Raw genomic sequence first — 72089 nt, 5'->3', positions numbered from 1 at the left:
TGAATGATGAATTACTTAAGGTGTTTGTTTGTTTGTTTGTTTTCCATAACAAATATCTTCTAGATACAAAGCCACAAAGCCTTAGGACTTCCACATCTCAGTGACCTGGGAATTTGAAAACCTAATGGCTCATATCTGACCTATCTAACTGATGATACATAGCTTTGATTCACGATTCAGAACAAGTCCCCTAAATAAATCACAAAAATGAGTACTTTCACATTATGAAATATTTGTGTTAAAGATGGGTTCCACACACATACATTGTATACAACGAAAACACTGTAAGAAATTAAATAGAACTGTCAATGTTAGCAGGGAGTGCTGGAACAATTCAGATATCTGTTGTAAGTATCACTTTAATGTCTTCAAAAGGTGCTGTAAAATCTATGAGAAAAATAGGCCTAGACATGTTTCATGTGCAAAAATAGCCATTATCTGGATAAAGACATTTACAGAAAACTGCTCACAAGTATGTGCATGTGTGTGCAGACACAAGTTGACACTTGGACGACAAGTTGACCATGAGGCAGCAGTGTGCCCTTGTGGCCAAGAAGACCAATGGGATCCTGGGGTTCATTAAGAAGAGCGTCTCCAGCAGGAGGGAGGTGATCCTGCCCCTCTACTCAGCCCTGGTGAGGCCACATCTGGAGTATTGTGTCCAGTTCTGGGCCCCACAGTACAAGAGGGATGTGGAGCTGCTGGAGAGAGTCCAGCGCAGGGCCACAAGGATGATCAGGGGCCTGGAACATCTGCCCTACGAGAAGAGGCTGAGGGAGCTGGGCCTGTTCAGCCTGGAGAAGAGAAGGCTGAGAGGGGACCTGATCAGTGTCTATAAGTACCTCAAGGGAGGCAGTGAGGAGGATGGTGCTGGCCTCTTTTTCCTGGTGGCCACTGACAGAACTATAGAGGTAATGGCCGCAAACTGAAGCACCAAAAGTTCCACAGGAACTTAAGGAAAAATTTCTTAACAGTGAGGGTGACAGAGCGCTGGAACAGGCTGCCCAGAGAGGTTGTGGAGTCTCCTTCTCCGGAGATCTTCAAAACCCACTTGGATGCCACCCTGTGCCACGTGCTCTAGGTGACCCTGCGTGTGCAGGGGGTTGGACTAGATGACCTCTAGAGGTCCCTTCCAACCTTGAGCATTCTATGATTCTATGATAAACTTTATTTTCATTTTTGCCATAAGTACTTCAAAAGGAACATTTGAAGAGCATAAGAACTAGAAAGGAACTCATGAACTTATTTTCCTCTTAGTTAACTTCAGTAAGCCAAACTTACTCTGAAGCTATTTGAGCAAGAGAGTTGTTTTAACAGAATAATTCTTCCCATTTGTTTTAGAGGATTGTCTCAGGATGCAACCTAATTTTAACCAGATTAGATGAGTAGAAGGAATCCCTCTTTAAGTACCTCTAGGTCTTTTCTCCTTTTGGTGGTTGTATGTCCAGAAACTGCCTACAGAATTCATTGGGTAATCTTCTGAAAATGTTGTAACTGTCACAGGCACCGAGGTTCAATTCCTTGAGTATAAAGGTGCCTCACTCCAGCAGAAATTAGCAGGACTATTTTGTTAGAATTAACCTGTCTCCTAGGTCCACTGATAATCATCTGGAAATACAAGCTTGGAAAAGTTTGTCGTTTTCCTAGGAGATGTTTTATGCTCAAAGATTTATACCTACTTAATCGAATTTAAAAATCTAAAATTGAAGACAGCAATGACAGAAAGTGTTATTTCATTTTTTCCCCCTATTTCAGAAATCTTAACACATGATTCAGATATTTCTAAAAGTAAGTGGATTGTATACCAGGGCTCTAAAGAGTTATTGTGCACAAGCTGGATTGAATGAAGGTCTGCTTTTGTCTGAGTCCCTGTGGTATTGCTCATCACTTAAGCTATGCATAATAAAAACTAACCTGTGACCTTAAGTAAATATAGTGGGTTTTACATATAGAGCCACTTGTGTTCCTCGTATCTTTATGACAGCAGGATTTCAGGGAGACAATAGTAACGGTGATTGCAGAAAATATATTTTCTTTAAAACTTGAGTGATGGCAATAGTATTTAAAGTGGAGTGCCTAAAAGATAAGTTTCATTACTGACTTAAAAATCCATAAAAGCTGCTTGTCTTTTACAGCACTGGTCTCTCTGAGCTCTTCTGTTTTTTGAAAAACTACGAATATTTGGGCTTCTTTGGGGTTGTACATGGTAAGAGGAATGTAAGCAAACAAAGATTTTGGCTAAAGGTCTGGGAAAAAAAATGGTTCTTACAGGGAGGCCTGTTCATCTATAAAGTAACATTCCTTCCAACTACTGTGATGGATGACTCTCACTTGAAGAATTTTAAGATGACTGCCTGAAAAACTCAGTAATGGGAGCCAGTGATGCAGCTCTGGAAAAGAACTCTACAAGATAAAGTAGGAAAGCTTTCTGATTTCTCATTCCTTGTATATGTTAAAAAAAAAAAAACATAAAAAGAACACAACACAGGGAGGTCACACCTAGCATTGAGTATGTTACTAAAAAATCTAGTGTTCAAATTAGAAGATTTCAAGACATACAGAGAAGATTAATAATGATGCTTAAATGTAAAATCTTTGCCTAGAGCCAGTGTAGGAAGTCATCATTGTAGGCCTGGTATGGCTTCATTTTTAAGAGTACAGACAGACATTGGAAATGTGACTTAGCCAATGTGAAATAAAGGCAGCACAGATATTTGGTGAATGAAGGCAGTGGTGGTGATATTCTCTGTGAAGAAAGCTCAGGTGCTTGAGTACGCAGAGCTGTGGTTGTATATGACATAGGGAAGTCAAAAGCAAAAGGCAAAGAGGCAAAAGCAATATAATTTATTTAGGTAAAGTTCTTCTCAGGCTTTAGACAAGAAAATGTTTTTCCTCCTAACTATAAGGTTCTGATCCTAGTACAAACTTGTAGGCATTTTTTTTTCTTTTTTTCAGTTCTCTTGTTTTGGTCTGTATTTATTTTGAGATTCTCTATTTGTCATTTGGATCCAGCTCAAAGTTGATCTCACCTTTATGAAATATTGATTACTGTTTCTCTTTCTACAATTATGACTCACTAAAGGGAATATATTTTCATGTATAATGTATTATATTATGTTATAAAGCACTAAAATAGTAGAAAAGAACTAAAAATGTGAGTGAAAAAGCATTATTTTTTAAATGTAACATTTGTCATTCTTCTATAGTGAACATTCGCTTTACATTCAGTCATGATTTGTATACCATGCATTTATCACCTTTATGGAAGTTTTACCCATGCCTGAACAGCAGAGTCAAGTTAAAATTATTGTGGCTTTTTTTTTTCCAGAAAAAAAAGGGGAATGTAGAGGGGAAGGGGACATTTAAGACAATAAATTGAGTCTCTTCCTTATACATGTAGTATAACATAGTTTAAATGATTATTCTTTGGTGATCTTTCTTCCATTCTCATTTTTCATTTCCTGTGCTTTTCATTTCCCTTTTTCCTTATTTTTGACTTCTTTCCTAATAGTAGTAATAACCACTAGCACTTATGGCCTGAAAGACTTGTTTTTAACATGTTATTATAAGAGATAAACTCAGGAAACAGTATTATACTAACATCATTTCATGGGGAATCCTGGGTGTCCTATTCTAACTGCCCAAGCCCTTATCCAAACTGTTAAACCACCAAGCTAATCTCAAACACGGCTTGTGTCAAAGCAAGAAAACTTGAGAGAATCATAATAGTTTTTGCCTGTACTCTTAGAAGTCACATTAAAAAAGAATTCAGAAAATATTTTGTCTACATTGGAAGAGCAGAGGAAAATATGGATCAAGTATAGTACAAAGGCAATATCAACCACAAGAATGAGCTTGTGCCCAGCTTATTTTCATGGCCTATGAAAAGTCATCCGTAGCTCCTGCATTGTGCACTGTGGAAAAAAGATGAATAAATGAAGTTATGTTTACCTCTAGCTGGTGAGACTGCTCATTTTCAAAATAGTCAAATGGGTGGGGGAGCTCTCCAAGTGGTTCTTCATAGAATTCAGAATCAAAAATTACTGTGTCAGCGATGGATACAGCACCAACAGTCTCAAAGATAAAAAATCCCAGAAAAATATTTATAAAGGTCTTCATTCTGCTGGTTTTTCTGAAAGGGAGGAAGACAAACAAAATGTGGGTAATCTGGTAATTGCAAAGAATCTATGAAAGTTTCATCTCATAAATATAGTACCTGTATGCATGCCACAATGGTTCTGATGGGTAGCCCATGCTTATCTATTATGGATGAATGGTTTATTTCATTTTATTCCATGAAGAGCCCTCAGACTAGAGAATTTCTGCAGCCTGTTTTGGCACTACTAAAAATTATTTCAATTTAGGAAGGACCTGTTGAATTTCACTATCTCAGGATGGAATGAAAACAAACTGGCCTCCAGGAGAAAAGGCCTAAAAGGGTGAAAGGAGAACATATCTTGATGTTTATGTGCATTCATATAACTTCATCTATTTCTCTATACTGTTAGAGACGGTGCTCCTTGTCTTGCTGTTCTTTGGTTTGTCATTTATCTCAAATTATCCAACAATGAGGGACATTATGTATTTTAAGAAGCTAACCAAAAGATAAATTCTTACCTTTTTTTTTGTCTTTACAATAATTCATCTTTTGAGATGTCCAACAATGTAATTTTGTTTTTCTTCTTCATCACACACATAAAAAAAAAAAACTATAGCTAGAAAATATTGGACCCGTCTCCTTGCCATCCTTAGATGAACTAAATCAAAATACTTGTTCACTCACTAGCTGTCCAGCTAGAACATGTCATTTTAACTGGTTGAGAGATGTGGTATGTTTGAAATATCAGTTCTGAAAAGCTCTAGGGGAAAAAACAAAAAGTAGTTTTGATCTTCCACAGACCGTATTCTTCATTCCTTCTTTATCCAAGCAACACAACTTTTAAAGTTGTGTAATGTGGTGGTGTAGTACAGTCACCTGTTTTCCTTGTTTGGAGAACTGAATTGTAAAATCAAAATATCACCATTTTAAAATTTCCATATTTTAGTAATATAGAAGCAAATTCATACTGGGCTTAAATATTAGCATTCATTCATTCATTTCCTCTCTCTTGTAAGTGCTGAATTCACTATTATCATATAAGCTGCCCAACACAGGGCTCTATTCAGAATTCTTCACTTTTACCTTGATTTAGCTACGCTCCCACTTATTTCACTGAAAGCAAAGACAGTGATAATGAGTAGCGTATAAGTCTAATAAATTGTTCTCCTGATGTGATGCCATAATACACACACATATTACATTTTGAAGTGCAGCTACTTAAAATAGATTAAGAAATACATGCCTTTTTTTTTTTTTTGAATGTGTGTGCTGAGAAACAAACTGAATTTTAGCTTTTGAAAGGAGGTCTTTATGAAGTTAGTTTAGGCATTAGGATATGAAATTCCTCTGAGGATGGTTAGCAACACAAGGCATTCATTTTTCCCTCATTTGCTATATTCAAAAAAACTTTTCAGCTGCTGCTGCTGGGATAAGCTAGAGTCACATTGGCTTGACTTGGAGCAGACTTAGTTGAATTGCATCTTTCAGTATTAACTTCCAAGATACTAAAGGTTTTCTGCTTCATTACAAAAACAAAACAAAAAAACAACCAGGCTCTGAAATATACTGAAGTATACTGGACCCTGTTTTTCCTGTATTTGTAATTTCTGATGTGCATTTTTGATTGGAGTGCTCCTAGACTTGCTTTTCTTTGGCTTGTCATTTATCTCAAACGATCCAACTATAAAGGACATTATGTATTAAATCTAAATATAATACTAACATATATTAACATTAAGTATATTTTTTCTCTCTGAATAAACAGTTCTTGAATTTAAAATTACTAATTATTCAACATTATTTACAATTTTTGTGTTTTGATTAGTAAAAATAGGTTTTACATTGCCTAGATGTAAAAGCTTTTTAAAGGATATGGTCTTTATTAGTACTTCATTTTGCATATATAGACAAATTAAGAACAGTATAAATATACATACACACATACAAATATATATATATATAAATCTATGTGAAAATACTTCCATTTACCTATGCTTGCAGCATCTGTACTTGCAGAGGCTGCATGTCTCTGTACTTTCCTTATGTGTAACACACTGTACATTGGAACACACTGTAAAGATATTGGCATCTGCAGTAGCTGTAAGATCAAATATTTTGATGAAGATTATGCACTCCTCTCACAGGAAGGAACTAAGACTTATCCAAGGGAAAATAAATAATTTCCTCAATCTGCAGCATTTGAATCAGTATTTTGCATGATAAAATAAAGCCATTATTATAAGAAGTATTTTCAGCCTTAAGAATCCAATTAGCTGATCTAAGAAAGGAGTACTAAAACTTACCTTTTGCTCCCAATCTCTCAAATGGCAAAGAGTTGCTCAGAGTGCGGAGCCAGTACTGTTAGACCCTGACCAATGGCAGTGGCATTCTGGGGCTGTGGGAGGTGGTACAACTTCTACCCTCAACTGGAGACCACAGCCCAGGGCGTTTCTTGGTCTCTAGACACCTTCATCTTAATTTTGCTGAATGAAATTTGAGCAAGGTCAAACAGAGGTTCATTGTAAACAAATGGCATTTATTTTGCAAGTTGCAACTTTTTTTTACTCTTCCTTTCAAATCTCTTAGTGATTCTATCAATAACCTTATACATCTGACCAAAAAGGAGAAAGAGTCCATGCATTTTAGAGTCCAAGAACTACAATTTCTACAATAATAATGACAGTACAGAACATATATGCAATGCATAATCATCACTCAGGGATAGATGGGATATTTTAATCTTTTCAATAAAATGCATGGAAGGAGTATAGATATTTAGCATTATTTTATTACTAATTCAAATGAAGATGTAAATGATAGATACAGAACAACAGAACAGTAGAGAGAAATGCAATCAAATGGTGACACAAACCATCTAAAATCAATATGGCACAACTTTGGGACAAGTAATTGAAAAGCTAGTTGGTGACAACCAGTAATTTAGCCAGTGTATTTTAGAGTCTTATAAATCATTGTATTCTGAAGCTCCCTGAGCTTGTAGTTTCTAAACAAAGTACAAGATTGAGACTGTGCCTTGATCTGCATATAATTTCTTGATAGCAAGGAACCCCTGCAAGCAAAAAATTGTGGTCTTAAGGGAAGATTTTTTTTTCTGAGCTTAAATAATTGCCTAAACTACTAGTTTATGAGCACTAGAGTTGATTGCTACCATTTCTGATTTGGAATTCTGTTAGGCTGACAGAGCACTGGAACAGGCTGCCCAGAGAGGCTGTGGAGTCTCCTCTCTGGAGATCTTCCAAACCCACCTGGATGCCACCCTGTGCCGCGTGCTCTAGGTGTCCCTGCTGGAGCAGGGGGTTGGACTAGGTGATCTCTAGAAGTCCCTTCCAACCTCAACCATTCTGTGATTCTGTGAACTTCTGATTTAACTTGCATGAGCATACGGTATTTGCAGCAAAGCTGACTGAGTTCTTCCAGATTTACCACAAGATGACTGAAGTCTTTTGTTACCTAGCATACATATATTTTACTACCGTTATTGAAAATAGCCAAAATAACACTCTGCACTGATTTCTGAAAACATTTTTTATGTCCCTTAGTGATCTAGAGGCACTACTTCCAAAATCAAGACCTGAGCAAATTGAATTACATATGTAATTTTTTTCCATGTGTGCAACATTTCTTTTTTTTTTTGTATGTGACAGTATTTTTTGAATTTCAGTCTGCTATAGGTACATCTACCATGTTTTCAGGCATGAAAAATAGCAGAATGGATCATTTTGTCTTGTTAGTTTTACTGATAATTTTTATGCTGCTCCAGGTGCTGAAGTAGTCAACATTATTTCACTTTTCAGTGTTTTATTTACTGCCTTGCTTGGTTATTTGAAAGATTAACTCCTCTAATGCTCACTCCCAATATATCTTTTTCATTTTACAAAATGTATTTTTCCTAGAATACATTGTTCATTGATTTCAATTCTATTCCCAATCTTTTTATTGAAAGAAAAGTCTTATCCAAGACAGCTCCTTCACATCTCTGTTCTTGTCTTTTTTATTATTCATTCTTTACACGATATTAAGTTTATTAATTATAGACAGTTAAGTTTATTTAGACCTAATTCAACTTCAGGCCTGAAAGTCTTGTATCTTTGTAGGTTTGTTTGTGTTTTGTTAAGACAAGTGGAGTTCAAACAATTCTGGCGCTGGATCTTAACTTATCTTGACTTTAGGGGCTTACTGAATTCCTGGCAGGCTAGGATGTGCTTTGTTGTTTACTCTTAAGATGGTCTTGCTTTTTCCAAAAACAAGGAGTCCAATAAGCAAGTAAAATTAAATGAAGGCCAAAGGCAAATGTTTGCTTAGAATCATTGTTATTACTACTGTTTTTTTGTTGTTGTTAAAGCTATGGAAACTTTTGTGAAAAAAGTATGGACATTATATGAAGTTTTATACAAGCATATGAACAAGATGCTGTATGTGGCACACAAATTTTCCAAACTAAACTAGGGCCAAAGAAAGAAAACTTTCTTTGTCTCATTTTGTGCTTTAAAGAATCCAGCATTGGAGGCTGTATATCTGTAGGAGACATGCCTTAGCTGATGCTGGAATGAATGTTTGGGATTTTGTTTGACCTTGAATGCTATCAGTCCTCATGTTAGCAACCCTAGACTAGCTCGAAACCCAAGAGACAAAACAGTGAAGCAGCTGGAGAATATTATGTCGTCAAAAGCAAAGGAAAAGAAAGATTCTTACAGCCCTGGTGGTGGTGAGCAGAAGGACAAGTGCTTAAAAAAGCTTGCGGGGAATCTGTGCTTGAGCTGGGAGCTGACAGAGATCTCTGCCTGTACTTTCTGCATCCTGTCAAAGAAGATAATGAAATGGATTGCAGAATCTGACTAAAGTACATCTGAGACTGGGCTTTGCATGTCCTCTAATTTGTGCCTTCACAGACCTTTCTTTGGTTATTTTTTTCCTCAGGTTCTCTGGCCTTGTTGTGTACTGTAAGTTACTGTTTTTGCAGTTTTTCGCAATTGTATCTAAATTTTGCTCTCTGACTTACTAACTTGGGCTTGATTAAAAGCTCACTGAAGTTAATGGAGAGTTCCATTGCTTTCAGTGGTTTTTGGAGCATGACTTCAGCTGCAAGCATATCCAGCTGTGGTCTTTGCCTAACACATTCCTAGCTAAAATGCATTCCCATTGTATAAATGTTGGCAGCATTAAATGAATTAATTTATTTCCTTGTTTTCTGAGAAGGTTTTATTCCCATTTCAGCTCTCCCAATTCTTGGAGGTGCAATGACTCCTAGCTGTGTTCTTGAACTCCATGCCAAAGCCTCGGGGTTGTCCTGCTCTTATTTTCCCAAAACCATCCTTATAAAGCACTGAGCCTTTGCTTCAGACTGTCAGCATTCACTTGATAAATATTCTTTAGTTTGCTTTGTTTTCTTTTGAACATCATGTACTTCACCCTTAGAAGCTTGTGATAAGAAATAATGTGTGGGAAAAATACTGGTTTTGCCATAAAATGAAAAATCCTGTCTTATTTTAGCCTACCACTTATTTTAGCCTACTTCTAAAGTTTGTGGAAGATCCAGCACTAATTTTAAAAAACTGTGTCAAGATATTGACCAACTTTGGAAAAAACGATATAGGGGACCAAAAATTAACCATTCTTTTGGTTGTTTGTAGTTGGTACCCCAAGATGTTCCAAGTCTGAAAATATACAGTAAAAGTAGGAAATTAAGGCATTAATGTACTCCCATCTAAAACTATAGTAATAAAAAGTAAGGTTGTCTTCTCCCAGGCCAGGAATCTGCCTACATAAGGACAAGTAATCGAATGGGTCTTCCAGCAGTGGCGACAGTAAGTTCAGAGGCTGGGGCCACATGGCCTCTTAAAAAGATATGTTACTTTCTAACCCCTTTGCATGTTCTGTGCACTCTGCAAGTGCATCTGCCACATGACCAAAATGGGGTCCCTTGCATTAAGTGGTACATATATGCTTGCTTACGTGGCAGCGGGGAAGCTTGTATTTTGGTCACTTGTGGGAGGTCCATCCTCGTGTATGGCAAGATATGCCATGTCACATGCCCAAAATGCAGGGAACATCAGCATGTTAACATTAGCATGTTACTATTAGCATTAGCATGAGGTAGGGACTCTGACTCAAAAATCAATCATAATAAAGAAGAGTCATCATAAAACACTGGCTAGAAGGTAAAAGCTATAGGTTAAGCCTACTGAGCAGGAGCCAGAGCCAGATCCAGGTTATTATGAGAATAGTAATCCAGTGGATATAAAACTTTTTTTCTTAAACACAAAAAATGACACTTTGGGCATATTCCAGATATATAAATTTACACAAAGCACTTTTCTAGGAAGAAAAAAAAAATTAGTTCCCTAAAATCCCTGGGCAATATGTAGTTCATTGTTTATATACTAGGAGAGAATTTCTAGCTGAGGTAATAAAACATCATATATACTTCTAAATTTTTTACTCCTTTGTTTAAGTGGCAATAAACAGTTACCTATTTATGTCAGATTTCAGATTATCTTGTGGCACATATGTGTCCTTTATTAACAAAATATCCACAACAAATTCATGATTCTTTTGCTTTTATATAGGGAAGAAACTATAAAGCAAATGTAACCTTCTGCAGGCACTCCAAATTATTGGAAAGACACTTGAAATTGTGAAGTTGTAAAAAAAATTTTAGAGTTTTAAATAGTACTTTTAAGTCTTTAACCTCTAATCCCTGTGTATATATATGTCTCAAGCTAATCCAGTTGAATAGTTTTAAAAATTCTGAATAAAGAGGTATTTAGTACTCTGTTTAATTTCCACTGAAAGCTCATGAAGAACTGTACAAAGAGGAAAAGAACATTCCCTCTTTGCAGCCAAATCCATCTTCTTTGTCATGCCACTTCCCCCAGAATTTTTATATTAGAGTCATCCAATATTTTGGTGAATACCATATATTGCAATAGTGAGCCTGTATCGTTTCCAAACACATATTTTTCTCAGCTTGCTCTCAGTTTGTGACATTATTATTTACAGAATTATTATTATTTATTGCTATTATTTTTTAATTTTAAATATCTGCTCAGTGCTATGTACAACAAAGAGAAATCATTGGAATCATTGAATTCAGCTGCAATCAAAGGCAGGGCTGAAGTAGCCCAGTGTTTTAGTGTTTGCTTCTGAGATAGTGAATATCCACATTGTCCTTTTTGCTTGTTTGTTTGTTTTAAAGGCAGAGGGAGAGGAGGGTGAGATAGGAAGTTGTGTTTGCCTTGCCTCTCTCAGTATCACTTGTATTTTATGAATTGCTGGATTGTGTAACCTAATTCACCCTAGGACCCTGGGAAAAAAAATGTGCATCATATGAACCTTGCTGGGACTAGGGAACAAAGACTGGAGTGCAGAGCAAACAAATGTCTCAGAGAGAAGGAGAAAGGAAGGAAATCATGTGTCTGCAGAGGGATTAACATTTCCATTTTGCTCATCAAAGTTAAACAGAGCACAAAGGAAGGATTAAGAGTGCTCCAACTGTTCCATCCCCTGTGCAAACCACCATAAAAAGAGGAGAAAAGAGTTAAAAAGTAAATATAAGATAGCTACAATTGCTTTTACTAGAAAAGAAGTCCTGCTTAGGAGTAGTTATTTCAGCATAAACAGTGAATGCAGGGAAACACATCGCTTTTTAATGAGTTATAGATGTAACTTAAAAAAACACTGTCTTTGAATCTACTTAAATACCTTATTTCTAGCCTTGGTTTATCTGTTATTTGGTTCTTTCCTCGGCTAATTTCCTTTAAATTCATATGCCTCTTAAACCTCTTTTTCTCTCCCTTCAAAATTGCTTTTATTGTCACCTCTCACTTCCATGGTTGATGAGTAATCAGATCAAAGTGATATATCTTTTAGTATAAAACTTTTTTTCTGTCATTCATATATTAATTTGATAATTAATTTCTGTCATTCATATATTAAAGTGTACTTTTTTGTACAGCCTCTCCAGCTGTTTTTTTTTTATCTTCCAGAAAACAAAAATGAATAAAAACAACAACAAAAGAAAGGGACTATTTACCTTTTTTATTTTTTAAAGATGTATACTAAATCTGGTTAATATTGATTATTTATGGTGAGATCTCGGAATATTTTCATTCAGTAGGATCTACCTAACAATGATGTTTTTCTAAATAAGTAAAGCTCATGGACAATTAAAATCTAATTTGTCATTGAATTCAATAGACCTAGAATTTCTTTGTTTATTAAGAATAAAGCAGAAATTGTGCAAATTTAAAGCAAAATCAAGCAAAACTGTTGTTTTAGTTGAAGGAATGGATATTTTTCACTTCTTTTTTGGAAAACACCACTGCAATATGTACTTTTGAAATCATTAATTTTTTGCAAGCCATGATCATGAACCAAAAGCTACTCCTTTTTGTCACGTTCAGTTACGTTTTCTGGCTTGACTGACCTGTAAAATGCAGAGATCCTCCTTAAATCTATTTCCAATTTTACCTAACATTTGTTTTCTAAATCTGCCCATAACTTAAATTCATCTCAGTGTGCTGTGACTTCCTTCTTTTTTATATATTTCCAAGCAGATGAAGGGATTTTCAGCTTATTACTTTTTATTAGAAATGAGTAAACCGTATATTTAGCTTAGAAAAGCACTTCAAGAGTCAGAGAATCCGTACTATGGAAATTTATAATGTTTGAGGAAACAGTTCTGAAAACCTTTCCAAAGTTTTTATAGTAAATCACATTTCTCACACTTCTTCCTTTTATGTGATTCAAAGTTTCATAAGAATATATTTTTTTCTCAAGTTATTTAGTAATTTATGTCTGGAAACAACTAGCATGTAATGATGAAACGTAGTCTAATTTGAGGTTGATGCTTACCATAACATTTTTGAGGGTTCAATGTAAACTTGCAGAGAAGAGATGGAGACAGGGAAGAATGCTAAAGAAATATTGAGTCAGGATGTTTTCAACCTTGTCACTAATTCTTTCATGCTTTCGAACTTAGTTATGCTACAACAAATGTTCATTTTGTGCTTTGATGCTGTATCAGTTAGGTATACACACTCAGACAGAGTATGTATACAGGTTATACTGTAGTTTATTAATGAATGTGGTCTTTGGAATTCCCACTGAGCCCAAAGCCTTGAGTCAGAGCTTCAAACTCACATATTAGGGTTATATTCCATTCACATGGCACAGAGTGCCATTCTTTTAAAACCAAATTTACAGTTTGCAGTTTAAGAGGTATAATTTGCATCAGTTTGGAGAAACTGGGAAAGGAATCTCTGTTCTTTCTTTAATCATAGTTGGACACAAGATAGCACTGCTGAGTGTGCAAACATGTGGTGTGGCAAAATGTTTTTTATTACCATCCAGAGCTATTGTCTGCTGTTCCAGCAGAGCTTGTGGATTGGTGGTGTTAGGCCCTTTAAGGAAAATTGTGTTTCTGGCCCCAAAGATGGAAAACTTTAGGGTGTTTTTGCTTAGTTATACACGTACAGTTCAGAACTGGGTTATCATATTTATCACTAAAAGAACTATGATGTTTTACTTGGGATGGAAGAATAAACCAGAAACAATTCAATAACACAAGGATTTGGAATTCACTAGAGTACGTGCTTTATATTCTATATTGTATATTGATATATCCATTTAATCAAAAGAAATGGTGAAATGTACTGTACTATACTTAATTCATGGATACAGCCTGTAAGCCATTTTATGTAGCATAAGGAGAGTCAAAATGTTCCTAAAATCTGGAGCACAATTGAAATGGAATACATTAAGTGGCTTTTCTTATGTTATCATTAGCATAAATTTTACCTTAACTCCTATGAAGTTTGAAGATGAAATTGTATGTGTGTGTTTTAAGTTGAAATTACGTACTGCATATATTGTAGTCTTTTATACCCTCTAAATATACTTCTAAAATGTTCAAAAATGCTTACAAAGCGGGTTCATGATTGCTTTCACTTGAATGTCTTCACCTAATACTGCACTTGTAACATAAACAAAAATCTGCTTTCACTGAATTCATTACAAACTGTATGAATATTAATTACTTGTATTATTTGAAATTTTGCAGCATTAGTTCAACTCATTAGTAAGTCCCATCTATCTATGATATTATGCAAAAGAAGATAAAAATATTCCACGCTGCAGAACATTATCTGTACATTCTATATAGTATATAAACTGGTCATGATTGCACTTTGCTCAACTGCCAGCATGTCAGTCATGAGGATAGCTTTCATGTTATCAAAATACTATTTGCATCTTTTAATGACATTTATGCATTCTGTCTGCTTTTGATTGCTTCTTCTAGAAGTCTAGTAGTCGAGCTAGGAGCTATGATGACATCAATATCAAGGGAAGCTATGATGTTAACTTCCACTGGTGCATTCTAATTTTTGTGAAAAATATTCATTCATTTAAACTTCAGTGCTCTTGTGGAATCAAGATTGACTGGTAGAACGTCTTTTCCTAGTAAAATCCTTGAAAGAAGAAAATTGTAGGAAGATGCTTATAATGATACCAGATACAAATAATAAAACAGCTCTCCTTTTCTCCCCAAATTATCTCTCGATATATGTAATTCTCCCTCTCCCTACACCAAAAAAAATCCTGAATTTATTTTTACTGTTGTCATCCCATATCAAAAATCAGAAATAATATGTATATAACATGCAAAAATGCTTACTGATTTTTATAAAATAATAGTATTACAACCATACTTCTAAAACCTTTCAGATATCTAGCTCTGAAGGTTTTGATAGAATTTAAAAATTTAATTGAAGTATGTAAATTTCAAAATAAATCTGACATGGATAGTAGTTTATCACCATGGCAAAATAGACGTGGCCTTACAATATTTCAAGCTGAGCTCACTTTCAGTAGGATTGACTCCTGCCTGTCTACAGTCTGACTGTCTACAACTTGTTTTCTTCCTGTTGCCTTAATAATACATTAAGTTTCCTAGGGAAAGGTTTTGTTTTGTAGTAGAAACCTTTTTTGCAATGAACTTCCTATGACAAGTTTCCTTTTCATTCATTTAAGTTTTTCCAACTTTGAGATAATTTGACAAAAGGCCATGGTCCAGCTTTGCTCCTCCCTGGGAAGTGTAATACCAAGAGTTTTAGGAAAGCTATGCAGAGAAGAGCAACTTCATCATGATGGCCCATGAAGTGACCTGTGGCACTAGTTAGTGGAACAGACAAGCTTATACCCTCTTGAGTTTCCTTCTGCTAAATTCTCCCTCTAGCAAATGACAGCTAGAGGGAATATGAAGAGGTTGATTCATGTGACAGGCAAGACCATGATGCTTGACAGATTCATGCAGTGTGATTGAGTGATACAGAGGACAGACCAATATTAGGTCATTTGATAGGGGAGCAGATATGGATCCAAGCTGTAATGCAAGAGATATTTCCTAGTAGGGCGTCTGGGGGAACATGGAGTCCTGTTGGGTAACTCACTCCAGACTCACCACAGCATTTCAGGGCCTCCCCAGCTTTTGGACGCCTGGTTCAGCCTGACTGCCCAGTCAGCTTCAGCAGGCAGTTGAAAAGTACCAGAGGAACCGCAGTGCTCGGCTGGGACTGTGTGGGATGTGGATGCTGCAGCTGGGGAATGCGCATCAGAAGGCAGCTTTGCCAATCTTGTACAGAGCGAGACCGACGTAGCCGCTCTGTGCCACTGCTAAACCACAGCTTAACTCCAAGTCCTCTGGCACAGTAAGTAAGAGACACACCATCCTCCAGCCAGCTTTTCTGTTTGTTTGTTTTGAATTTCTTCTTTAAATTGCTTCTTTTCAGAGAACGCTTGGAAATATATCCCATGAGATACTAATGAAGGATTCATGTGAGAAGACAGCATTCCATAAAAAGTTTTCATCAGAGACTTTAGAAAATATAGTAAATAATAATTTTCTTCAGATATTAGAATTACCATTGTATATGTCAGTTATCAGCAATATAAAGTGTCTCTAAAGAAGAATGAAATATTGTATTATCCAGCCATGCATTTATATGAATGAAATATTTGGAAATCATCTTTAAAGACATATTAGCTGCACAGAAGATTGACGCAGGTAGTAGTTCAGCAAAAGTGCAGATTTCCGTTAGAGAAAACTAATATTTGGTTGAAGAACAAAACATGAATTTCATTATCATTTTAGAGATCAGACATTAGCAGCACTTTTAAAGGTCAACATCCAAGAAAAATGCCTAAATTAATGTTGTATGATTATTTTGGGTTGAAACAAACTGTTACAACACCACTTTTCAGTTTTTATTTGGAATTATGTGGTATTTTCCAAAAGCGCTTATTCAATTTATGCAGGCAGAGACACAGACACATGCACATTCACATATGGGGCCTGGTAGCCTAACAGAACCTCAAGTCAGCCTAATCAAGTGCCTTTAAAAGGTGTGATTATAAAATTATCTTCTAAGGCCTTTTGTTTTTGTGTTTGTTTTACTTTATGGCTTGCACGATGTGTCATTGACTCTCACTACTTAAACTGCATTCAGCATTTGGTCAGGTAGTTTGTCTGCATCAAGTTACCACGTGGTCTGTGCCCCACGAGCTCTGTTACGTAGGCCTTACTATCAACATGAACAGGATGTGAAGTAGCTGATGGTCTTTACCTTTATTTAGCATGGCTAATATAGCTAAAATATAGTTAAGTTTATCTTTTGGGTAGAATTGTATTAATGTATAATGCATGCAAAAAAGGCAAATTCAAACATCATACACCAGATATGCGCAAGTGTGAAAGGTATTTGGAAAATGCATTAGCACTAGATCAGACATGTAAGTGGAAAGGGCAGCTTTAGGGGTCAAAGTAACTGCAGATTAAGAGAATAAAGTGATGAGTGAAGGAGCAGGGGAAATGACCCTCAGGATGTGAGTGGTAGCAATGAATCTCTCTGTGCTACTTCTAGCCTTACTGTTAATAAGCATGGGAGAGGATCATTGATGGGGAAGTTTCAGTTTGAGCAAGCTCTCTGAATTCAGAAAATCAGGATTAATCCAGATTCATTCAACTTTAGACTGAGGGAATTACTCTGACTCCAGAGAGGAAAATTCTTTTTGTATAAATGGTGCTTTCTTTTTCTTTCTGTCCTTTGTTGAGCAATTGTTGATTATAGAGTTGTTTGCCCAAATGTCCACAGTTATTTTACTGATTCCTCTTGATAGTCAGTTGTTTCATGATAAATGACTGAAAATGCATCAGTTAGCACCACAGCAAAAGGGCCTACATCTGCCACATAAAATTCAAGTGAGGACTTAAAAGTTTTCTAACTGTAAAAGCAATGGATTTTGAAGCAACTGTCCCAGTAAAACACAAGATGAAACCTTTGCTGGATTTAAGTGTCGAATTATAGAAATAGATGAATTGGATTATGTGATAACAATTTACAGAGGTTTTTGGCTCACATAAACAAGTCCCTGTGTTTATGTCCCTGACCAGAGGCTTGAATTTCATCAACTGGAGAAAGAGATGAATGGAAAAATCCAAATGTGGAACAATGTAATCAAAGTGATAAGCAGGAAGATGATTTGAAAGTCTGAATTTTTAATGTATGAAGTGTATGAGAGCATTGTGTGTCAGGAGAGAGAAGGAAAAAAGAAAAGCAGCAATTGCTTTCAGAGAGTCCAGAAGGATATTCTAACAATAAAGACTGAGCTTTATAAAAGCCACACATAGGAAAAATACTTTAGGCATAGGAAAAAGTATGGCACATAGTGACAAAATTCAGACTGTGGCAAGAGGAGGGAAGAATTCAAAAGAAGGGTATGAACATGAAGGAGCACATGTAGATGGCTTTCTGGAAAACTATCGAGGAAAAAGCAGAAAGTCCGTATTTTCCCATTTCAACCTGAAATTTCTATTCTAGTCTCCTGCAGAAGAGTGGGGAGTGCTCACCACAGATTCTAATAATTAGATAGGGATTAAATAGATTAAATGCTATCTTATCTAGTGAAAAAAAGAGACAGCAGAGCATAGAAGAGAGCAGGAGAGGAGTAAGCCCTACCAAGAAATTACCTGAGATATAAAAGGAGACCCACTAATGGATGGAGTTGATAAAGCCCAGAGCTGAGATGATGACCAGCCGGTTGCTCACATATTCATTTTCATGAAGAAAAAAAGTTTTAGTTTATCTCTGTTATACATACATATGTTAATTTTGTATGCTAAAATCTTTAATATTTACAGTAATGTTAAATTGTTTCTCCTCTGATGCTTGAATTTTAAAACTTTCTCTAAATCCGCAACTAAATATAGTCTAGTATTTGTAGTTTATGACTTCTTTGTAAAGTCTGAGGCGCATATCCTCAGCCAACAGCAGATTTATATTTAAGAGCACTATTTAATGAAATTCTGGCCCTGAACTAATGGTTTAATGAGAATAGCCAACACACAAGCATGATATGCTGAATCTACCTATTTAATTTATGATCTCTAGTTAGTAAGAATATAAATTAAAGCACAAAGCTTCCAGCACTCCAGTACTGAACTAAACCCATCATCTAGAGCCAGTGGTGAATTTGGTGGACTGGAGAAAGTCAAGTCCTTGCTTTCATTTACACCTCTGAAGCACTATTGAGCAAAGCCTGGTTTTGGCCCACATGCTACTTTACAGATCTGGAGGGTAGTAAAAAAGCCAGACATTTCTATCATTAAAAAAGAATCCCACTGAGGGGGCCAGTCTGTTTCGATTGCTACTGTACAGTGCCAATGGCTGTCACCAGATCAGCAGCTAAAGAGAAAGGTAGAAAGGCTCATTCCTAAAGGACTTGCTGGAATAGAGTTTGAACTGATTTCATTTAAATAACTTTTGGGTACGAAGTGTGCAGCTTTGGACAATTGAATAAAGATAAGAAAAAAGTGCAGGGAAGAACTCCATAATACATTAACTGAAATGAAGACTAACCAAAGGCAACAAAAACTTTCCCTTTGGCAGTTTTTTTCCCCCTCCCCTCCTATTCCATGAAACATGAGAGCTTTTATTATATAAAACTGTGCTTTCTTGTGAATTTTTCCTTTAGGCTTGCCAATGAGAGATGATGATTTAATTTTTTCCAGATATACAGTTGATTTAATATAATTTCTTTCATGTGGAACAGAATAGGATAAATGGGCATGAGTCCTAGAATATTTATTCTTTTTTACAAATCCTTAAGGGTACATTTAATAGAATCACAACATATTTTTGGCACTCATTCTTGCACTAATTACATGGTGTTTGATTGTACGGCTCACTATTGAAGATCATATGGTGCTTGTTCTGTGTGCTTAACCCTGGAATTTTTCTTTGTTTTAAAGGGTAGCCATGTATACTTGAATTGAAAATTATATTTAAAGCAGGCATATTTGAATAACAAACTCCTATCCCCAGGTTCTCTAGATACAGCTGGTACTACTGCAAACCATGAAGCTTTCATGTACCTCATTCTCATTTCATTATGGAATAGCTTGAAGGATTGATTATGGTTAAAAGCTTCATTTTTCTCTAAGTAAAAACAGTTTGGTGAAAGTCTTTGTTTCATAATATATTTTTTCACTATTATTCCACCCTTATACTGTCTTCTGTGCATGCAGTGTGTTTCTTTTGTTTACCAGGCATATATTTAATTGCATAACAATATACTGAAATGAGCACTTATTCCACTCAGTCTTATGTTATTGACAGAAAGAACAACCCTGCCATTGTGGGATTCTGGCAAGAACATGTGTAAATGTGGAGAGGGAATGCACAGTCCAGTACAACAATTTTTTTCCTTAACTAAATTATGCCTCGAAATAAAAATGCTGTTGTGCTAAGATTAAGCCAAAAAGTAATATAGTGGGTAGATGAGTTTGTTACAAGACAACTGACTCCCTTTTGGCTTTTCACTCTTATTTGTCACTGAAATTCAGACCTCAAAGTTAACCTCTTTTTGCATTATTGTAGGTGTTGTTAAACTAGAGGGAGAATTAGTGAAATTCATGTGATTCCTTTCACCCATTTCTTTTCTCTTTGTTTTTTAATAGGAGACCAAAAGGTCACCCTCGCTGACTGGAAATGACTTCTTCACTGACTTCATAGCCCAGGGTGAGGGAACAGCTGAAATTTGTTGTTATTGCTGTCATTATGGCTGCTTCAAAATAATGCTGTTGTTTTCATTGCAGATTTGTTGTTTGGAGTCAATCTGGGACTAAAGTAACCCAACTGATCCACATAATAAGCAATGCATGTTACAGTTCTAAAACTCCAAAAGAAGTAATGTCAGAAGCCTATTATGTCTCTCTCTCTCTCTCACACACACACACACACACAAAAAAAAAAAAAAAAAAAAAAAGGGTTTGTCTGGAAATTTTTCTGGTAGTGAGATTTCTGATACTCTGCAAGATATTGAAATCTGAATTAGAGCTGTATTAGTCAAGCTTTAGTATCCTGTTGTTTGTCTTTTATGAATGAAGTGAATTTACAAAGTTTTCCCATTTACAGCACTATTGTTCAGACTATATACTAGACAACTGTACTTAGAACTTCTATACACATTATTTCTGCAATTATCTGATGTAGGCTTTTCATCTTCAACAGAAATGGTCCTTTTCTGGAATTTCTAGAAAAAAAGAAGATGTATTCACTGCATAATGTTAAGTGGAAGCCAGCAAGAAGCAAAACATTTTTATTTCTGTGTCTTGTTTCAGCATGTGAAAGTATTTAAGGGGCTACAGCACTCCCTGAAAACCCCAATAAGTTACAGGGCCACTGAAAATTAGCAGACCATGATTCTTATATCAGCGAGTGTCTGGAGCATTAGCTGATAAAATTAAGCACATGGAGAACCACATGGTTCACAGGTTAAGGGTTAAGCCTGAGAGCACTGCAGAGTTGATTTGCCAGCTGACATTGCCTCTTCATGTGGTTTCCAACAAATCTTTAACGAAATTCATGGCTGTGGCATATTACTGTGTTCCTTGTGGAATTCATTGTAAAAGGCAATTCCACATCAGCATGAACTAGTGCACAAAATATAGTAATGCATGATCTGAAGAAAGCTCATGGGTGTTATTTTCACATCGGCACAGATTCTCTGTGTTTGGACAGGGCTCAAATGCTGGATTATATATTAATCATGGTGCTTTAGACAGTATTCCAAACACTAGACAGTGTTACTGAATGCTGTTGCTGTCCTGCCAGCTCCCAAAGAGTAAAGCTAGACTAGCCTGAGGCATTATAACTCTCTGATTTTAGAAAAGACCTCAGCAGTACTACAGGAGGCAGAGTGAAGCAGAAGTTTCCAAGCTTGGCTCAGTTCTCCCCAAAGCATCTGAGCTGTTTGTGCCTTATTCCCCCACCTTTTTCTCTCATTCAGGCACAGTGCCTAGAAAGAGTGTCCTTCTGATCCTGCTTTCTCAAGTGTCTTTCTTTTCCAAATTATTCTTACTTTAATTTCCATATCCCTCCTCTCTCAAAGACCTTCTTTTCTCTCTCCCTCCCCCCTCATTTTTTTTTCAGTTCTGTCCTCTCTTCTAGTATTTACCCCCTTTGTCTCTTTCCTTCTTAACCTTATGGTTATATCAGTGCACATGTGTCAAAGATGGTCACTTGCCTACATATTGGCAGTAATAAAAGACTGTTCATATAGCTGGGAGTCATGTGTATCTTTTGATACTAAAGATGATTGAAGGGGCTGTACAGCATTTTTGAGATCTTTGAGAGTTTTCCCAAAACATCATTAACAGCCTTTTTTTTTTTTTTTTCCCCCAGTTACGATATCATAAATAGACATATTTTGAAGTGGAACAGAGCATCAGTGTGGGAAGGCTGAGATAGCTTTCTAAATGAACTCCACTATTCACAGCTACTTCAACTGTAATGTGTTATTAACCTGCATCCCTTTCATTCATATGACCATACAACGTGTGAAGGAGCTGTATCATATCACTCTCTTTCCACGCTATTTCTGTGGAACTTCAGTTCAGCAACAATTTACAACCTAATTTCATGATCCTCTAATGCAGTGGGGAAGTCACCACCTAGCCCTAATCAAAGGTTAGTAATCTGTTACAATGATTAGTTTGCTGTGATTCCAGCATTATTTAGCAGCAGAATACAGAGGCCCTCAGCATATCTCACTCTCTCCTGGTTATTCTGCATTATGTGTTTGCAGTCACTAACTTGGTTTGCCTGTGGTAGGTAGGGACCCTAAGCTAATTAAACCCCTCATTTCAAAGCCAAATTCAGTCTGGTGGAATGAATAGAAATGATTTGGGCCCATCCATTGAATTGTAGTCATACAGGTTTTGGGGAAGCTCTTAGGCTTTGGGTTTAATGGTTCTATGCTCCTAGGCAGAGCTTGTTTCCTCCTAGAATATTTCACATATCTGTACTTATCTTCTTTCTGTGCTTATTTCTATGATTTTGGTAAGAAACCACATCTTAAAAATATATATTTTTTCTTTTTCTGTTGAAGGCTGATCTTTTTGTCTTTGATCTTTTTATGATCTCTTCTAATAAAGCCTTCTAAACTAACTCACTTACTTAAAATACTTGGTTGTAGTTCTTTGAGGAAGGCTTCCTGTGTCTCTATTTATTTCTGTAATATGCTGATTTCAAAGTTTCTTTGTTTTCTTTTTGATGAGATTTCCAAGAATCACTGAAGGCATACTGCAAAGGTAGTTGTGCAATTGGAATTCATTTGAAGGTTCTTCATCTTCCTGAATTGTATAAACCTCCACTCTCAGTTTATGAACATATAGAGATGGTTTTATCTGTCACCTTTGGATTTTCACCTCAATTTAAGCCTTCAAAAATGTATCTAGCTACTCAACGATTCTGTGGCAGTTCTGTCCTCTGTTCGCTACCCCAAGAGGACAGCCTTTTTTGTTTGATCAGAGGGATCATCCTCTTAAGAGTCTAGGATTTTCTCTTCCCAGCAAGCAAACAGACTGAGGTCACCAGCTGAAGTAATTTCCCAGTTCTTCAAGCATTTGCATTAATTTGGAACCAGCCTAAAAGTTAAAATATATATTTCTATATGCATAGAGTGTAGTCGGTTCAGAAGCTATAGTTTCATTTCTATGGGACCCGTATGTCAAAATGTCAATTTTTGCTTCTTGCTGATCAATATAAAAATATTTATCTAAAAAACTTCAAAATGGCTACTAATGTTGCAATATGTTTGTTCGGTGTTCACCTTTTTTAAATCAGGCGGAAGACCTGCAACTAAACTGTTATGAAAATGGTTTCAGAAATGCTGAAAAAAATCTATGAAAATTGTAAGAGTATCTGACAAACAATAACAGCTGTTAAAAGAGACAGCTGGTCTTTTTTATTTATTTATTTATTTATTTATTTATTTTAAATAAAGCAAAAGTTATGTTGACTTGATCTTTCAGTAGAACTTAATAGTTTAGGCACAGTCCAGCAGTAATGTGTCTAAACAGTTTCTGGAACCTTGGAAGAACTGACTGATGATCAGTTATATCTCATTACTATGCTAAATTTGAAGGGGGAGAACCCACACAAAAAAGCTCTGTCACCAATTTGCCTCTGAGAAGGTAAACAAATCACTCCACATTATCAGAAAACCCTGCAAAGATTAAATGAGTCAGCCCAGTCAAAAGAGACATTCTGGGAGATAGGATGGAATGGGATTTGTATTTCCGTGTTCCCAGCTCTCTGCCATTTCTCCTCTCCCACTCTGAACAGCATTTCTCTCTATCAGCTGTCTAAGCTTCACACATTGGCCTCCATAGCCTGCTCTCCCATCTGCACCGATCAGCTGAGTTAGTATGAACCAAGAGGCAGCTGCCTGGTCATTGTGTGGATGGAGTGGGAATGTAGCAGCTGTGAGACTGAGATACCAATCACGTCATGAGTTAGTCTCAAAACATGGACCAGTGTTACTGGCACTTTGTTTCACATATCTCTTAAAACTTCAGCTCCTCACATCAATTATGATCAAGAATTTCAGCTCTGGATGAAAAAAAAAAGTCCCATTGCACATGCAGAAAACACAATTTTAAAATTTCTATGAGTGCTTGTAACCCAAGAGGTAAGTAAGAAGAATCTTCCAATTTCAGGTTGTTTTTTTTTTTTTGCTTTGCTTTTGTTCAAACATCCTGGTCTAAAAGGGCTGGCTGATAATCTTTAATTGCTAGGGTTTGGTCGGGATTGCATGTGCAAGCCAAAAGAGCATCCTCCCTTCCCTTGTCCTTTACTATCCAGACAACCTTGTGGGAATGCAAGAACTTCAATGTCTATTTTCTTTCTTTATTTTTTTTCATACAGAGGATAGTCATTCAGACAGTTCAATTTGGGTGGATGGCTCCTTGAAAGGAACATGAAAAGGAGCAAAGCAATTACTTTGGAAGTATAATTGCCTCTTAGAGTGCAGCATGAAGCATCACCAAAGGGGACTGTTTCATAACACTGATATAAAAGAGGCAGTGGAGTTGTCTTGTAATTTTCTCTTCTTGATATGTTTAAAGTTAATGTCAGTTGTAAAAGAAAATGTATTTCAGGAAGTATTCCTGTCTAATTGCTAATGGAAAGCACAGGTGATATAACAAGAATTTAGTTTTTATAAAATTGGTAGAATTATTGTGAATGTCTAGTGTGCCATGCCAATGTACCAGATAGGTTTTTGGAGTTCAACCAGCATTAGGATCCTCCAAGCTACTACAGCCTGAAATAAATTGAAAAATTGTTCTTTTTTTCAGCACTGTTGGGCCTATGCCAGACAAAGCTAATTGCTGCCTTTTTTTTTTTTTTTTAATTGCATGTACTTGTAAGCCTGACAGTCTGCCCCAGTTATCTTTGTCTCTTGTGTCTTGTGCTAGATAATTTTTGGTCTGCTTGATAGTCATAAAGCAGGCTTCATTTGGCTGCCCTGATTCCTACCACTCAATGACCTTCTTTGCAACCCTGAGCTGCCAGTCACCTCCTTGGGCTCCTTGGACCCACAGGTTGCCATCCCTCCCTCATCCCAGCTGGACGATGTGAGGAGGGCCCAGCAGCAAGAGGTTTCTTCTGTTTCATCCTTTCACAGTACTGAACCTGTGAATAATCACAGTGTCACAACATTACAAATCCATCAAGATAAGGGGTCACGGCATCTTTTGTCACTTTTGTCACAACTCATTTATCCCTCCTGTTGAGCAGCTGATTCTCTTCTGGATACTCCACCTCAGAGTGGAGATTTGTTCCAGGTGTAAGGACAAACATTAGGACCAGTCTGTCCTTCACACCCAAGGCTGAAGTTAGCTCAGAGATTCAGTAGCCCAGAAAAAAATAGCCTAGCTGATCTACTCTGTCTTTGGACCATAGCTACAGTAAGAAAGAGGTAATTGAATGTTAGGAATAAGAAGTGTTTTACATTATTTTTGAAAGTAATTGCAAGGAAGACAAGGCATTTAACAGAGAAGCGAGACAAGGCCTCAACTCTGTTTCTCAAAGAAATGACTTAAACAAACATTGGTAACAGTGACAGTTGGAACAGCACAGAAAAACAGCTTTATATGCAGAGACTGTGAAAACAACAGTAAGAAAACATAGGCACAAGTCTTGTTAATAATTTAAGAGGGAATAATAAGTGGGCAGATGATCCTGTTATGTGATCCTAGAAAGATAAAAATGTAAAAAAATACAAATAAAATAACAGTGGAGTAAAGGGAAAATCTGAGCTAGAGAAAATTGACTTTTCTGCCTGTTTGTCTGCTGGCTAAACTAATATAAAGATATGCATGTTGATTTGACAAAGAACTAAATATTTTAATCTACTTTATATTGAAATGAAAAATAAACCTCAAATCATGTTTTCATGTTTCATGGAAATGGAATATTTAGGACCTTATATCAAAGCAAAACAAAAATATAAAGGACTAGCTCTTTTAAAGATCCCAAACAGCATCACTCACTGCATCTACTTCCCCTTTTGAACAGGTAGGCAATGTGGGAGGCCTGTGTCTAGTAGAGTTCTTGCACAAGGAATTATCACAAGCAGAGTAGACTTTGTATATTCTGCTGATGAGTGGCAATGGTAAGGGTTGGCCATCAGTCTATTTGTTTTGCAACAGTTCCAATTAAAAAAATGAAATAAAACAAAACTCATAAGATTCACAAAGCAGGGTGAAGCTCTAGTCTGCATTCCAATTCACTCTGCCTTTGATTCAGAGATGGATTTTAAGGATATCTTCACTGTCAGCATATAGAATCTGTATTTCAAGTCCTGAAACAAAGCAGAGAAACATGACAAGGACACTACCCTTCTTGAGATTAGGCTTTCAGTAGTAGGGGTAAATTTAGAGAAATTTCAGGATTTCATTACCTTTAGAAAGGCATATCATGCTGCAGGAATAATCTAGCAATAAGATTATTAAATAAGAATTACAGGTTGTGGTATTTTTCTTTTTCTTTTTTTTTCTTCCATGGATGAAACTGCCTAATTTTGTCTGGATTCACTAATGATGCAGGACAAGTTCGATGATAGAGTATTTTCATGAATAAATGTTTTATTGAAAAAGCCTGGCTTTGATACACACTGTTGCTATCCACATGTAACTTTCAATGCACCAGTCCCTAATTAGGAGCAGCTTTTATTTGTGGAACATGTGATTCCCATTTCTTCACTCTTCTTCCTATAAAAAGACTAGAGGGGTGGAAAAAAAAAAAAGCCTTAGAAAAAAGATTTCCAAATATATGTGTGTGCACGTGCATAGGAGGAGGTGTGAGTGCTGCCTGAGCGTCAGGCCAGGCTGTTCTGCTGTGCTACGTGTGCTGCAGACAGCAAAGCACTTCCCCTGGAGAAAAGCAGATGCAGCTGAACTGCCAGGAAGCAGATGAAATCGAGCAGCTATTAATGTAGCATGAATAAACTTGCTTCAGCTGAAAAGAACTGAAGGAACAAAGCCAAACCAAGCTGAGCAAGAGGCAGATAGGATGGCCAAATGCATATACTAGAGAAAGCAAGGCAAAAACAGTAAAGAGAATACCCGGGATATTGGCAACAGTGCAAAGAATGTGAGAAACAAAGCTCTTTTGGGAAAGGCTTCACATGCATTACAATATAGAGATGTTTGAACTAGCTCTGGCAGACCAAGCATGAGACCCAAAAGCAATATTAACTACACTAATGAGGAAGAGGTAAATTAGCTAAGGCAGAGCATGATGTAAAAGGGTTATACTACTTCAGATGCTTGATCTGAGGTGGTTAGTTCTACTTTGGATATCATTATGCAGTGTGGTGCCCTGTAGGCCTACCCCTTATTTCTCAAAGTGTAAGCAAATTTGGAAGAAAAATGCAATTATGGAGCAGACATTGAGGCAAGAGGAGGATGTTTACTAGCTGACTTAAAAGTGCCAAAGAATCTCTGCTCCACATTGCAGAAGTGGAATATTAGCTGTTCTGTGACCAATGTTGCAGTTTTGTTATTGTAATAACTAGTCTGACTCCAGATGAATAATGATAATATCTGCAATATAATATCAGCAATGATAACAAGTATTTTTTGCAGTCTGGAAGACTGAGTGTCTATAGCAAACCTTTGCATCCGCTTGAATGCAGCAAGGGTGAATGAATAGGGTGAATAAAAACTCCTTCAGTGAGACAGGATATGTTTTGGCATTAGCAATTGTAAACAGACAAATTGGCTTACTGGTGCATCTTCTGAATTTTTACCTCTTAAGAGTTTATGTTTCTTCCTTTAAGCATCATATAAGATGTTGTGGTCACGGGGATGACATTAAGTTGTGGTCCCAGTTGTGGTGTTTGTAGCAACCTACTTGGAATATTGAGCAAGGAGCACAAAATACTTGAGGAGAGTATGGAGCAGGGTGGTTCATGCACAAGGCTAAATTTTTTAACTATACTGGCAGCTTCTATAAAGGGCTTTTCTTTCTGCAGAACCAGCTGAGCTATAAAACCACACAATCTTTTGTTAGATGCCATATGCAGCCTCTGATTGAGCTGGCAGATTGGCCTTCTATTGGAAATGGCTGGGTACTTTTCAATTCTTGAGCCTCTAACTTTGATTTAATGCATCTCCTTACAAAGCCATGCTCTCTACTCTGGGCCAAGGTGGTAGCACATCTGTGTTAGTTGCAGGAATTTTAAAATTAACTCATACCTAATATGCATTTCTGGCAAAGTACTAGGTATTTGTGAAATTTGTTTAGTGGTTGACAGTCACCATGGGCTCCCACAGCTCCTGATGCCTACTTTGGCCTGGGCATCTTATACTTTTTGTAAATTTGTCTGTGTACATGCTATTGTATATTTGTTTGCGCACATGCTATTCCACTCAAAGCAGCTTGTGGTATGCATTAACAATCAAGTGAAACAAACGACAACTTTCCTAAGGTGACTATGAGTTTGGACTGAACAAAGCCTGAAAAGTCCATTTCTCTGCTTGCAGTGGAGGAGACTACAATTTTCTCTTGAACCAGAAAACATCAGTGGGGGGACTAAAGCAAATCACTAACTAGGAAGAATGAACAGCAGAATTTAAAGCATAGTAATACTTTTCACATTGTTTTAGTAATCCTCTTCATAGCATAAATGACATCATGTTTTATTTTTTCCTTCATAGTCTTCTGGCATGACAAATGCATTGGATGAGGTGTGGCTGAAAGCTGACAAAGCTGAGTTCTGCATGCTGTTTCTTTTTACTGTACAATTTATCTGTAATTGCAGAAAGTTTGAGACTGATTTTAATCCTATGACTGAAAAAAAAATGAGAATTAGGCCTGCTATTGTAATCTGAGGGAAAATTTCACTGATTTTCCCAGAATATTGAGAACATTCGTACTTTTGTAAGTAGAGACATACAGGCAGTAAAATTGCTCACCACCCAGCCAGAGTTGATCTAGCTTGTAAAGGTCAGTAGAGAAACATAATTACTTTTCATTTCACATCACTGCTAATTCTGGGAGATGGAATCAAGATTGGACAAATTAACCTAAAAGAGTATTCTTGAATTATCTTTTATATAAAGAGTTCCCAGATATATAGTCATGTGGTTGCATCAAAGGTACAGGACATAGTGTGTCTGGCAGCAGAATCTCTTCAGCCCAATAGTCTTTTCAAGGATGTATCATGAACTTTTTTCTTTGCCAAGATTAACAGGGGTTTGAAAGGGGCAAGTCCTTAGGATCAGTATCTGCATGAGTCCAAAGACAGTAGCACGAGATGATGTTAAAGAACTGCTTTACAATCAAGGGTCCTGATTCTCAGAAAAGCTGTTGGAAACTGTTATGAGTGATTATATCAGAGAATACATTATGCCACAGTAAAGAAAATTCTCTACCTCAATGCTCCATTGTCTCTGTGGGTTTTTACTTGCCATATCTTCTCTTACAGAGGCTGGACATCTCTTTGGGAAAGGCTAGTCTTTTGTTTGTTTGTTTCAACACATATATAGTGCCTAAAGAGTCAAAATCTTTGGTTGAAATATCAAGATGTTTTTGCAATATCATAATTTAAGACTGCTCATGATGTGTATATATGCCTGTGAAGATTCACATTTGTGCATCTTTGCTTGTTGTGATAAGTAGAATTCATTTCCAAGCACAATAAGATAATCATTGTATTAATTTAATTGTTAATATTGTCAAAAAAAATGCTCAAAAAATAAATTACTATTGCTAAAGAACCTAGGTAAACATGCATAGGTACTGTCGCAACTTTAAAAAATTCTTCTGTGTTTATTCATACAGGGTTACTGCATAGGTACAGAAAACATTTTGCAAGGAGGGAATGTTTCTCAGCAATTACATAAAATGAACTGCAAAAATAAATCTTTTGGTGATAGGATCTCTGAACATTTTATTTCTATACAGGGTTTCCATAATGAATTATTTTCATGAGTGCAGTGGAGCAGAATAAAGTTGATTTTTCAAATAAACAGACTCTGAATATTAAAAAATGCAGTTCTCAGTACTTTTAAAGATCTACTTCTAAGAAAATGTTTCATCTTCAAATGAAAAGTATACCACATGCAAATTCTTGTTACTGAGACCATTCTTAAAATGTTAGAAATAGATGCAAGCCATTGAAGAACAGTTACTTGCTTTTATCTACAAACACAAGGAGACTAAATGAGACTGATGAATAGTCTGTTATGCTGGCTCTCAGAAATATCGAAAATGTCATACTTTGCCGGTGAATAGCAGACTCAAGTTGTATATTGAAATCTTTGTCTTTTCTTTGAAAAAATACAGAAAAGAGATTTTGTGAAAAGGAACCCTGCTGTTTTTTCTGTTTTTCTGAATTGTGAATGTGGTGTACTCTAAATAAATGAACTTCTCTAAAATCCGGTGTTACATGAATTAGAATACTGAAAAACAAATCAAGAAAAAATTAGCATTGACTTTGACAGAGCAAAATTTCATCTCTTATTCTCTTGTCAATTTTGTCTTATTACACTGAATTAATCCATTTAGCAATATATATCCAGTACATTGCTTTGGACCCTGAGTCTCATACACTTAATGTCTTGAAAGCATCAATATAAATCTTCCTGTTCTCAAAGGATAACAGTAATTTGTGAGTTATTTACATGTTAAGTGGCTGTTCGCTGTTAGGCATTGGCTATCTTAAGAAAAAACAGTGTCAGTTCTGTTAATTCATGGTTATGTAATAGATCATTTTTCTAACATATGTATATTTAGCCAAGTGCACCCTAATTCCTTATATTAGCTACTGTGTGATAGGAATAGACATTCTAGGACTGATAACAAAGACAAAGTAGGTACAAGATTGCTTTGAAATATTTAGGATCTTATATCAGATAATTTTAAATATTAGGAATATTAGGAATTCTTAAGCATTAGGGATCTTAAGCAAAGAATTAAGCATGTTTCATGTTGGGAGACCTTTGATGTCTATTCTAAAAGAACAACAATCTTTGCAACTGTAAAAAAAAAAGGTGTAAGGAAAGAGAATTAGTTAACAGGAACCTGATATTTCTTGATTGAGTCAGAACAAGCTTCATTCCAGTAAAACTTGTATGTTAGCACTCCTACATCACAACAGTGACACGGTGGAATCTTTATATGACAACTGCTTGAAGTAGTTGGAAACATATCATGATGTCCAGTGGGATTGGAGGCTTAATTTCATTTCCATCCAGGCGAAGATAGCGGAGGCGGGGGATGTTACCATAAAGACCATAGTCTTCTGCTATGGCAATTGAGACAGGGCATATCTGAGTACCATTGACACCTGCAAATATTGGATCAGATACGTTAGTTAATTTTCAGGAGAAAGGCATATGAAAATAAATGACATTTTGAAGTATTTTTGGAGATATTTTGTCTTTTCGGAGTTGAGAAATGCTGAATTAACCTTTTTCTTCAAAAAATTATATTAAGATAATTTGATCAATATCAGTTAGTCACATATTTAATGTGCTGAAACAATGACTAAAGTTACTAGATGCACTAGATAGCTCTTGGACAAAGAGAAAACTGGCTTAGACAACTACAAGAGTAAATATTCATTAAGATATTGCTCTCTGACATCAGAGAGCAGAAAAAGTTTAATGCTGAGTGATTTTGAACATCTTACTTCAATGACAGTCCATTAATTTTAGCAGATAATATTTTCCAGTGAGGATCTGACATTCAGAACTTAACAGTTGAATTGGAAGTACTGTTTGTATAATGCAGATTGTCTGCAAATTTTAATAAATACAATTTCCTGTTCTCTCAATTTTGACAGTACAGTTGGTTTTAATTTCATGAATATACCTTGTGGGATATTTTTCCTCCTAATCTGAAAGGCAACACGTATTTAAAATTGTTTATAAGTCATGCATATTTCGTTTTAGTTTAGATTAAAATTGAAACTATGGCTTAATTCGTTACCCACTTTCATAAGAGTTGAAGATGTTAACTTATTTGTGTTGTCCCTTATATCTTATCTATCTCTGCAGTTTTACTTGGCAAAAATACTTTTCACTTCTTGTCTTCAGCTGTTGAATAATGAGCCCACCCTGTTATTGCCTCAGAATGGCTTTATTCCAGAAATCACTAAAGTGCTGTTTATTTATCAAAGACATCAAAATCATTGGACTAATTTATAGTGTTTAGTATAGGACTGACTGCTTGAGGATCTTGCTGGCCCCAGACCAACAGTTAAGAATTGAACAAATGCTCTTTGAGCAGCTCAAACTACCAAAAGAAGAGACAATCATATTCAAAGCTTTCACACTACCATTTTTCTCCCTAACATTTTTTCTCCCTAGCCTTATAAATACGTAAAATGTCTTCAGATTACAGTACAAAAAATGATTAAAAATTATGATGGAAACAAAAAAAAATAATTTTATCTTTTTATTTTCTTTTTCGCCCAAAGAGAAAAATTATTTCTGAGTAGCACTGTCCAAAACTTTTTAGCATCTTGGAAGCAGATTTTGTTTTTTGTCATGGAAACTAGAAAATATGTCCAGTGAGCCAAAGCCTAAAACATCTGTCATAACTATCATCTTCCCCTCTTTACCTATGTTGTGTATTTGGTTGAATGTTTATAAAGCAGTAGATATTTCCAGAAGAAACAAGCTACAATTTACTCTTATGTGTGAAGATGCGAAGCAGGAGGATTGAGAGGTTTCATTATTAAGCAGTTATTAAAAGATAGTGATAGTGAATTAATACTGTCTAGTAGAAAATGTCTTTTCATGTCATGCTGGATTTCAAAAACCACTGCGATACTTAAAAGACGGTGGTTGCTAGAGTGATCTAGAGACTATATCTACTTTACTAGTCTTCTAGAGTTAATTGCTGCAACCTTAATGTGAAGAAGCGGGTATCTAATCACAGGGCACCTATGAAGAAGTGATTTCCTGATATGAATGGTATGAAGTGGTTGACTTTTACAACCCTCTTTCCATGAACAATAAATCCCACCCAAACTATAAGAGAGGTAAATATGTCTCTCCTATTGCCTTCCTGTTCATGCATATAATGCCACTGATTTTTGCCAGGAGATGAGGAAGGGAGATAGACATGGCAAAATGTTCTATTTCCTCTTTTGGCAGAGCTCTGAGCTCACACTTTCTACCCTGAAAAAAGCACTACTCTGAGAAACGATCTCCTTGGATTACTTGACCACCTCAGCCGTTAAGAATTCTCAAAGGCAACTAGAATAGTCCTTCCCTAGTGACAGGAACACCTTTCTCATAAATCCTGAAAAGGCAATCCCCCTACATGGGTACAATTCCTCTCACCTAAACTGATCATTGTAAAGGATCAGTCAAAGTAAACCTTTAGACCTTGTTTATAAACACCGGAGAGGGACAGACATCTTCAAAAGATGTGTCCACTGCCCTAGATATCTATTTTAAGATGAATTTCTTTCTCACATTGTATATCTCCTGTTATTGACTTTGTAGGGAATCTCTATGACAAATTCAAACTAAACTGGGATAGTTAGTTCAAATATGTTGTGACAGTGGCCAAGGAAGATGAGGGAAAGAGTATTTCTGTTCTACACTTGTAACCCCTAGCTGCACTCACTTTTCAGATATCAATTACCTGCAGCGGCCTTGGATCAGCCTGGAAATTCACATCTTTCAAGGATCCTTCAGCAAAGAAACTAGTAGCAGTAACAGTCCAGGGTTCATAAAATAAGTTGGCATCTTTATTTTCAACCATCTTCTAAATATCCTATGATGAACTCTGATAGGCCAACATTGCTACCAGGCTTTGTTCTTTCTCATGGCATGGAACAATATTCGTTTGGAAGGGTTTTCCTAGCTTCCTGGCAGTACCCAGGGGAAAATGGGCTGTTATTTTCACTTTTATAATTCTGTTCATAGCACTATAATAACACCTGATCATCTTTGCTCATACAACATCATCAGAAGAGAAGATGAGAGAGCCTTGGTGAAGAGACCACAGTTGAAATTTTGGTTTCACTGAGGCCAACAATGAGGCTCTCATTGCCCTCACTGGACTTCAGGATATTGCTCTTTATTTTCCTAAATCATCTCTGGCAGAGAAAAGCCATGGACTTATATGGGGCACTGATGTTATACAGTACTATATAATCAAAAAAAAAAAGTAGGCAAATGGCATTTACAAATAAATAATTGAGTGAACCACTATGAAACACAAAGAGAAAATAAAATAGCAACTGGTAAGTGATGCCTGAGGATTAGTACTCTAAAGAGGATTCACACTGCACATATAAAAGTAAAATTTCAGGTGGACTCTTTTGTGGAGAAACCAGATTCAGGTTTTGTGGAATTATTTTTTTCTTTACAATTCTTTTTCTTTACAATGGTTACCTTAGAGTGATGACTAATCATTATCTTCCTGAGTTAAGGAAAAACAAACAAACAAAAACAATCTGCAAACCAGTGCCACATCTTACTAGTCTTTCCTGACAAAATTACATTATTTGTCTTTGATCTTAAAGATGCCTTGAGATATTATCTGTTAAGGAATTATTTAGTGGAGTATATGGCATTATCTCTTACCTCTTGAACAAAAAAAAAAAAAAGGCTTCTGTGATAACATTTGGTCTACACAGTATATGCACTTGATAACTTTATATGCATTTGCTAAATATAGCCATTATTTTTAATACTGAGTGAAACATTTCAAAGTGCTTATGCAAGGGAAGCTTGTCTTGTTTTGAAAAGTAGTGAAATAATTTAAGAACATAATTCATATTGAAAATTAATGTGACTTGGGCTCACGAGTACTGATGTGTCAGTGGAAATTTGGACTTGCATGTACAAGTACTACATAAGTTGCTTTTAACAGGTTTTTAACTTCTTTAATTCATTCAGTTCATTTGGCAGATGTTTAAATACTTGTTTGCTACTTAACTAAAAAGCACTTCTTAACCAGACTGGTTGCATTCCATTGATTTCAATTTAGTGTCCATTTAATGTGACAGCAGATAAAGTGTGCACCTGAGGCCCTGAAGAGAAGAGATTAAAATAAATCCTTTTGTAACCAGTGGACAATGAAATTTGTCCAGCAGAGCCATGTTTTGAGCCCTAGCTGTAATTAACCATTAGATTTCTGGCAAACCATTTAAGTAGCAGCCTGTTGTACATATTTGATTTTTTTATTAGGTGTTCTATATTTTATTTGCTAAGTGCAGTCTGAATTAACTTGAATTATCAATAGGTATCTTTTTCATGCAGAAGTCAAACTGTTTTTTTTTTTTTCTTGTAGTTGTGATCTACAATAGCACTCCACAGAAATAAGGAACAAGGAATAAGGTGTATTCAGTTAATTTATCATGATAAGAAGACAAATGTGCTGCACTATTCATTTTAGGTCATGGTATTAGTTATTAGTTTCCTACTGCATAGAGAGATATTCAGAAGAGATGAGCACACTCCAATTCTGTTAGTTTAGTGAAATCTCTAAGGTGCTCAGCAATTTTGGAAATCAAAGGCATACAGATGTGGATTGAATAAGTTATATCCACTTTTTTTGGTTTCCATAAAATGGTTACTGGCATCTTTATATGGGAATATGAGTGGACAAATTCTCCTAAATCCACTCATATTTCTGATCTGTTTGGTAAGTGCCTCTTCTATATACAAATGCACATTTTTCACATCTGATATTACTTCCATACATATATCTCATAGACATATTTTAGATCTTGACCTGAAAACTGGCCTTGACTGAAACTGGGGTCAGATGTCCTCCTCCTATCTCCCTATCATCTCTAGCACATTTTACTCTATTTATATTGAAAAAGTAATTTTCTTTCAATTCATTCTCTCATTTTCATTCTAATATGTAAAGATATGTGTCTTGTCTAAAAATATTTTGGATTCCTTAGGAAAATAAAGGAATGAGTTGATTCGGAGAAAATCTCCTGTTTTGCTTATATACATATATATGCATATAATTAGATGTTCTGCTGCATAACCAGCAATGAGGTGTCTTTTCTGTAGTTAAATAGACATTTAAAAAGAATTACATCTTGGTGGGATCCCACAATGGCAGTACACACTTACTTTTGATTCTGTTGTGGTCAAGGTGAAGGTGCTCAAGATGAGCATTGATAGGTGGGATTTTAGTGAGCTGGTTGTGAGACAGCTGTAGGTCTAGAATAGATGAAACATTAAACCCATTTGGAGGAATACCATCATCAGATAATTTATTGTAGTTCAGCCTTAGGAAAGTCACTTTGGGTATTGTACTGAAATAGTTCTCTGGTATCACTTCAATGGAGTTGTTGTCTAAAAACAGCTGCAATGTATTAGCTGGAATACTTAAAGGCATTTTTTTGAGAGAATTTTTTGCTATGTTGAGTTGCATGAGATTGTTGAGGCCTTGGAAGGTGTCACTTTGAAGAGCGCTGTCCAACAAGCTGTTGTGATGCAGATCTAGCATAGTAAGGTTTTCCAAGTTGCTGAAGACTCCTTCTGGGATTCTGGAGATCTTGTTTCTAGCCAGTCTTAGTTGTTCCAAGCCCCTTGGTAATGGTGCAGGCACCTCTTCCAGCTCATTATCTTCAAGAAATAAGTAAAGCAGCCTTTTCAGCTTGCTCAGCACACCACTTTCAATTCCAGCATTGGTGATCTTATTCTTGTTCAGATTTATCCATCTCAGGTGAGAGGCATTCACAAAAGGCTTCTCTGAGATTGTTTCAATAAAGTTGTTTTGAAGATACAGGTACCAAATTCTTGCTGGGATTGCAGGTATTTCTTTAAGTCCTTTGTTATCACAGTATAAGGCATTTGGGAAACTAGGAGGACAAAAGCACTCTTTTGGACACTCAAAAGTGTAGTGAGACCAATGCTCCAGATCCAGCTCATCATAAACTTGTCTAACAGTTCGAGTCCACACGGAATTGAACAAGAATAAGAGCAAAAAGTTTGGATAGACTTTTAGAGTCATTGTTTCCTTTGAAAGGGAGAAAAGCAATTAGCTGTGTCTCAAAAGAATACTCGAAGAGCATACTAGATTAACAAAGCAGTACAACATTCAATAAAATATTTCTCATGAAAACAGCCAAATTCTATATTCTATGGCATTCCCTATGTGAAGGGAAAACTGAACAGTAGTATGAGGCATAACCAATGCAATGCTGTATTTTGAATGATATTTTCTCATTTCAGCTTAGATTTTGCATTGACTTGCAGCTAAGCTAGTATTCATGCAGATGTTATTTCAAACAACCTGAAAACATTGATAATTTTCTGACTGAAAGTCAATGCTTCTTAAGTTTCCATTAAGTTTCCTATAAGGAACTATTTTGCATAAGCTAGCTCATGTACCATCTTCAATAAAACCATCAAATCCTGATGATATTAATTCCATTGTAGTCCATGTTCTCCTTTTAAATTAATCATATTTTCTTTTTTTTCCAATCTCCTAAGCTATTATGGCATCTGGATCAAATTTTCCAGGGTCTTTTCTCATCTCAGAAAAGTAAAAGATCAAAGAGTGTTTTTACAGCTGTTTGTTGAGCATGTTCTTGTAAAGCTTGGAGGGAAGCTGTTTGAGTAATCTTTTCCCCTCCCTCATTTACTCTCTCATATTCAAAGTTATGAATTTTGTCTGCTAAAGCAAAGAGCCAAAATAAATGCTCAGTGTAAACTGCATAATGAACAAGTCCTATATCAACTTATATCATATACACTCTGGTATCTATTATACTTATTTATTCATTTTGTTTAGCAACTTCCATCATTAAACAGTGAACAACACCATTATTATTAATTTGCTCCAACAGACATTTGGGTTGCACAGTACAGCATTTCACAAACTGTGTTATCCTTTCTGCTTTTTGATAAGGATTAGCAAGCATTTTGCAATGCAAAGGCAGAAGTCAGACAGCTGGGATTTCTGGTGAAAATTAAGATGTTAGTTTTGGCAAAAATAGAATTGAAATAAAAAGGCGATTCTCTCATAAGTTTAGTGTATCAGTAATCTTATCATCTCAGTTACCGTTTATGATATAGAATTATTTGATACTTTTCATAATTGTTAGCAGCAGCAAGTGCAGTATCCCACAGATCTCCCCACTTCAGAAACTGCTATCTGGAAGTATTCCAAAAAGAAAAAAGACAAATAAAATATTTCTAAATAATAACACAACTCATTTACCCGTGAAATTGTACCTTCTCACTATGTAAATATTCATAATCTTAATAATATTTTCTAAAGAACAACATAAAGCAGTTTACCTTGTTAGTCAAGCTTCTGGAGCTATCTGAAGCCTGTTAGAAATCACTTTAAATAGCAGTCTAAATAGCCTTTGGCTGCTAACCACTGTGTTTGCTTCCTGTCCTCCTAAGAATTAATAGGATATAAAACTTGAAGTACTTGCTGCTATTCCCAGATGTATGACCATGCACACCTTATTAGCTATTGTTCCCAGTTTGACATCGCTTCAGCGTTTGGGCTTACCTCAGCTTTCTTGGATCTTCTTCTCTTTCTATTGGTCACTGTTGTTAGACTGTAATAGCTTGAGTCAGGCTACAAGCCGTGTTCTATGAATACAGCCTCATATATACGCATCAGTGACTACAGCTTTTAACCCCTAAAATAACTAAGGCACCTCAGCACCTAGGCAAGAAAAGACAGGAAATCCTGACTTTAATATCAAGCAGCCACAGAAGGCATCTGATTGTTAGACTTTAGCAGATGAGAAGGACTGATCTGGATGAAACAAATCTAAGAATATGTACTTTTATTCAAAATTTTTATGAAATGATACTTTAAACACAAGGCTTGCATGCATCATAGTTCAGCCTCATAATACCTGTATTGGCCACAAAGAACTGAAAACAGTGCCATCTGTTCCAGCGGAAATCTTTTATTTGATTTTGATCAAATGCAGATGCTGCCATGCGATTTAAAGATATAATTCTTGATTAGGAGAAGAAAAGAGCAGAAGTATTTGCTAAGGAATTTTTAAAACCATCTTCCTTTCTTTAAGGATTAAAGCATGCCTTTTCTGTTCAGAAAGAAATTTACATATTCTTCTACAAAAATGTCATATTCTGCAGTGCCTCCTGCAGTAAGCTGTTTTTAATTATTAAAGCACCAATTAATTATCTTGTTTTGTCACTGGGTTAAAGTAAACTCTTTCCAACCAATTTGCTATCCAAGGCATAGGCACATATTTCTCACATTAAGTATTTCCTGGGGTTTTGGTTTTGTTTTTAATTCAAACTTTATAGCTTAGTATCAGGAAAACTAGCCACATTCAAAGCCAGGGCAATGCACAAGTGTTTTAAGAAAAAGGCTAATGTGAAATGCTGCAAACATAACATATCCTGTTATCTTTTATGGTTATTTATCTTACTAATATATTATTTTAGTTCAATTTAATCTGTTTTAAGTTCGTAATAAACCTCTAATTGCCTATTTCATGTTTAACACTTTGCTGCCTAAAATAAGAATGTCTCAAAAGACAAATAGGATAAGAAGATAACTAACCCCTCAGTCCTCACTTCAATCCTCACTCTTTCATGTTATCTTGTAAAAAAGGAAAGCAACCCTTAAGTACACTTGCAGTTTCCACTGACAAGGTTAATATTAAATATGAAAATTTTTGTTAATAGGTAATGTTTGCGCTCCCTTTTTCCCTCTCCAAAAAAAAAACATGCTTATTACCTATTATTTTTACAACTTCATTCAGAATAATTTCCTTCAAAATCTAAAAATAAAGGTTTTAGCTGTAAACTGATAGACTAATTATGTGCGGAATAATTAAATATATTACTATAATCTTTTCATTAGTAGTATCTCTTTAAACTCCTAGGCCATAAAATATTTCCTTTGACCACCAGTAGCACATCTGGCATTGCATATTAATGAAGAGAAATCTCTTCAGCTGAGACCACAAATCAGTGGGGTGAAGCTAAAACCACCTTTACATGAACTTTAAAATACAACTGTGTGTGCAGTTACAAATGATTTAAGAGGCACCACCATGGAAAGTGTATCCCTGGTTCTCGAAAGGGCCAGCCAATGCAACGTAAATCTGGTTTGCATTTGTGCTAAGTCTTCACAGAGTGTGTGGAGAGGATATGGAGTTACTGAGACCTGTTCACCATTAAAGAATGAGCTGGGACATTCCTGATTGCTCTACTGAAAAGCTAAAAATAGTGAGTACTAGTGACAGATGCCTGTTGTGACACACACAACCATGAGTTGCCAGATGTTGCACATTTAACAAGAGAAGAAAGATTGACTTATACTTCATGGGGGTCTGGATTTACCCTTTAACCTGGTAATCACTTACAGATGTTAATTACGCTGTTTTCACAAAAGTTACTATCAGAGGGACATAGAGGCCAGCTTGTGATGGGCAGTGGGACTGTTTGTATGAATTCCTGTTTGCTGAGGGCAGAAACAGGTCATAATCCGTCCTCTGCGGATTTGGGGGTCAGGTATTTGATTGTGATCAAACACAGATGCTGCCATCTCACTTAAAGATACAGTTCTTCACTAGAAGAAGAAAATAGAAAAGCATGTGCTAAGATTTTTATAATAGCATATATTTTCCTTTCTTCTGATGGAAAAAAAGGGAAGGAAAAATGGGGAGAAAGGGTCCCAAAATCAGGAAGAAAAGTATGCAACGGCTATAATATGTACTCGTGCATGCATCCAAAAGTTTTGCAGAGAGCTCTGCAGGATCAGATGATTATTTGGGTGCCCAACCCAGACTTCTTTGCAGAAAGGACTACTTTCCATGAAACCATCAACATTACCCACAAATTCCTCATGTATATGTTGTGTGCACTTATCCATCATTTGGTGTTATTATTTATTATTGAAAGGGTTCAATATATGGTGATAAAGTTTTACAGACTAATAAAAGACCATAGCCAAGGTTTTCAAAAATGACTAATAGTTTGGGAGGCTTTTCTTTCTGAATATCCAACCTGTGACACATTCCAGGACCTTATGTTCAGTAAGAGAATGCTAAAACTTTTGTTCAAAATCCGGCTCTTTCTAAGCAGTAGAAGTTGAGCAAAGACAAACAATTAGTCAATCAGACTGCTCCTAAGATCATAAAGAGTCTTTTAAAAGGTAACAGCATTCAAGATACTTGCACGACATGAAAGGGACAGGCAACAATTATTATAGTACAAATCCTGTGGATGCCTGTGAAGATCTTTTGGAAAGCTACTGCTATGAGTTAAAGTTGTTGCTGTGATCCTAAGTTAAAGATCATGTCTCAAGCAGATACAGGAATTTTGCTCCATGCTTCTCCAGGAAATCAGTGTAAAATGAGAATTCTTAATAATAAAATCAAAAGAGAGGAAGATCAATGACCACGGATCATAGGAACCACTTCTTAAGCAAAATTGCATACATTCCTCAGACTGGAAGGGCCCACCTGTTTGAGAAGGACTAGAAGGGCTAAAAAAATAAAGCCCACAAAGACCCACTTCCATGTAATATGGACTACTGAGAGTGCCCTGTGAACCGTTTGCTCTGTTTTAGTGTTGCAAGCTGCTGACAGGGAAAAAATGTGTTGCTTGCTTGCAGTAATGGCTGCCATATGTCTCAGATATAGCACGAGGCAAGGTCTGTTAAACATCAGGCATGTGTATAGTTCATTACCAGCAAGCCCAGGAGTATAGTGCAAGCAGAGCTAATTCACCAGCCCTGCAAATTGCTCCCTTTAGCAAAAGCTGGAATCCAGTGTGCCTCATCTGAGCACAACTTTGCTAAAATGCTAGATGTCCTGCCCCATACAACAATCAGTTTGCCTAAATCACACCTTAAATTTTTTTTGTGATTAATGAGGAAATTCTCCAAATTCTGCAGAAAGAGATCAGGTGCAAGCAATTCATTCACCCTTCAGCTCTTTCCACTTCCTCTGTCTGTAGCCCCAGGAAGCTGTGTAGCCTGCTTAAGTCAAGTGTTTACATTAGCTTATGGTTCACTCTGACTTCCACTTCTGAAGGCTGGTATATAGTGGTGATACGTCTCCATTTTTGGCATTGTCAGAGAAAGTAGGGAGTTCTTAATTCCAAGTCCTACTTAGAATCATAGAATCATAGAATGCTTAAGATTTGAAGGGACTTCTAGAGGTCATCTAGTCCAATCCCCCTGCACACGCAGGGTCACCTAGAGAACGTGGCACAGGACTGTGTCCAAGATGGTTTTGAAGATCTCCAGAGAAGGAGAGTCCACAACCTCTCTGGGCAGCCTGTTCCAGGGCTCTGTCACCCTCACCATCAAGAAATTTTTCCTTAAGTTCCCGTGGAACTTTTGGTGTTTCAGTTTGTCGCCATTACCTCTAGTTCTGTCAGTGGCCACCACTGAAAAGAGACCAGCACCATCCTCCTCACTGCCTCCCTTGAGGTACTTATAGACACTGATTAGATCCCCCCACAGCCTTCTCTTCTCCAGGCTGAACAGGCCCAGCTCCCTCAGCCTCTCCTCATGGGGCAGATGTTCCAGGCCCCTGATCATCCTTGTAGCCCTGCGCTGGACTCTCTCCAGCAGCTCCACATCCCTCTTGTACTGTGGGGCCCAGAACTGGACACAATACTCCAGATGTGGCCTCACCAGGGCTGAGTAGAGGGGCAGGATCACCTCCCTCGACCTGCTGGAGACACTCTTCTTAATGCACCCCAGGATCCCATTGGCCTTCTTAGCCACAAGAGCACACTGCTGCCTCATGGTCAGGTTGTCATCCACCATGACACACAGGTCTTTCTCTGCAGAACTGCTCTCCAGAAGGTCATTCCCCAGCCTGTACTGGTGCCTGGGGTTATTCCTCCCCAGGTGCAGGACCTTGCACTTGGCCTTGTTGAATTGCATGAGGTTTTTCAGCGCCCAGTTGTCCAGTCTGTCCAGGTCTCTCTGGATGGCAGCACAGCCCTCTAGGGTATCAGCTGCTCCTCACAGTTTCACATAATCAGCAAACTTGCTGAGGGAGCACTCTGTGCCTTCATCCAGGTCATTGATGAATAAATTGAACAGGACTGGACCAAGGACTGACCCCTGGGGGACCCCGCTAGCTACAGGCCTCCAAATAGACTCTGCACCACTGATCACCACCCTCTGAGCTCTGCCATCCAGCCAGTTCCTAATCCACCTCACTGTCCACTCATCTATCCCACACTTCCGGAGCTTGCCCAGGAGGATGTTGTGAGGGACGGTGTCAAAAGCCTTGGCGAAGTCGAGATAGACGACATCCACCACTCTCCCCTCATCTATCCAGCCAGTCATTCCATCATAGAAGGCTATCAGGTTAGTCAGGCAAGATTTCCCCTTGGTGAATCCATGCTGACTACTCTTGAGCACCTTCTTGTCCTCCATGTGCCTGGAGACAATGGCCAGTATGAGCCGTTCCATCACTTTTCCGGGGACGGAGGTGAGGCTGACTGGCCTGTAGTTGCCTGGGTCCTTCTTGCCTTTTTTGAAGACTGGCATGACACTGGCCTTCTTCCAGTCCTCTGGCACCTCCCCCGTTCTCCAGGATCTTTCAAAGATGATGGAGAGCGGCTTAGATATGACCTCTGCCAGCTCCCGCAGCACTCTGGGGTGCATCCCATCAGGGCCCATGGATTTGTGGGTATCGAGTTTCCTTAGGTGCTCTCTGACCCAAAAGAAGGTTCTGTCTTAGATAGTTCTGTCTTAGAAAGACAGTCTCTGTCTTGCTGTCTTAGAAAGTCTGTCTTAGTTCTGTCTTAGAAAGACAGAACTTCACTTAGTGGAGACCGTCAGCCTCACTCAGTGAGGCTCAGCACAATTAGCTTGAACAGGTAGCAGAAATGCTTCAAACCCAGCAGACCCTTTCTCTCTCTTCCAGTAAAACTAAGTTCCTCCTTTCCCTGTCCATAGCAGTTGCTTTCTTGTTTGGACAGAGTTTCAGCTTCAAGAGGAGAGAGTCTCCATCATGTTGGACCAACTATACCTGCAGAAAAGGAGTAAGATCAAACCTAAAATTGCCTGCTCCCAGTGGAAAGAATAGCCGCTCTTACTGAATTTGGCATTTTGGTGCACATGCAAGCAGCCAAAATACCCAAGGAATGTTCACGTGAGATTATGAGGAGCTCTGGAACGGATGGACTGTCTTATTTTATGGAATGTGAATGTCACCTGAGTCTTAATTTATAAGGGATTTAGAAAGCTCTGATTCTACCCTAAAAGTCCTGACTCAAAATTCTGATAGTTTGCTTTTTGCATACCCTCACTGCTGTGTAAAGCTGAAATGAGAACTAATTCATCTTAAAGATATTCTTACAGAGTAGCAAATTTCCAATCACCTTTTATGGGAAATATAGCACTTTCCTGAATATGGCTCATTAAGGAATTATTGGGCTGTCTGTTCTCTGTCTCTATTTTGAGCTCTTTACCACGGTGACACCAAAAAGGTTCCATGATATAATGCCAAGATCTGATATTTTTCTTGGCTAGCTAGGTTTACCTTACCTACTATGGAAATATGGCTGTTAATCTGCTGCCTTAATTTGTTTCTCGTGCTTTTGACAATTTCGATCTTGAAACAAATCTATCCCATAAAATACGAGGAACCAAATACTTAAAATGGTGGGTATGCGAATATGTATGCAAATGTCTCTTAAATTAAATATCTAACTTTTTAATTAATCAGTGTTGTATATATAAAACTGTTTTGGGCCTGCATGTGGTAATTTATATGATTAATGGACAACTAATGGTTGGTGAATTAAAATGTAAATCAAAATGCATAAAACATTGAATGCATGTTCTTTATACCTGTTGTTTTGAAAAGCAGGCCTTCATGGACTAAATATGACCTATTATCTTCAAGAGAAATACACTTTTACAGATACTTTTCAAGTCTCCTTGTAATTTCAGAAATATGTGTTCTAGTCAAGCTGATGAGAAAAAGCTGCTATCTTGCATACTTCACTCCATGCTCAGTGTCACCGGAAATGTTCCTCTGGCCGGTACAGTAGTACACATATAAACCCGAGAATCCATGATCTGTGCAAATATAAAATCTCTATGTAAACTCAGACATTTCTGTAACTATGTATAAACTAGATGGGCAACACAGGATCTAATTTAGTTGCAATAGGAAAGACAATAGGAGCTACAACCTCCATATTAGTGTCTTCTGGTATGGAAGTCCTCCAGATCAGTGATATAATAGTAGTTTTTTCAATAGTGCTCCCGCATCAACGCCTGTAAGGAGATCATGGAAAACATCTATCGATCTGCTAAGTAAGTACATATTCCTGCCTCGCAAGAGGAACCAGTATGCCCAGATGTGGAGCTGGCAAGTAACCAGGAATATGAGCAAATGAGTGATTCTTTGTATTCCTGATGAAGGTTCAAAGCCTAATATTAGTAATTTCTATATTAATAAGCAGTTGGTTATCTTTTCTGGCATAGAAATATGTTGCAGTTGTTATACTGACTCCTTAGTAATCAAGAGTTGTTTTCAATTCTGTATTTTCTGATCTAAAATAAAAATTTTAAGAGTTTTGACATGAAAGAATAAATAAAAAAAAGACATAGATGGGGTTACATGAGCAAAGAATCAGACTTCATAACAAAAAATTCTTCAGTGCATAATTCTTCAGGTACTCTGACCTACCGAAATCCTTAGCAAATGAGTGATGCTCACTGAAATCCTTATGTAACTGTATCACAGAATCACAGAATGGTTGAGGTTGGAAGGGACATCTAGAGATGATCTAGTCCAACCTCCCTGCTCCAGGAGGTACACCCAGAGCACGTGGCATCTAGGAGGGTTTGGAACATCTCCAGAGAAGGAGACTTCATGACCTCTCTGGGCAGCCTGTTCCAGGGCTCTGTCACCCTCATAGGAAAGAAGTTCTACACATTGCATGGAGAAGGCAGACACTGAAAAAAAAAAGAAAGTAAGAAAAAAAGAAAAAAATATATAACCTTAAGAACAGCAAACTGAGGACAACTTAAAATTTTCAACCTGGAATCTTCAGAGTGAAGATGTCTGTGTGTTCAGTAACCACAGCCTTTTAGTGATTCAGTCTCACCTCTGTACTTGTTGATATCCTTTTTGTGCTTAGAGTGTGAGGGCATGTGGGCACAATTATTTCCTGTCTAAGGCATAATTTTTTTGAAACATACTTTATCTCTAAAGTTGCAGAATATGGTGTGTTTGAAAGTTCTCAGACTCTTCCTTTTAGGCTATTTTGCTTTGCATAGTGAAATGACAATTCACTTAAGACTCTTGAACCTGACATTCGAGGTGAGTGCTCTGGAGAACAAGCTTAGAAAACCTTTTCTTTATCTGTGCCAACTAATATTGCATTATTCATATTAAGAAGAAAAGCTTTTAGAGGCATTCATCCTTAATTATAGCCTACTGATTAAGTTATGTTCTTACAAATACTGAGAAGAAGATCTGAACCAAAATGTTCTCCATGAGCCCTCTGTCCATTGAGATGCTCCCTGATAAGATTTCTTCTCTTATTTTGTGTAGTCATCTTAGCACATTTGCTGGCGCCATCCCACATGGGAGAGTTAGATGGGATGGGTGTTTGATTCCATTTTGATGTCCTGTTGCTCAGTAATTCAACACTGTCAAAATAGAAGCATATCTGCACAAGCCTGTTGTAGATGTCTAGACATGAAATAGTTTCCACAAATTTTAGCTATGCAATATATGCCATCTAGGAGTGAACATTAGCTAAATTATGATTTTTGTGAAGATATGTCAGAAGTCTGAATTACTGGAACCTGAAACATTAAATTTTGCAGGGGAATTTAGTGTAAAATTGTTCAGCTGTGGAGCTGACAGTTAAGACTGACTTTTATTTCCCATTACCATTATTCATAGGACAGTAGATTGATAGTAAAAATAACTTGGAAAGAATCTCTAGAGGTTGTTTAGTTTAAACTCCTACTACGAGTCTAAATTCAAAGATAAGGCTTCTCAGGGCATAGGGCGCACAGGCCTTTTTACAATGGAGTTATGGAAATCTCCAAGTCTAGAAAGTCCAGAGCCTTCCTGGTCTGCCAGTGCCAGTGCTTAATGCTCTTATTGTGAAGAATACTTTTCTTAAGACCAACCTGAAATTTTCTTTTGAAATTTGTCCTTTGTTTTCTTGTCCTTTCATTTTGCACCTTTGAGAAGTGTCTGCCTTATTTTTTCTACAAAACTCTAAAAGGCAGTGGAAGGCTGCAATTCTGAGGCTGAAGCGTATGATACATATATCTATGTATATATACCCTAAGGGGAACTGAACTCGCATAGCCTTGAAGGGGGAAGACTAAGGGATGTTCTGTCTGCAGCCATTCACCTTAGTGGTTCTTTGCTGAAATTTTTTTTTGCTTTACAACGTCTCAGTCCATATGTTCCTCCGACTGCTTGTTGCAACTGGAGGAATAACAGTCCTGATTGATTGCCTTTCTTAAAGATTTCTTGCTTTTTAGAAAAGAGTGGTGGCTAATTTCCTGTTGCTGGTTTTCAGAACGACTTTTATTATGCTAAGCAACAACCTCTTCGCTTTCAGGTGAAACTGAGCGGGGACTAGCAGACCATGTACCTGCAAAAATGTACACAAAGTTAGATTGACATGAGAGAATTTGAAGCAACCAACATTCATAGCTAGATGGAAGATCTAATTCCTTGTAACCAATGTATTGGAAGAGGTTGAGATATGTCCTACAAAAATTACTTGTATCATCAGGCCTCAATGCTGTCTAGAATAAAAGTCTCTACTTGAGAGACTTTTGCTAACATTTCTTTTCCCAGACTGAAATTGTGCCTTTGCATCCTTGCAACAAAGACAATTCTAAATGTCCAGTTTTCAGCATGGGAGCCAAAATCACTGGCCAAAAAAAAAAACTTGTGGAGTATGTTAGAATTGTTTGACATGCAATGCTCTTTCTAGGTTGATCTTTTACAAAAAAGGATAAAATAAATTTTTAATGTACTTTTAATGATTTTCTCTCAGTCACTAAACTTGAAAATTCAATCGCTAAATGTAATGTTGTAACTATACGTTGGTGAAAGTAATTCGTAAATTGGTAATGGAAACATTTTCACAGTCTCAGATGTTGTCATTATTGGTATTGTAAATATCGCTTGTTTTTTCTTTAACTTATCAGTTCTGTTAAATCTAGAAGTATCTGGATTGCTAAATAAGTTAGTGCACGCCAAGGGTGTTAAGTGAAATTGTTTTCAGGAGGTGTAATAGGTTCTTTGGGACAATCTTCATATAGAAAGCCTGTATGATAACCTAATCTCTCAACTTCTTCCTACATCCTAGAGAACTGGGAGTCTGCCCTGGTTTTTATGATGTCATCATTTCAAATCAAATAGTATATTAACAACATCCAGACAGCATTTAGTTTTATGCAGCAATTATTTGCATAGTGCCTGTTTTGTCTTAGAAATCTGTTAAAGAGAGGAGGGATAAAGAAACAACTTCCTGGTAAACTGTAGACTGTTTGCAAAGGTGTAAGACCATGTATGTGCTTTAGAAACATATCTCATGCCACATATCTCCTATGTGGTTGCTTGCGAATAATAAATGCCAGGATTCACAAGTCAGTCTCTTATTGAAGACCCCTTAAGAGCCAGACTGAACCCGTGTAAAATGCAAGTTCATCTATATACATACATATAATTTCTAAATCTCAATATTTCTGGGAAAGTTTTTTAAAATTATTCTGTTTTCAGCTTCATTTTACCTATGAGATGCACAACTTGAACAAACCCCAATTCTCACTATCTTTTAGTTCCAGTTTTCCAGTCTATGCAGAAGACTCCAAGTACATAAATCCCCCTTGAACAACAAAGCTTAGAACACAAAGCTCTGGCCATAATGAACTGTCACTTTTCACTTTGAACTGTCTGTCAAGTTTATTGTATCCATCTGTTTTTGTTCATTTCTATTCAGTGGACAATTTCTTTGGATGAGGGGCCAGGGTCTTGTTCCTGAGCGTGCAAGTGCTACAGCTGCAAGAACTGTCCTCCACCACAGTGGCTGAGACACTGGGCTGCAAAGGAGGCAGAAAGTGCTAGCAGACACTGATACATTCCTTGAACCCATAGTAAATCACTACTCACAGACTTTTTGATGCATGTAACTATACTGATTGCTTAGGGGAATATCAAATATTCTCTAAAGCCATTAAAGTTTTGTGCTTCCAGAATATTTCCAGGAATTGACGTGACTCTCAGCTTGTTCCTTCTGGGGAGTTTCTCTAATTTAGTCTAACATATTTTTTTTTTAAAAAAAAAAGAACAGAAAAAAGGTATCTTAAATCAGGCAATGCACTTATCTGAAATGTGACTCAACCTTTGTGCAAGATTGCATGGAATAAATACAGATCAGCTTCTGAATTTTCATCAGTGAGCTTTTTGTCAGTTGATTTTGTATTCTGTCTCTATAATACTGATTTTCATGAAATTAGTAGCACGCATCCTTCCTTTTTAGGTCTGCTTTCAAATTCAAGTTCTTCCAAACCATCTTGATTTTTGTCAGTTCTTGCATATGAAATTTCACATGAAAATGTCATGGTAAATATTAGCCATTTCAACCTGTGGAAAGAAGGAGGGTCATACAGAGTAAGTAAATGGTATAACTACTGTATAGGCAGCATATTATGTAGCTCTAAAAAGAGTTTAGTTCAGAATAATTTACCTACCCCTTTTTTTCCATACTCTTGAGACTGTGTTATTATCAATTCAATTTTGTATGTCTGTCTGCTTTGAAGTTACACACTCATATTTGTGCACAAAAGTATTTTATGATATAATCATGTAAAATAGAAACAAAGATGTACATACTGTGCATTTAAGTATCCAGAATACTGAAACTTGCATAACCAAGATCCATAGACCTCTCTTTCAGAAAAAGCAGAAAATTGCAAGTTACAGTGACTCAATTTACAAGATTCTGGCAATGTTAAGTGCTCCCAAATGCCTACATTTTTTCCAGTGTCTCAAAAACAACTTATGTAGTTTTTATAAATGGAGAAAATCAGTGTATACTGTGGCATATCTGTTTCTGAAGGTTTATTGAAGTTTTTAAAGGGAATTGAAGCAATTCACTGATGTAGAAGCAGAAACCTATGTGTTTGTTGTCTTACATGAAACCAAAACAGTGCTGTGACCCTTTTCTTCTTTAGAAGAATTTTGCTGTTGTTGGATTTTCCTAATGCAGTGAGTGAGATGTGCAATGTCATCTGTCCCCTAACTCACTGAGACTCTCTGAAACACAAGGCAGAGGTGTTCGACATAAAAGCCTCCAGCCAAATGCCCTTTTCTCTTTGTTGTCCAAGTGTTTGTAGCAAGATGAGGGTCTCCCAGGTTTCAAGGGAGGTCATTGGTACTGTTTGCTTTTTTGACTGAGGGCTTCTTTCTCCTTTGCCCATTGAACAGCATTTTAAAATGCCTCATGAACATCTCTGGATGCTTTATTTGTAACTGAAGCAGATTCTGTTGTTATGTAGACTGCATGGATACATTATTGTATATCACTGAATGTGAAATGTCAACTAGAAAAATAGAAAATGAGAGATTGAAATAGATTCACAAAGCCAAGCAGGAATAAGTGGTTCTTTTTTTTCGCTAGTTTTATCTATTCCCACTTTACTTGGTGAATATAAGAAAGCCCTAGCTTTTAGATTCTGATGTTTATTCTGATGTGAAAACTCTAGATTATTTTAAACAAGAGAAATACTTCCATTGTCTCCTGCATCTCTAATTTTGCTCTACTCTCATTTTTTTTTTTCTGATGCACATTGATTCTGAACATCTGGAGCTGTCAATGTGTGGACTACAAGGCTTTTTTTTTTTTTTTTTTTTTCCCCCCAGAGGTGATAGTTTCTGGTTTTGCTATGAAAACTAGAAGAGTTTCTGCTTGAGTGCTTAATAGTCTAGTATTTGAAGGGAAAACAGTACCCATGGGATGGTCTGTGTCTGCAAGAAAGCCATTTATGGCTCTCAGTTACTGGCACATTTATTTTAGTGTGTGTTCCAGAACACAGACAATATTTGGACAACTCATTCCCAGATAATATGTACTCGTGTTTTTTTGTTGTTGTTTTTTTGGTTTTTTTTTTTTTTTGGTATGAGTGCTTGAGACTGCATTTTACTTATTGCCTATAACTTCTGAGGTATTTCATTGCTCTTTTGACAATACTGGTAAATTAATTCAGACAATTTCAGAGTGCTATGACTCCCATAATGTAAATTCCATAAGGCATGAACTCAATGGCAGTGGAGTGCATAAAATCATATGTTTATGAACTTATTGAAACTGGAAATTAAAGAAAAAGGTTTATTTAATAATAACTTTTTGCAATAACTTTTTCAAAATATAATAGCTTAGATTATTTTATTTTAACCTGAACTTTTTTTTCCAATTTATAACAGACTGAAACATAGTTGACAATCATATAGATACAACAATACTATTTGCTATGTTTTATTTTCTACAGTCTGGTTAAGAGTACCATGCAAGTAATTGACTAAAATACTTGTATACATGTTTTATTTTGAAATAATTCTACCAGTAATGGATAAAAAACTTGCCATGAAAGTTTAAATGAAAGTATGACAACAAGAAGAGTAAATATTTTTTACCTGGAAAAATGTTCTTGTTTCCCTACTATATTTCACTTATTCCACTAATTCCTTATTGTCATAGGCTCTTACAATTCTTTTCATACGTTTTAAATTGCTTTTATGTTGTTAAATGACTTCATTTTAAAATGATAAAAATTTGGGAAAGGCATGAATGCTTCAGAGTTTTTGCTTGCTTGCAGGAGAATCTTGTATTTACACATGCTAGCTCATCCTGCTCAGCATTGTGCTGAAATCCCTCTGACTTCACCTTAAGTCTGTCACTGGCTGGCAATGTACTGCATGCAAAGACATAGATGTCTACAAGACTGAACTTTTTTTTTTTTTTTTTTTTTTTTTTTTTGTCTTACTGGCCAGATGAGGGCTTATCTTGTGCTGAATCAAGCCATTCATAAACTTTATAAATGTGGTCATTTGTAAATAATATGCACAAAGATACTTCCTTAAGGTTGCCAAGTGCATGCTAAATATTAACAAACAGAATGGATAATACGCAGATTGATACTTTTTTAAAGGCATATCCTAATTTTAAACAACTATTGTGGTGTAATTCATTTAGTTTTGACCCCTAGAAGGAGAAAGGAGGTGCCTCACTCCAGTGAGATCTCGGCTGCTACCCGAAGGCAGTTGTACATCTCCTGAGGCAGGTCAGCCCGAGTGAGATTGTTTCCATCCAGGCGCAAATGTGTGATTTTGGAATAGGTCAATGGTCCAACAACCTTACAGAAGCTTCTCAGTGGGAATTCTGAAATGCAAAGGAAATATATGAATAAGAGAAACCACAAGTAATTTGAAATCAGAACAGAAAATATTATTTTTCTCTCTTTTCTTTTTTTATTTTGAATTTATAACTGTGATCTTGAATTTACTGTTTTATTTTGCAATATTTTCAGTGTCAAGTGATGTAATTTCATGAGTTTTCTGGACTTTGAGGGTTTTGGGTGAGGAGAGGTTCTTATCATTAATTATGTTCAGAATTTTAAGACTGAATTTTTCAAGTGCTCCATGTTCCCAGTATCCATCTGATTTTTAAGACCTTGACTTATGTTTAGAGGTCCAATTTGTCATTTAGAAAAAAAGAAAATATGAGTAAACAGTGCAACTGGGGCTGCAGAGGGAGGAAGAAATCATGCTGGGTATATTATAGTGGAGAAGGAAAAATAGGGCTACATAAAAAAAAAATGAAGGAGGTGAAACGTCTCTGGAAAAATTGAAAACCGAATACGGCTTTACCCTTATGAAGAGTTAATCCAGTATATGCTGTATTTTCTGTATATGTTGTTTTCAATTTCTAGTTTAAAAATGAAATTTGAGGATAGAGAGGGAGTTGTGCTTTTAAAATTGTGTAACTTAATATTTCCATAACAACAGAGTTAGAAGACAAGTGCAAATGTAAATAATATTTTTAGAATGTTTTTTTCTTGATATATCATGCTATACACTCTCTTTGCTCAGCTGAAATGCATAGCACCAAGCAGATTTGGACTGGAAAACTATGTCTTGAATTTTATGAGATGAAATATTGACTGTCAGCAAGAAATTAAAAGGAGAAATTCTGTGCTTCATATACACAAGCAGACATACATACATATTGTACACCTCTGGCATTCAGAAAAGACTTATCTTCAAGAGATGATGTGTGCAAATAAATCTAATATTCCTGCATACCACAATGAGTGATTCTGCAAAGATGGTCCCGTATTCTTATCTCTGTATGTTTTGATTAAGGAAGTCAGAGAATGAGTCTATCGAAAAGCACCATCAGTGATAGAGAAGTAGTGTGAGGGTCTCACTCCTCTTAGGCCCTTTGATATTGATCAAATTTCAAATATGTGAAAGGGACTCATTTGGAAGTATGAGGGCAAATTTCACACCTTCAGGTTTTATGTTCCCCCTTACTGTCTTATGTTGCATTGACTGTCTTCTGAGAAATCAGGGTAGTCTTCTCAAAATCGGCAGCACATGCCTTTGTGAATTCCAATAGTAGCCTCTTCTAAATTCTCTTTATACATATAGCCTGCTGCGTGACACTAACTCAGCTAAGATAGCTTGTCATTACAGCTTGTCTGCTGCAATACTAAAGGAAGTAGAGGAACTTCCTTTCATATTACTGCTTTAACCTCAATGAGATTCTTCTGACACTAGAATCATCTGCTGTCATTGATAAAATATGGCTGGTGTGAATTAAGTACAAAGGTATACCCATTTGTATAGGCAGTTCTTTAAAGCATGAAGTCTTAGGTAACTTGGTGGAGACAGAGTTATGATACTGAAGAATGGGTAATGATTTGCGTGGCTTTCTCAAAAAAAAAAAGGCATTTTTTTGAGTGGAGATTAGCAAAAGTATTCAAATGTCTTCCTTTCTAAATATTGAAAACAAATTTGAATTATTTTTTTTGGCCTAGAGATTATGCAATTAATTACTTAGGTCTACTTTTCTGCAAATAGCAATGCTAAATAGCAAATCTAAATCTACTTACTCATTTTTCAATATTTGTTATTGTTAGTATTGTATTTGCTACCACAAAGCATTTAATGGCAAAATGTGTATGTATATACAATATGTATATACAATTTGGGTATAGATGCCCAACTTTTTAAACTATGTAAACCTCACACATGTAAATTACACTGTTTATCTTTGTTACTAAATCAACAAGTTTTGCAGACAGTTCCTAAGAGACTGCAGCTCTCTGAAAGCAGAATCTGATCTAGTATTTAGAGAAGTCTAATGAAGTCAGCCAAGGACTTTCAAGTACAACCTCCAATGCTTGGCCCATAGTGTTTGCATTTGGATATTAACATATTATACAGTACATATAATTGTCAATTGTTAGAAGCATACTAAAAATGTTTGCTTTCCGATTGCAATCTCCACTAGCAGCACGTAAGGTAAGTGGATTTTGTGAGTACACTTAGTGTGCTGCATGTGCAGAACTGGGATGTTCTGTTTGGGAATAGTCTCACACTCATACACCACTCTCTCACTTCCTTCTTTATTGTAGTGATTAATGTTACAGATGTTCCTCCTAAAATGTCATTGTGAATTAAGAAAATTCAGTTACAGAATTCCAGATTAACCTGTAATTTTGCCACTGTTGTGACGTTCTTATTATGTCAGCACAGAACTCCTGCGTAGCCAAGAAGAGAGATAGTAACACAGATTTCATCTAAACAATTATGTTATCACTGAAAGTGTCTGTCTCTATAAGAAATTCTGATATCCTAGGCAGAATTTTAACAGAATTGATTTTGACTATATCCTAAGCAAGACTAGATTCTTGTACAGCAGGAGAGTAAACAACCTTAAACTGAGTGGAGGATTAACCATGCTAGGGTTCTGGGTTTAGGTATGCAATAGATTTGATAAATCATTTTGAGATCTACAGCCACATAGTAATGCTTGGTATGTGCTCACATCTGCCATAGTGATTATATCTGTGTCATTTCCGCATAGACCATGGTAAAAATTCTCTTTGGGTTTGGTGGAGAACCAGACAGAAGGCCATAAAGCATTCCCACAACTCGCTTTATTTAGAATAAATATGATTATGCTACAGTTATCAGTCCAGCCAGTAGAGGCTCAATCTTAGACATTCTCTCTGAACTTGAGAACCTGAGGTTTGGAGAAGGCAAAGGTATTTATAAGCCTTCCATGATCCTATGTTAGTTTGGATATCCAGCTGCTATCTAGTATGGGAATACTAGATTAGTATGGGGGGTGGGCTAGTACTCAGCTACATGCAATACAGAGGTTGTGCTCTGATTTATTAGATAGAAATTAGAAAAAAATCGTATGAATTTGTTGACATCCTAATTTGCTATCCTCCTTGCCCATTATACCTCATATCACAAAGGAACGAGAACAGAACACAATGAAATGAAGCTGATGATTGTATTATGAAAGCTCTTGGTGCATATCAACCCTTGTTCAATAAGCTCAAAGTCATTGAAATAAGTGAATAAGACATTTCTCAGATATTTTTTGATGTATGGTAATGCATAATGATTACAGCAAGCCCAGGATGAAATCCATTGACATAATTTGGAGAACTATTTCCCTTTCTCTTCAGTAATATTGAAAGGTTGGACTCAGGTGGCTCCTCCTCAGTAAACAGATGGGCTCAGAGAAGAATAAAAAGATTCATTTGCAATCTTAAAGGTATCAGAGAAAAAGGCAAACAACAACAAATAAAGAACTCTGGAGAAGTATATTTATGTTGGTTTTCAGTATAAGTGAAAATTTCAAGCTATGTAAACATAATCTGAAGGATCGATATCCTCTTTAACTGTTGAACAAGTTATCATTAGCCTTAAGACAGACCTTTTTCCCTCACAGTACATATGTAACATGGGTGTGAAGAAATGGAAGGAAAGCTGTCATTGTTTATAATAATCCTTAGCCAAATCTCTAGCAATGGAGGTTTTCTTTTTAGAAAAGTTATTTGTTGAGTCTCAAATGTCAATGCAGTCAATTCATTTTTTATAAAGTCTAATCACTCAGAAGGCTAGGTTGGCTGCAATCAGTCAGTTGCAAATGCTTTGCTTTCTATGTATCTGGTATCTCCTTAAATTGAAATGCTTATTACCAGCAAAATCTTGTCACTCACTGCTGATGATTAGTATATCAGGGACAAAATATTGTGTCTGTGAAATTAATGAGTTAAGAAAACTTATGGAAACTTGCCACATTTTCTAGGTAAGCAAAACCAATAAATCATAATTCCCTGATGTCATTCAATACAGAAGCGGTAAGTAACTAATGGACACCTATTCCCCACACCACCACCTGCTGATGATGCCCAGTGCTCTGGAAGTACAGGTGTCATTGAAAAAGTCATTTGTCGTCATGGTTAAGTGTAAGTCCTTGGAAATGAATGAAAACTCATGCTTAGATAGCTTGCAGAAGGCTCAAACCAACCACTGTAAGCATTAAGATTTGCTCCATTTAAGTCATAAAGTGGTAATTCTGATATCACGTGATGCGAATTTTACCCATCGTCATTGTTAGCTCTTTTAGGATGAGTGATAGAGCTTGCTATATTTGGTGCTTAATGTAGATAGTGGCAATCCGTTGCTTTCCCTCAAAATGGGAGGATCAAAATGAGTAGCTGATATGTAATAGGGAAAAAAAGTCACCACATTAAGGAAAACATGATTTAAAAAAAAAATTTTTTCAAAAGATGGCCTTTCCATCTTTCTAGCAAGACTTGCATTATTATTGCTTTACTACAATAGCTATGTCTGTGTGGAACATGGAAAAAATTATATCTGTTAGCTAACACTAATATCCTAGGAAAGTCCCTTAAAGGTTACCAATAGGCAAATAGAAGAGCATCTGGGGAGTCATATTGGTAATGTAAGATGCCCTAAAGAAAAAAAAAAAAAAACAGTGATGTTTGATGTGTACTACCTCTCTGTTCGGGCCCAGCTGCCTAAGATGGTTCTGAAGTGAGGGCAGCTCCAGCTGTCCTAGTTCTCTCCAGCTGTCTACCTGGGCAGATGCTCCCACGCCAGGATTAAAACAGCCTAGGAAAAGCCTGGTCTCACTAGAAGTTTATTTGCCTTATGGACTTCCATGATCTCATGCAAGGTGTGATATTAATTGATTTTAAAAGGAACTGTTTTCAAATTGTGATTGAATGGAGTCAAACTAGTCATCTGGAAATGGGAATAAAAGAGGAAACAGTAGGGGCAGCTCTTCAGAAGTTCAAGGTGTGTTTCAAGGGATTCTGCATGTGAGGAGTAGTGGGGGGGAGGGTGCAAATAGAATAAAGCAGCTACTTTGTGGTATCTTTTTCACTCTACCATGTGCCTGGGCCCTTTTGTTTTTTTCTCCTCCATCTCTCCACCTCTGCAACACATTCACTATCAGCTTTTTGAATAGCAACAGATACTGCAGTTTCATCTGCACTGGATATCAGTCTCTTTTGGTTGTCTTAAAAATTCTGAACATCTTCAGCATGCATTAAACATTTTGTTTTTCCTCAAATGTATAAAACAGCTCAGTTGACTTCTATAGTTATTCCAATTCACATGAGATAAGGATCTATAGTACTCAACAAATCATTCTGCTTATGTATTATAAAAACTAAAACTGCCAATCTGTACTGTTAATTTGGATATCAATCAGTGAAATGCCCCTCTAACAATATTTTTAATAACAAAGAGGGAAATGCCAATGTGCTAACAGTCTGGCCTTTAGACTGGTTGAAGTGCCCCTTGAGATACATCCACCAGGAGTGCCTTGGCTATGATAACCATTAATAAAAATGTGCAAATTTAACTCACTGTTTATTTTGTTGACTTGGAGGTAGAAGTTTTCGAGGTTCTCGCTGACGGTAGGAATGCTTTTCAGCTGATTAAATGAGAGATCCAGCTCAACCAGTGATGTGATATTGAAGACGTTGCCAGGTATTCCAGAATCTGTTAATTTATTGTGGGATAAACGTAAATATTGCAAGGCTTTAAAACCTTGGAAGTACTCATCAGGAACATTGGAGATCTGGTTATTGTCAAAATACAGCATGAGCAAGGAGTGAGGCAGTCCTGTTGGTAGCTTTGTAAGTTGATTGAAGCTTAGGTCAAGATACAGGAGTGAATTCAGGCCTTTAAAAGCCCCAGAAATAGACTCTGCTTTCAGCTGGTTGTTCTGGAGGTGAATGACAGTCAGATTCACCAGCCCCTCGAGTGCACTGGGATTGACTTTTGTGATCTTGTTGTGACTTAGCTGCAGATCATCCAGCATCTTGGGGAGGGGTCCAACAGCTTCAGTCAAATTGTTATAGTTAATATGAAGTTTCTTCAGATTTTTTAGCTTAGAGAACACTTTTCCCTTAATTTTTGCATTTTCCAAATGGTTGTGATCTAGGATCAGCCACTGCAGGTCTGTTACATTATCAAATGTATTCTCTTCAATGCCCTCGATCATATTGTTTCGGAGATAAAGGTATTTTATTCCACTAGGTACAATTGGAATGGTTTTCAGTTTAAGATTGTCACAATACATGGCAGAAGGATAGCTTAAAGGACAATTACATTCTGGGGCACAGACTGCTGCAGAAGGCCCAAAAGGATCATAACCGTAATCATCTCCAGGACCATAGTCATATTGGCAAAAAATGCCACTAATCAATACCAGAAAGACAGGTAGGGAGTTTAGAGTCATCTTTGCAATGCGTCTCCTTCCTGTATGGTAGAGAGGAATAAATAAATAAAAAAAAAAGTTATAATTTTGAATCCCTCTTCTCCCCGCCAATATTCACCATATAAAATTATGATTCAAAGCTAATTAATTCCAGCTTCCCACTTACAGACAGTAATTAAGAAAAAAGTATTGTTTTGTTAGTACTGCTTTGTTGCTATTGTAAATTACTGTAACTTTCAGTCCTTGTCGTATTTTAATCTGCCTTTGTAGCATGAAATTGCAGGTCATTTTGATGAAGTAAGTAGCATATTTTCAACATCACTATGAAGTCAGTCAGTCATTCATTAGGTTACAAGAAGAAAAACAATCCAAGTTTTTCAGTCTTGTCACTGAAGAGTTTTCATTTTCGCTCAAGGTAATGTTCAGAGGCAGCTTTGCCATTCAGTTTTTATCAACTGTTCCTTCCTTGTTCCTAATATATTGAAATGCCTCACATTTAAATAACATGTGGTGATTTGGCGCAAATTCAGAAAAGCCAGGAAAGATAAAAGACCATAGCCTGATAGTTTGAAGTGGATCGCGCTTCAGTTACCCACTAAGTTTTATATTCATCTAAAGAAGAAACTAACATAAATACAGAGTGTGTTCTTCTGGACTTGTCAAACACCCAGCACTGCAAAGGTGTGCCTGAGTATACTCTATCTGGTCCAGATCTGCTGTGGACGTCCAGTGGCTGGACTTCAGGTAATGTGAATGGCCTCAAAGAATCTCTTTTATTAAAATCAAATAAAAATAAATAATGCTGATTGATTGCATTTTGTGACTATTAAGTTCTAAATCTGTAAAGTACTTGGTTCACATAGTTGGCCTTTAAATTCACATACAGCAAAAGGATGTTGAGTACCTCTGTGCTGTGGTCCAGTATAAGTGGTTTCTCCTTTTTAAGAGTTCTTTTTTTTCTGTGAAGATTAATATCTTGTTATTTCTTACAACTTAGATGGATGCTGAGCAGGACAATATAATTCACTCCAGTTACACTGAAGTCAGGGAGCTTACTTTGATTTACGCCAGTAAAAGACAAAGCTCAGTATACTTGAGCTCAGCTCAAAGCACAATATGTCTAGGAAAATCCTTATAATCCCCGACGTTCTTGAATAATTCCAGAAAGTATCCATGCACAGCTTGTAAACAGAGCACCAGATGTTGATCTCCAATGCAGGCCAGCCTCCACCAGAAAAAGTTAGTCTTGTTACTGGTTATCTATCATTTAGTGTTATACAGAGGACACTGTTAAAATGCAGAGTAACAGCTAGAAAGTTTTCCCTGTTCTAAATTTCCTTGTTTTTGTTGACATGGTAAAAGCCATGCCCCGTTGTGGTCGGCTAATAATCTGTAACAAAATGCCACTAAGCAGGACCTTTGGATCTCTTGCAGAATGGCACAGAAATTGTTAAAAAAATGTTCCAATGTTTCCTATGCCTCCTCATTCACCAAGTCCCCCTGCTGGATGTTAAGTTGCTGACTTTGGATTAAAGGATGTATATCCCTCCTATGGTGGTGCTCCTGTCCTATTTGCCTAATTAGAAATTATAGCATAGGGGAATCATTGGGAATTTTTGAAATGTGAGTTGTCAGTGCAGTTTTCTTTGTCTGTTGTTCATTACTGTATGTGAACACACCAGCTCAGCCTGCAGTCCCCTGCTGGTGTAAATAAGTATGGCTTATTTACTGTACTTTGGAGGCAAAGAAGCTGCACTCATGCAGTTCAGCTCAAATTCTGACCCTATTTAGGTATGGAACATTAAGGATGGAGGAACTTGCTCCTGTTTCTGTATTCCCAGGTGTAAGGCAGAGTGAACTCAGCTTATAGCACTGCACTCTCTGGCCTTACAGATATTTTTACACATCTGCATTATTTTAGAGTCCCGTGGATACAGTAGTATAAATGTCCTAGTTTAGATTTAAATTCCATCATTTTTGTGATCTGAAATTATATTTGTTTTGCTTAAGTTTATTACTGATTTCATAGACAGTTCTTTTAAGGGATTTGTAACATTTAAATACTCTGCAAAGCCCTGAAGTAATATAATGAGTTAGAACATAGCTTTTTGAATGATTTTGTCAACATATCAAAAATGTGATGACTATTTTGTAATGGAAATGCATATGAGCATGTATGTCACAAAACAGCCCAGTAAAGTGAACATACAGTGCAGCTGTTTCATTGCTGGGTTCTTTGTACATACATCTAAATGTTTCTCTGTCAGACAAGTAAAAGGTAATTATATTGTGCACACATGCTTGATTGTTACATTGAACTGTATGAATCCAAAAGATAACATCAGCTACATTCTTACGTGCTTATCTTAAAACATAAGCATGTTTAAACTAATTGTCTATATGCATTCTTTTCAGATCTTTTGTGAAATACTTGTGAAAACAATTGTGAAGTTACTCAGCAGTCATACAGACTCAGGAGTCATACAGAACATACACAAATTAGGAAAATGCTTACTGCAGTAGAAAAGACAAACTATTTTGGAACTAGTCTTTACCACTCTGACTCTAAAGTTGTCATGAAATAAAATTAATAAACATATTTATATAAACTATCCTTAACTAATTATATGCATGAGTTACTATTAAAAAGTTTCAATAGGGTACTTAAAATGTGCCTTAAAATGATTAACTAAAAATGACAAACTACCTTTAACTTTCCTTTTATTGCTTGCTTGGTTTCAATATCTCTATACCTCATCTTTCTGAGAAATGAAGCCCAAGTAACTTAATAAATGAAGAGAATCAGTATGGAACTATTACTAAAAGATTTGTTAAAAAGCTACTCATTCTTTATTAGTCACTGTAATAAAGCACAGTGAGTTCTTTACCCACTGTAATAAAGAATGAGTAGCTTTTTAACAACCTCTCTGCACCGTGTTCCACTTCTTCCTTTGAAGCAGAATAGCAGGCTATAAAAAAGAGCAATGTTGGTGCACAAAATATGTGAGGTTGTTTTAAGGAACCCAAGAAGGCAAATGCACTAAACTACTGTTGATTTGTGTTCAATTTTCGAATTGGCAAACTTGTACTGACATGTTTTCATGTTCTCATTACAGCTACATTCAAATAGCTGAACATTACAGTTAAAACATGCAGCAGCACTTACCTTACCGCCTTGAAGCTGCTTTCCTTAATTCCCAGAGCAGATGCAATAAGGGACTGTATCAACCAATATATGCTGTAAACAGTGTCAGGAGGTAAACGTCTGCCAGATCCTCTGTGTTACAAGAGGGGAAAAAAAAAAAAAAAAAAAAAAAAAAAAGCCCTAGAAAGCCCTAGTCACGCTGTGCTCTGAAGCTGCTATGTCATCATAGTGATCTTGTGGTGTGGTATGTACAAAAATGCAGCTCTGTAATGAAGTGCAGGTGGATACCATATTTTGTACAAGGACAACCCATCTACTATTCCTTTGGGATGAGAAAAATGATCAGTGTTTCGCAGACCTGAGAAAGTTCAGACCACTAGCCATAGCCTTGCACAAGGAATATTTGTGTTTCGGAGGGAAAACATGTTATATTATAAAACAAATCACAAACAGACTTTTATTTCCCAACTTATTTTACACAGCTAGACATGAGCTAACAAATAGCACTCAGACCTCAATGCTGCTGTGCTTTTCAAGCCAAGTGACTCATTCATTTTTTTTTTTTTAACTACCTTATGTCCACAATAGAATATTCTTAATAAATATGTTAGCTTAATGATTGCAACCAAAGATGCAGGATTATCTCTGAATTTTACTGGATTTAAAGTTTCTTCCACAACACATAGGAATTTGCTTGGTCTGGAGATTTTCATTGGTGGTTGAGTGCATGTATATTTAGTAAAAACACATCCCAGGAACAGTTTTTCAGCAGTAACTGTAAGCTCACTTTAAGCATTTGTTCATTTTTGCTCTTACAGCTTTCTCTTTTCAGAATCTGGAACTACTCAGCTTTACGTTGTCTGTTTCTTGTTCCGTGGATGTCGTTCAAGAATGCATCTTACAGCTTGGATGAGAATGCTGTTTTAGCTGGGCTAAAACGCATGCACTAAAAGAGTAACTGCTTAGAATGGATCTTTGTGTTTCTGTGAGAATGTTTCCTTATCTCTGATGGCAGATGCCTCCCTTTTTTACAGGAGAGAAGCTCTCTCTCTTCCAACTCCGGGTGGGGATAAGTGTGAAATGCACATATGGAAAGCGTACACATGACATTTTAAAGTGCTTTGTGTATTTAAACTTAATCATTGTTGGTACAAGGGTCTAGCACAGATTGTTGTGGGGTTTTTGTTTGTTTGTTTGTTTTCCTGATATCAATTTATTGGAATAAATGACTTTTTAATGACTTTTCATTACCAAATTCTTTGCTAAATTTAGTCTTGGTTTAACTGGCATGTCCATGCAAGGAACTAAATTGTCTCCCTGTATGAAAAGTCATGGTAAAGGAGCAGGTTGATTGGAGGTAGGAGTCAAGGCGAGCAAGTTCCTACAGAAGAGGACCTTGGATGCTGGGTTCACCCCAAATCCTCCAGCTGATGCCTCTAGGCCTCCTGGCCAGTGAGGGTCTCTGTGACCCGGGAAGAGCCTGATATGATTCCCTGCCCTCCACCAAGAATGGAAAAGAGGCAGCACTCCCTGCACTGCAGCTCCTGTGCTCCTGAAGTAATACCAACCTACTCAAGTGAAGAGCCAAGTTTCATTCTTTAGAGGTTCTGACATCATTCCTGTCATCCTGCTGTGGGAGAACCCTTTGCATTTTGGGAAACAGCTGATGGCAGACCATAATTACCATTTGAATTACGTAAAATAGCTAAAGGGTTAGGTGAATGTGAAAACTTTTCCATTTAAAGCAGTTTACCACTGTGAATTAAGATAAGGAGGTGCGGCAGTGTGCATGGGATCAGGAACTAGAAATATGAAAGAGAACAAAGCTGACGTTGTCCAAAATAGGAACAAATGGAGGCCAGATGGAGTTTCTCCTGCACAGTATGATGCTTATCTGAAAATTGCATCATTAGTTTCAACTGACCAAGGAGAACTTAAACCGTAGCCTTAACTGTGGATGGGGCAGCAGACAGAAGTATTCAGCAAATGATCCAGCTGCAGCAAAAGGATAGATCATGCATATCTTCCATAACTGGTAGAAAAACCTTATTAAACAAACGTGATGATATTTTTCAATCAACGCATGATTAAAAAAATATTGGTCATACAAATTTCAGCTGAGAATTTTTCATTCATACAATTTCCTTCTTGATGGCTGTTTTAAATTAACTATATAAATTGCATAGTCAAGATGAAGAATTACCTGCCTTTGATGGGTAAGATACAGCATAGTAGATTTTCCTTTTCTAATATTTCTTGTCTTGTCTTTGCGCTTGGTTTTATAATATTGTTCTTTCAGCCTCCCTTTATATGCTTTCCTAATCCTTCTGTGCTGACCCATGAAACACTTGCATTTTAAGCCTGTGTTTGGGGAAGCAGATCTAAAGCCCAGTTAATACGGCAATAGATTCATCTTCAGAAAAGTCTTTGCTGACCCTATTTTCCTTAACAATCCTTAAAAACCATGAAAGAAAGACCATGAGAACATAATCTGGCTAGTGTTGCAGATAGTTAGGGAACGGCGGCCGGAAGATATCGTGCTGTACGGAAAGATAGGGCTCCTAGTAGCCAATAGTGTTTAGTCTATGGTGTAAGCAGACGGATGTGACGTTGTAAACCTAGATATATAACACCTTGTTTCCCATCAATAAAGGCCATTTGCCGTCCACCACATTGCTGTCAACTAGCTGATAGCCCGAGTGGCTTGGGGGTGGTCGCCGTGCCGTCCCTGAACCAGGTCGCTGCAGCCATTTGAACTGCAACAAGTGGTGCCGAAACCCGGGAACGTCATCGCCTGGATGAGCGAGCAGCGTGAGCAGCAGCCAGAGCAAGTGGACCACCCCGGCGAAGGGGACACTACCGAATCAACAAGGAGGATGGAAGCCCTCATAAAGGTCGTATCGCAATTACATAAGTACTGGGGGATTGATTGTAAGCCAAAAGATTTTACTCTTGCAGTTACAAGGCTTTTGAAAATTAAGGCTATAGACCAGCCGGTGGATATTCTCCACCCTGAACTGTGGGACAAATGTACTATGGCATTAGCTGAGGAGACAATGTTCTCAGGTTGTGGGAAAAACCTTAAGGCTTGGGGAAAAGTTGTACAAGCCCTACAGAAAGCTATGAAAGAGCAGGAGACTTGGGTAGCAGTAAAAGACTGTTTATTGGCCACGTCCAAAGTGGGAATCGGGACAACTGCGCAGACTTTGGACCCCCCAGATGATGGCAATTCTGCTGAGCCTAAAGGTCAGCAAGAGGGTGAAACATCCCCTCCATCCCCGAGCCCCGCCCCGCTTACAGAGGAGCAGAAACAGCCGAAATCTGTTTGGAGCGAGCTAGCCGAGGAAGCCAGGAACATTGAAAAGAAGTCAGAGCATAATGACGTCTGGGCCAGGCCACCACCCTATGCCCCTCAAAATGGCGCCGAGCCACAAGGGGAAGGGCGGGGCGAGGGTGCCCCCGGCGCGAGTGAGGCGCCGGAACCGGAAACCAATGGGAGTGACCGGACACCTGAGGGCGGCCCGAGGGAGGGGCCGAGAGGAAGTCCGAGGGAGAGGCGGAGAGAAGACCCGAGTGAGGGGTCGAGAAGAAGTCCGAGTGAGGGACAAAGAGAAGACCCGAGTGAGGGGTCGAGAGCAAGTCCGAGTGAGGGACAAAGAGAAGATCCGAGTGAGGGGTCGAGAGCAAGTCCGAGTGAGGGACAAAGAGAAGATCCGAGTGAGGGGTCGAGAGCAAGTCCGAGTGAGGGACAAAGAGAAGACCCGAGTGAGGGGTCGAGAGCAAGTCCGAGTGAGGGACGAAGAGAAGACCCGAGTGAGGGGTCGAGAGCAAGTCCGAGTGAGGGACGAAGAGAAGATCCGAGTGAGGGGTCGAGAGCAAGTCCGAGTGAGGGACGAAGAGAAGACCCGAGTGAGGGGTCGAGAGCAAGTCCGAGTGAGGGACGAAGAGAAGACCCGAGTGAGGGGTCGAGAGCAAGTCCGAGTGAGGGACAAAGAGAAGACCCGAGTGAGGGGTCGAGAGCAAGTCCGAGTGAGGGACCTGGAGCGAGCCCGAGGGAGGGGCGGAGAACCGATGAGAGCGGACATTTCAAAAAACGCCGAAGCCCAACGAAAAAGTACCGGAGCCCGGAAGTGACCAGTCAGTCGAGTTCCGACTCCGGATCAGCCACTAGTCAGGACGAGTGGCTCACAACCGATTCAAACTTAAGGAAGGAGAAAAAGAAGGTAAACATCCGAATTAAAGAAAAACCGGCAGGGGCAGACCTGATTAAGCATGTTGCAAAGGAAGAGCATCTGACCCCAATTCAGGAGGCTGTTACCTTTAAAATAAAACTAATGAAAATTGTGAGTTTCTGTTCACAGGACCGGATCATCGGACACCCCCGTAACCCGTACACCCTGGTGACAAGCATCCCGCCCGAGCCTGCGAGTTCCACGCTGACCGAATCCAGAAAACAACAAAACAGCCTCCGCAAGAGGGGGCCGCGATGCCTTTGCATTATCTTAATTTTGCAGCTTGTCACTATAGGACAGGTAGAGTCACACCAGCCCTTTAAATGGGGTACTTGAACAGATCGAACAATCTCAAGCAATTAGTACAAAAATAACTACAGGGCCACCAGTTTTCAGTGCCATGCCTTGCCAACTAGCACCCATTGAACCCTGTTCCAAACGCAGCCGGTACAAAAATTTGTTCACCCGTTCGCCGTGGTTAACCACCCTGATATCCACCTTGATAGGGCCGATCACAATGATCATGATGACGCTAATCTTTGGACCCTGTATATTGAATAAGCTCATGCCGTTTGTCAAGAATCAGCTAGAGAAGGTTAACATCATGTTAGTAGAACACCAACAACTGCTTTAAGAATATATCCACTCAGTATTACCCCCAAGTTATCCCAAGGTACACCCTATTCCTACACCCTGGTATTACCTGTCATCCCCTACCTTCTACGCGCCTTCTTCTTTGTGCCTTATGTTTTATGTCAAGTTTATGATATGTAATTTTAAGATTGGTATAACTATAAGAATAGAATAAGATAGTAATAAGAATAAGATAGTTGTATTTTAGCTAGTTTTGTTATGCATAGGGAGGGGGGAAGTTGTTGCAGATAGTTAGGGAACGGCGGCCGGAAGATATCGTGCTGTACGGAAAGATAGGGCTCCTAGTAGCCAATAGTGTTTAGTCTATGGTGTAAGCAGACGGATGTGACGTTGTAAACCTAGATATATAACACCTTGTTTCCCATCAATAAAGGCCATTTGCCGTCCACCACATTGCTGTCAACTAGCTGATAGCCCGAGTGGCTTGGGGGTGGTCGCCGTGCCGTCCCTGAACCAGGTCGCTGCAGCCATTTGAACTGCAACAGGCTAGTTTGATGGAATATATTGTGTAAATTCCACTAGGCATTCAAAATCAATTATGAATATATTTCATACACGATGAAGTCAGGATATCTTTACTTAATGTGTTATAGAAATTTCACCTTTGCAGCAACTGTGCTCCTAATTAAGACATCTCAGTTTGTTCTTCCTCTATAGTTTCCTATTTATTAATTTTTCATTAAGGGGAAATGTGATCAGAGGACTATTTCTCTTTTAGTTCTCTTTAGCTTTTGATGTGTGAAAAGAAATGTTCCTTTTTATTCTTAAAGGCTCTTTTCCTGTTATGCTGTATTTTCATTACTGGAGATGACCAAATAGTTGTATGAGGTCACTGCAAGGATATCACTTCGCTGTGAGTGAGTCACGATGCCACTGTTTTCTCTGTCCATTCATCAGTAATGCCTCTTCTGACTTTTTTTTTTTCCTGTAAAACTATATTTTGTATAACTTCTACAAACTTCTGCATGAATAGAAAAACCTCCAAATCTGCTTTTAATCCTTTATTTCTCAAAAGATTCAAGTGGCTAAAACTTAATAACCGTTACCTAAGCCAGCCATTTCCTTTTAGCCTTAAACCTATGAGCAAATGTGTTATAAAGCAAAGTACATTACCAATACTTAATTAATTATGACTATATTTTGTAAGTAGCTACTCAGAAGCTAGGATCATCTCCCTAAAAGCCTAAAAGGATTTGAGTGCCACAAATTAAAAGTGGGATATTTGGGTCATAGAAGCATACAGCCCCTGAAAAAGACCCTGTGAAACATTTCACATTGACACATAAAATGAGATGTGAACTTTTTCACTGTTCACATGTAGTTAGGTGTGTTCAACTTCTAATACTTTCCAGATGAAACAAGAGGCTAGTTCATTTTAGTTGCTCTGTTACTTTTACTGCAACAGAAGGTGAAGAAATCTCCTCTGAAGGAGAAGGCTTTGCCGTGGACAGCTTACCACAAGCCTTTTACTTATAGGTAGTGTGGTATTTATCATAGATTATTGCAAACATAGCTTGTTTTCCATACCTATAGAGCATATATAGCCTACATACAATGAATAAACAAAAATATGATTTTTGGCTCAAAATGCCAGTAATAATTAGTTAAATGTTTTCATGAAGTCCTGCAGCATTTTGAAAATGTTACTTAGGGCTGACTCACATCAAATTAGTTCCACTAAAAACAACCCAGATCCAGAATCTGAGTGCTGTAGGTGCTTATTATTTCAACTGAAAGCTTCCCTTCCTCTAAATTGAGATTTTATTTGTTCAGTCTCTACACTGCACTTACATGTTAAATGGAAATTGTTAGAGCACATACTATAAGCATTACAAATTTTGTGGTGATCCAGATATTTTTTCCTTTCTCCTAAAAAGGAAATGATGGCTTTGGAAATTTACAAAAACCATAACAGTGGTACAATCTATTAGCAGAACGCAAGAGAGGTTTTAGTTGAGGATGGATCTGTGGTTTTGAGGTTCTGAAAAATTACTCACTGTTTTGATTCAAACTGGGTAGTTTCTATATCCGTTAGCCTCCTCTTCATTGCTTGTCAGCTTGTTTTTGTAGTAGTCAGCATTGACATTGATTCAGATTTCTTAAGGGTCAATAGCAAAATCTCTTGGAGTTCACATCTTGTGCAGAGCTCTTGTATCTTAAAAAATGGACAGGTGAAGGCAAGCTGCCCTTTTTAAAGAGTTTCCTTTATGGTATGGATGAATTTGTGGGAAAGCCATGGTTACAAGTAAAAGCTGTTACAGCAGCTGTGTATCTTAACACACAGATAAAGCGTTGGGAAAGAGTAATGGGTGAGGTAAAGTGAGCTTGCTCACCATCTATGGTTGCATAACCTAAAGCTATAGACCCTTCTTGTAAATCATTGTCTGCTCAACATCTTCCTTTAATCGAAGCATTAGCAATGTCTCTAGGGTTCAAGGCCAAAACGTTGCATGAACTACTCTGACAGGCTTTATATCACAAACCATTAAACTTCATACTGTTACTGCTGAATTGAGTCTAGGAAAAAGTCCTTGCTTCTAGAAGACATGCTGTTGTGATCTAAGACGTTACAAGTTTAAGAGTGTGCTTGCAAAGGTCTGTCACCCGCAGAAGAATCTTGAATGTAAGTGGCAACCTTTGGTTCTTGTTATCTTTTTTCCTAATAGATGAAAGAAGCCAATAGAGGTGCCTCCATTAAAATGTTCTTATATTGACATGACCCATTGGCATGAGTCATCCCTCAATCTTCCATTAGTTCATCAAGCAAAAATAAATCAAAATAAAACAGAAGGAAAAAAATGGACTAAACTTTCCAGCTAAGCTATCTGTTCCATTAATATAGCGATTTTGCTATGGCTATATGTATCATTTGGTACAAAACCAAAACACTTTCCATTCCTTATGGTTCTTTACTACTCAGCCAAGATTCACACAAGCAATTTTTGTGACAAGATTATCTTATAACCTCATCTCTGAGTACCTTTCTGTTAAGATTTTGTTACTTTCAGAGTTATGGCTTTCAGATCTGTTTAGCGTGAGTAATCAGCTTTACCTCCTCAGGGTGGTCCAAGATAATCATTTGCAAGGTGGAAATCCTGGGTTCTGTGTATTGTGCAGCTCCTATCCCTTTATCTCCTTGTGCAAACTTCTGAACTCTGTTATTCTCCATTTCCCCTGGACAGACAAGGGTCAACTCATGTTTTGATTCCCCAGGAGATCACTGTGCTGCTCTGTCCCACTCACATGTGGATCATTGCTGCTGCCATAAGAGGTGGGGCACAGGAGCTCCAAGGTGCTTTCACCTTGCCTTCCTTCACCATCCTCTCTCCCCTCCGTGGCATCTGTGCCACTGGCTGTCCATGATGGCTGTCCCCCATCACAGGGGTCTTCACACTGTCTCCCAGTGAGTTCCTACAGTCTGCAATTTTTCCACTTATTAACAAAAAGAATATCACCATACTCATCTGATAAAAGTACATCAATATTCTGCTCTTCAAATGCAGAGAACAATAACGATTGCTTTTCTTTACAATTTTAGTTGTTGTCTATTTACCTATGGTCCCAAACATTATTAGGATTTATTTTGCTCATAATACATTTCAGCTTCCTCAAACTGTCTTCAGCTGCACTGCCTATGAATCTGTGTCTATGATATCTTCAGTGCAACTCAGATTCTTTCCTGTCTTTATTGATAATATGAATAGAGACTGTATTTTATATGTTGCATAATCTCCTGTTCTCCATTTGCCTCATACATTTCTATTTTCTTTCGTTTCTAAATGCATTTCATTTTTCTACTGAAACATATGTATAAGGTTATGGCCAAAATTGGCCTTTTTTGGTAGCAAAATCAGTGGAGAAAAGGCATTTGAGGGCAATCTTACAAATTCTTTGTAAGTATAGGTATTCTTATTTTTCTTCTAATTTTTTCCTCCCAGACGAATTTGGTCATCATTTTCCTGTTTGGGGATATTCACTTTTTCTGAAGTGCTGGCTGGAAATATGCTCTTGCCCATTTTAAATGGTCAGCTTTGGCAACCACCAGATTCCACTCCAGTGATTAACTCGTCTTTACTCATCATGATGAGGTCCAGAATGGTTTTATCTTATGCTGAATGCAATACCGTTTGTGTTAGGAATTGTGCAGGAATTGTGTTAGGAATTTGTTGAGAAAGTCTACTAATATATATATATTTTTTTGCTACTAACGTTTCGCAGTGTGTATTTTCCATTATTATTTTTTTTTACAATAAATTACTCTAAATTGTCTCTGCTTAAGACTACCTTCAGCTTTCTGTGAGACTTTTTTTATAAATGGTATCAAATGCTGTATCATATACTCTTGATCCTGAGGGACAGCAAACACAGATATCTACCTTTGTGTTCAAGCATTCTTTATGATCAAAAGAGATGTAGTAAACAGAATTATGAAGCCCAGGGAGTGATTCAACTCACTTTAACAGAGACACCAGCACAGTTGCACTTGGCCTTCAGTCAGTTAGTCAGACAAACATAGCATCCACTGTATTTCTTTATTTGTGTGTCCTTTCCTGAACTCTTTGGATCCTATCCTCGCTCTGGAGTTACTGAGGGTTATTAAATTACAGAACAAGCAAATAATACTGTTTCCCAAATTATTTTAAACTGCTAATATTTTCCCAGCAGGTGCAGGTAAGTATAATTCAAGGTCTAAGTGTTGAGAGATTAGAATTATATAAAATCTGTTTTTCTGAATAATTTCTAAGGACCCTCCTTTACATGATATTTAGACTTCTGGTTACTGCCATTCAGATTTTATAGAAGGCAAAGATCTCACATCTGAGAGAGGATTCAGTAGTGCACTAAAGACTTACTTAAGTTTCCTTATGGCATATGGTTGTTAAAAGTGCCCTACTGTGGCTGGTATGTTTGGAGTGTATGTATATACTCCAGCATGGATGCCAGTTGTCTCTATTAAGAAAAAAAAAATCTCTCTTTTAATCCTCTTTTGTTTGTGCCCTGTCTTTCAGGAAATCTTAGGTACCTAATGACCTCTCTAATGATTTAGATATCTAAGTGCAAGCAGATGAATTGAACCCTGAGGCACTAAATATATATAGCTTGTTCACCCAAAATATCTTTCTGTTTCACAGTCTCTGATGTGAGATACTACAGTATCTGGAACTCTAATATGCTTTCGAAATTATTTCTTGGCATTTCTTTGTTTGAGGTAAGCCATGCATTAGCAGTACTTTGAAAAATTATTTGATTTTTTTGGTCACGGACACTACAACAGAAACACCAATG

At 37.2% G+C, this 72089-nt stretch overlaps 3 protein-coding genes across 3 annotated transcripts in view; all 3 read right to left on the bottom strand.

Moving 5' to 3' along the window:
• Positions 1–4119, bottom strand: part of EPYC (epiphycan) — a 22078-nt gene extending 17959 nt beyond the window's left edge. The window contains exon 1 of the mRNA XM_088532938.1: positions 3952–4119. Within this exon, the coding sequence (XP_088389064.1) occupies positions 3952–4119 (168 nt within the window). The remainder of the gene's footprint in view (positions 1–3951) is intronic.
• Positions 4120–30946: 26827 nt separating this feature from the next.
• Positions 30947–36972, bottom strand: KERA (keratocan). The gene is made up of 2 exons (XM_010224271.2): positions 36087–36972; positions 30947–31318 (listed from the first exon to the last, which is right to left on the bottom strand). Exons 1-2 carry the CDS (start codon positions 36970–36972, stop codon positions 31146–31148), a joined length of 1059 nt encoding a protein of 352 aa, XP_010222573.1. The 3' UTR covers positions 30947–31145.
• A 15192-nt stretch (positions 36973–52164) lies between these two features.
• LUM (lumican) lies at positions 52165–62088 on the bottom strand. The gene is made up of 3 exons (XM_088532892.1): positions 61939–62088; positions 57917–58813; positions 52165–52370 (listed from the first exon to the last, which is right to left on the bottom strand). Exons 2-3 carry the CDS (start codon positions 58791–58793, stop codon positions 52216–52218), a joined length of 1032 nt encoding a protein of 343 aa, XP_088389018.1. The 5' UTR covers positions 58794–58813; positions 61939–62088; the 3' UTR covers positions 52165–52215.
• Between the last annotated feature and the right edge of the window lie 10001 nt (positions 62089–72089).

Source organism: Tinamus guttatus, unplaced genomic scaffold, assembly GCF_059628265.1.
Source record: "Tinamus guttatus ecotype Peru unplaced genomic scaffold, ASM5962826v1 Tinamus_guttatus_pri_ptg000472l, whole genome shotgun sequence".
Taxonomy (NCBI): domain Eukaryota; kingdom Metazoa; phylum Chordata; class Aves; order Tinamiformes; family Tinamidae; genus Tinamus; species Tinamus guttatus.
The sequence above is the reverse complement of the archived record's forward strand: the minus strand, read 5'-3'. Positions and strand labels throughout refer to the sequence as shown.

Excerpts from the sequence above, each read along its gene's own strand:
- KERA (XM_010224271.2), bottom strand. The coding sequence starts at position 36,972 with ATGACTCTAAAAGTCTATCCAAACTTTTTGCTCTTATTCTTGTTCAAT. Across the intron at positions 31,319-36,086 it reads TGACCACAACAGAATCAAAA|GTGTCAATGGTACTCAGATA; the intron begins GTAAGTGTGTAC and ends CAATATTTGCAG.
- LUM (XM_088532892.1), bottom strand. The coding sequence starts at position 58,793 with ATGACTCTAAACTCCCTACCTGTCTTTCTGGTATTGATTAGTGGCATT. Across the intron at positions 52,371-57,916 it reads CCAAGTCAACAAAATAAACA|AATTCCCACTGAGAAGCTTC; the intron begins GTGAGTTAAATT and ends TTTGCATTTCAG.